Consider the following 72,089-nt stretch of genomic DNA (forward strand, 5'->3'; position numbering starts at 1 on the left):
AGTCATGGAAATTGTGGTCCTGAAGGAGTGCCCATCGTCATCTAGTAGGATATAATGGCATCAGTTGAACTTTGTCAATGAATATAGCTCTTCTTTTTACATTTATACTTTGTTCATGCTTATCCGTGCTAGTTTGAAGCAATTCGGCGACGGTGCAACATGGCTGGAAAAAAAATGAGTACGGTGTCCAAATGCTACGGAGCCCAATCTCCCTAATACCACTTCTATCTGGATTTATAAGTTGGACACAGGTTTTTAAGTCATCAATTTGATTAGCGAAGCATGTGTTATATGACAAAAATATATCTTTCAATTCATCATCGAACAAAGTTTATAAACATATGGTTTTTCTTCAGTAGCAGTTCAGTTGCGGGGATGGACACACATGTTGGCAAGCATGCTCGTACCTGAATGTTCGGTTACCAGCATATAGTCCGAACTCCCAAACTTTAGCTATCCATCATAGTGCACCTTCCGTTTAGACACGACATGCATGTGTGATATAATAACCAAAAAGCATCTCTAACCGCTCCATTATAATCTAGTCCCTCAAACGGCCTCATAACCCTAATTCCTTATATTTGAAGAGTTAAATAAAGTCGGTCCCCCCCACAAATAAATAAAGCCGGTTCCAAGCCGAACTCTTAAATTTAACTCTCTAAAACTTTTTTACACTAATTCATTTCAAACACAAATTCAAACCACTCGATTCAAACACAAATGCAGAACAATTCAATACTTTTTTTTTGCGGGTAACAATTCAATACATTTAAACTACTCCATTGCATAACATGAACTTAAACTACTCCATTCAAACAAAATAAAACTACTACTAGCATATTAGAAACTATATTGCAGGAGCACTATATTAGAAACATGTACATTCGTTGTTTTCTATTATATGAAATTGCGGGAGCAACCTGCCCTCAAACGAGGTTCCATCAAAAATACTAAAAACTGAATAACTTAATCTTCTTCGGCCATGAGATTCTCCGAATCCATGTCGTTGGAGTCGCTATATGAAAAATCAATCACTTCTGCTCCGGCCTCATCGTCGCCTCCTCCCACCCAACCGGATGCCATGGCCTCATCGATAATATTCTTTTGGAGCTCGTAGAATAGGAACTCCTTAGGGACTAGTTTTGGGTGATTCGCTTGGAGGTCAGCCATGCAGGCTTCGGGGCACGAGCGACCTCGATCTGCTCGAAGGCCTCCCGATTGTACCGCACCTCCACCTACTGGAACGAGCTGTTCCATTGTTGCTTTCCCGTGTCCCGATCCTTAATCCTGACACCCACGTCCCCAACGGCTACTGTCGCACGCCGTGGTACTTCTTCTACAGCGACGGTTAAATTAGCAGGTTGGGTATGGATCTGGAGCTTGGCGTGCCGTTGCGTGCTTTAGGCGGCTGCGCGACCTCGTTTCCATCGCAGCACCGATCCGACGGAGGCCTCCTGCATCAATTCGGTGGTGGCGACTTCCAACGGCTCGACCCATCAATTTGGGGCAACAAGGAGCGGCCGGGTGGATTAGAATATTGGTGGGGAGTGGGGAGTCGGGGCTTGTGGTGTGGGCCGTGGTCCAAGCGGGGAAGAGGGCCGACGCGCGGGGAAGGTCCAGAATTATCCTGAGACTATGGAAAACTGAAGTTCCTGGCAAAGTCCAGATGTTTCTATGGAGATTGTCAAAACACTCCCTCCCCATGGAGGATGTGCGAGCCCACCGCCATATGACAACGTCTAGCAGCCGCGGGCTATGTGGGATGCCGGATTCGTGGAAACATTCGCTGATTCAATGCACAATGTCTAGATGTGTATGGGCCTTGGTGGATGAGGAACTTGCACATAAAATGATGGCGCTGACAGAGCCTAAAGCGAAGCAATGGCTGTTTGCACTTATTGAGTCCCTCACACATGATGAGTTTGTCCTCCTGTCGATTACTTTGTGGGCAATCTGGCACGCGAGGTGCAAGGCGATCCACGAGGGGGGATTTTTCAGAGTCCTCAAGCAACACAGACTTTCATCAACAGATACCGTGATGAGCTTAATATGATCCGCCTGACAGCAAGACAAACAAGTGCACCTACTGCTCCCTCGGGACCGCAACGACCCAAGGCACCTCCGGCGGGTTTTGCAAAAATACATGTTGACGCTGCAGTACGACCAGGGAGAGGTGGGTCAGCAGCAGGAGTTTGCCATGATTCAAACGGAAATTACCTAGGGAGTTCAGCCCTAGTGGTGGAAGGAGTGGATGATCTAGCTTCTCTGGAAGCTTTGGCATGCAGGGAGGCAATGTGTTTGGCGGAGGATCTCCTTATCAACAACTATATAGTGGCCCCTGATTGCAAGCAAGTTGTCTCTGATATAAACTCAGGTAGTAGAGGGCAATACAGTGCCATTCTGTCTGAGATCAATCTTCGAGCTACCCTTTTTCAATCCATTTTTTCTTTTGAGTGTCGTGCCGTAAATTATGAAGCACATAGTCTAGCCAAATTCTCTCTTAGAAGGGGACCGGGGCGCCATCTGTGGCTTGGCCAACCCCATGACCCATCTTGCATCCCACTCTCTGTGGATTTTGATTAATAAAGCTGGCTTAATCCTCAAAAAAAAATTACAACCAGCAGCCGTCGCGCGAGGGTTTAACTCCTCGAAATGAAGAAAACTGAGGAGTGAGCAGTTTTGAGAAATTTGCTAGATGCTCTAAGAAGCCGAAACAAGTTATATTTCTTTATTTTTTCTGTAAGTCCCCAGCTGGTTCATTCCTGGCGCCGATCGATCACCGGAAATGAGTTGATTTTTTCTTCTTCTGAGAATTGTAGAAACAAGTTTCTCTTTTTTGTTTCTCAGAATCGTAAAAGCAGGTCTTTCTTTTGAGAATTCTCGTAACCTTTATTGATAAAGAACAACGTTTAAGGGTACAAGAACTTGGTCAGGCAGAACATCCATCCATAAATGACGTCCTAATGCTAAATTATAAGCATACATGGCTATATTGTGAGCCTCAAAATTAATAATCCTACTTTCATGAATGACTGTACATGACTGAAAATCAGTCTTCGTGTTTATAATTTCTCTGATGATCGCTCGTAAAAGCAGGTTAGTATAAGTGAGGTTTGTTATGGGCTTTTAGCGGGCCAGATTATATTTGCGACTAACCAGTTCCTTTACGTTCTAGATGAAGCAGGACGGTTTCATGCACAGTTTCTGTGAGAGACTGAAGGTGATTAAGCAAAGGAAGATTTGAAATCACTAATTAAGGAGCATTGTTTGCATATGTCACTCTCACCTCCCAGATTGCGACAAGTGGCACACTGCATGTGGACCACTTGTCGCAACTTGAGAGTTTTTCCTTTTCTTCGTAAATTCATTTATTCAAAATGATTTATTTCTTAAGTCGTGCATCCAAATCTCGAACAGTTTTCACCGTTTGATTCCTCGTGTCAAGATTTTCAAAACTAGATCCCATGTTAACAGGTTTTGACGAACTTTAAAAGAAACGAACGGAAAAACCAAACCGGGAGCACGTGTTTTTCCTTTCCGAAAGAGGCGCGGAAGCAAATTCGTGCCCCCACGAGAAGTAAACCCATGCCTCTCGAGGAAGGAAAAAAGAGTTATTTTTTTTGGTTTCCGAGAGGCACTACCAAAGTAAATCCGTCCCACCACGAGAAGTAAACTCGTGCCTCTCGCGGAAGGAAAAAATATGTTATTTTCCGTTTCCGATAGACGCTGCCGTGCCTCTTGCAAAAGTAAAAACAGATTTCTGCGTAATATTTTTTGAATATTTCTTTTGTAAACTCAAAAGACCGGTGAAAACCGAAAACCGATTTTTTTTTCAAAGAAATCATGTAAAATCCGAAAACGCGTGCAAAATAATAAAAAATTAAAAATTAAAGAAACCTTTCAGAGCGTGACACATGACGACAGTTGAGCCCATGCCAAGTGGCGTCTTCCTAGCCCACCTCAAGTGACCTTGGGCGCTCCGGAAGGAGCATTCGTCACTTAGGGCATGTTTGGTTGCCCGCATAGGACCCAACCAGGCCCGCGCAGGAAGAAAGAAGCTTCTTTGGTTGCCGGTTTTCACTGTTGGGCCTGCACCGCATGCTTCTTAAAGTGGGCCAGAGCCGGGCTCACTGGAAACGCACGAATCGGCAGTTTCTCATGAGTCAGGCCGAGGCGAGCGCTAGCGAGCGGGCCCTTGGACGAGTGGAGACGGGAGAGATGCGAGGTGATTACCTGAGGTCTTCTTCAACCTCCAGTAAGCTTCTATCTAATCTCCTCCCTTTCATCTACACAACGGTGCTTCGATTCGAGGTAAGATGCACCTCGATGCTATGGTTCCATTCAGGCGATCAGTTCGTAGTTTCGTCGGTCGTAAGTTTTTAATCTCGTGTTTCCGTTTGGAGCTGTTTTGGACGAATTTTGTCAGATTCGTCGCCCACGATGGATTGTTTGAAATTTCCTTTGACCAGCAGCCTAATCTCGCAGTTCCTCACAACATTCGTGTTGTAAGTTTTTGGTTTCGACGATCGTAGCTTCATCTCTCTTTGACAGCAGTCTACTGCACAAATGCCACCATGTCGACCTCCTCTGTCCTCTGCTCAGAGCCCTCATATTGGTCCCTCTCGACGCCGAAGCCCTTCGCCTTGATCTCCTTGCCCGCGTGCTACTACACTAGAGTCGTTTCTGGCGTCGCTCATCTCGGCCTACTCCCTGTCGTCCTCCTACTGCACTGACACTGCAATGGCACGCACACTGCTTTCTTGTGTCCTCTGCCTCCGTGCATACTGCAACTCGTCGCACGGCCGACGGGGTCGATCATCTTCGCCTCCCCTCTCTCGCCCTACTACACCGGAGTCGTTTCTGGCGTCGATCATCTCGGCCTCCTCTCTCGTCCACTGCACTGACGATACGATGGTGCGAGCACTTCATTCTCCTCCTTTGTCCACTGTCTTTGCGCGAGCACCGCAACTAGTTCGCCGACGGTGTCACTCGCCGTGCCGCCGATGGGGCAGCTCGTCCACGACACCATGCTCGTCAAGTCTGACATGGCACCACGACCACTATCCACTGCAGTCGCCATGTCCGGCGCACACTGTCGTAGTTCTAAGTCTGACAGTAGAATGGGGGGTAGGTATGGAGAGGCAAGATCCTAGCTATGGAGTAGTTGTACACACGAGTGTTTTACGAGTTCAGGCCCTTCTCGGAGGAAGTAATAGCCCTACGTCTCGGAGCCCGGAGGCGGTCGACTGGTTTATGTGTATATGAGTTACAGGGGTGCGAACCCTTCTACCAGTGAGGGGGGTGGCTTATATAGAGGACGCTAGGACCCCAGCCAGCCCACGTAGCAGAGGGTTTAAAGTACATTAAGGCCTGGCATTACTGATAACGCCCTACATAAAGTGTCATCATGACCATTAAGACTACTTAATTACAGACCGTTTGGATACAGAATAGATCCTAAATTCCTGATGGTCGAGTGAGTCTTCATGGTCGAGTGTCTTCAGGTTCGTCGAGTGTCTTCTAGTCCGTCGAGTGGAGTTCCTCTTGGTCGACTGAAAGATGGCTTCTTCTAAGAGATGTCCTTCGGGAGGGTTCCTTGGACAGGTCCGTGACCCTACCCTAGGTACATGGCTTCATCAGTAGCCCCCGAATGGGTCGAGGTTTGAGTGAGGACGGAGTTGGCAATCTTCCGACTTGCTTTCTGGTACTGTAAAGGAGTTTTTGCTCAGGATCAATGACTTTTAAGTGAGGGCGTCAACTTTCTTCAGTCGCCTTGATCCATTCTTTATATCTGTCGAGTGAACTTTATGAACTTGGAGATTTCCGAGCGACGGATCGCAGGAGATCTTCCGTCTGACAAGTTGCCCTGTTGGTTAGCGGATTTAGTGGGATCCGAATTTTGGGAAGTGCGCGAAGCGGAGAATGCCGCGGTACTCAGACGGGATAAGGCAGGGACGCCTCGATCTCCGCACCGCCTTTTTTGCCACGTATCGCGCGCGCGACTGTTTCGGGATTTGACAGGATTGCCTGGGCCTACCTGTCAGCCACTCGGAAGTGACCCCATATAAGGAATCAGGCGGAGGTTTTCCGAACAGTGCTTCCTCATTCTCTCCTCCTTCGTCTCCAGATTCATCTGCTGCGCTCGTCAACTGCCCAGCGCCGCTGCCCCGTTCGTTGGCGACAATGGTGAAGGAGAAGACGGCGGCTTTGGAGCGGGCGAAGAAGGCGACGGCGCAAGCGAAGGGGAGAGCGCCCAGTCGGGGTGGATCTTCATCGCGGTCTCGCCTGCCGCAGGGTTGGATCCAAGGAGATTGGATCTGCTCGACCATCACCCAGAAGGACCTCGATGACCTAGCCAATGAGGGGCCGATCGAGCATAGAGCAGCGAGGCTTCCGGAAACAGAGTGTCAACCGCAACCTCAGGAGGGTGAGTGCGTCCTCTTGGCGACTCATGTAGATCGAGGGTTTTCTTTGCCGCCGCATCTTTTCTTCCGAGGATTTCTGAATTTCTTCGGAGCTCAGCTTCACCATTTCACTCCAAATTCCATCGCCTATCTCTCTACCTTTGTATCTTTTTGTGAGAATTTCTTGGGTTGCCGGCCGCACTGGGGCCTCTTCAAACATATATTCACCTGTCGTTCCCAGATGGTGAAAAAGGCCAGCCCCAATGACGAGAGAACCTAGGTGATCCAGATGTGTGGGGGTCTCGGGGTCTAGATGAGGAGTAAGAGCGCTTTCCCTGCTATGACCCTTCCTGAGTCGGTCAGAGGGTGGCAGTCGACCGGGCTCCCTCCCTTCTCTATGAGTCGAATGAGCAAGCCCTCCTCCCTGAAAGTAGTTCCGAAGGAGAAGGCTCAGGTGAAAATGTTGATGGAGCGGGTAGTTCAGTTGATTCGTGACGGCGTGACCGGCATGGACCTTCTGGAGGTTTTCCTTCGGCGGCGCATCCAACCACTCCAGTACCGTGGCCATCCAATGTGGCTGTATTCTGGTACTGAAGACACCAGTCGGGTCCACCCAGAGGAGGTCGACGATGCTACACTGGAGAGGTGGATGACTGCCATCACTGGGAACAAGGACAACCCTCGGGGAGCTAGGAGGATCGTTCCACTCGACCAGTCTTATGAGGTGGACAAGGTACGACTGTTTTCTTCCGATTGTTCCGTCCATTCTGTTTTGTTGTAAATCGGTCAATTGACCTTTATCTTGCTTGCTGTCTTTCAGGAGACCACTGAGCTGTACTCGATGCCCAACGGGGCGCAGGCGCAGGCCGAAGAGGAGGAAGGAAGCGGAGGCGAAAGCCAAGACGAGTGGGAGTCGGACGTCGATGAGGGTGAGGAAGACGCAGGTTCTGACGAGGAGGAAGAGGAGGAGGAAGTTGCGCCTCCTTGTTCCAAAAGGAGGTCCAAACTCACCCACGACCCTGCCGCTGATCATGGCAAGGGAGTCGCGCCTGCTGGGCAGTCGGCTAAATGTCCTCGGACAACTTCACCGGCGCCGACTGAAAAGGCGTCGAAGCAACCCTGCGCGGCCTCGTCAAAACCGGCGAAGGCCCTACCGAAGATGAGGATGGAGATTCTGACTGTCTCTGGGTAATGATCGTAACTCATGTTTTCCACTCCCGGTCGACTCAATTGCTGATAGACTGATATTCTGCAAATCGCAGCGCTGCTACTTCTGAGACTTCAGCTGGGCATGAGGATCAAGAAATGGAAGATGCTGCGACTTCTCAACCTGGTATGATCTGCGCGGTTTCGCTTTTGGTCGATTGAATCTCCATTTTTGATTTTGAACTTCTTCTGCAGCTCCACCTAACGCTGTCATCAATCTTCCTGACGATGATGACGAAGCGCCGCTGAGGTAGAGGAGGAGCAGAAAGGCGACTGTTGGCAAGGCTGCGCAGGTTACGTCAGCACCTGGACCACAGATTCCCGAGGGGAGCAACGTTGCTCGGGCTACCGTGTCCTTTGCGGAGCCGTTGACGGTTGCCCGCCCCTCGTTGTCGAGTGCTGACCCACCTTCCTTCTTCTCCACCTACCACGTCCCGGAGGACCAAGCAAGCGCTGCCAAAGAAGCTATACGCCAGGCCGAGATTATGATGGAGCAGGTGAAGGCGATCCGAACTGTCAGCCAAGTAGCTTATGATGCGAGCTCAGCTCTCCAGAGCAATGTCCAGATAATTGAACACCGACTGGAAATCTTGATTTTTGTCATACACCCACTGGGTGTGTCGATTCTACAGTGGACTGCTGGCAGTCGACTATAGTTTTTGTACCTTGAGATTTCTCACTTTGCTTTTTCCACTCGACCATGGCCGAGTGGAATCAATGAAACTGGTGGGGGCACGCTGAGTGCACCCACTGGGTGTAGTCCCCGAGATCGTGGTCGATTGCTGGCAATCGGCTATGGTCTGAATATTTTTTTTGCTGACAGTTAACTGCTTCCGGTCGACTGATCGACTCTGAGTCTAGCTTCTAGATCTAGTGGGGGCACGCTGAGTGCACCCACTGGGTGTAGTCCCCGAGACTACAGTTGAATGTTTTAGATTCACCTGTAGTCTTAGAAATAGTACGATTTTTCCTTTTAGTCACTCAGAAGTGATCTGTCATTGATGTCTGTCGATTGAACTTTCGCAAAAATCTTGTGACCTTGTTTCTCGTTACACCGAGCTGGAGAACAAGTATATCCAGCTTGAGCTTGATCAAAAGCTTGTTCAAGAGAACTTCACGAAGGTGAAGGAGGAGGCAAAAGGTATGTTTGGTGAGAATCTTGACGACTGTCCTCGCTTCTTGCCTGTCTCCGAATCTGATCTTACTGTGATTTTCGCAGAAAAGATGAAGGATGCTCTGAAGAAGAAGGACCTCGACCTTGCCGAGGCGCAGAAAAGGGCTGCAGACAAGACCAGGCTTGCAGAAGAGAAGATGGCTTCCGTCAACAAACTCGAAGAAGATAACACTCGACTGAAAGCCGCTCCTGACGTGGCCAACCAAGAAGTCACTCGACTGAGGAACGCCAACATGGTCCTAGACGACAAAGTCGGTGAACTGGCAGGAAAGAAAAATGACTTGGAGCTTTATCTGGGAGGACTCGCCAAGAAGTTGTTCCTCATGCTCGAAGGTAACCTCTTGTCTCCGATTGGTAGTTACTGACTTGCTGTAAGGGTGTTAGCTTATCCTTGAATCATGTCCACAGAATTCTGCCAAAACTTTGAAGAGGAGACTAGTCGAGTGGAGACTGGCTTGGACCCCATCAATTCTCTGGTGAAGGATGAAACTGCTATGAACGTGCTCCGCCTCGAGTCCCGTATTGCTGCAGTGGTCGATTATCTTGCAAGACTGAAGGCCGCTACATCACGCATTGACACATCGCTCTGGCCAGAAGAAACGCTCCAGAATGACCTTGAGTCGCTGATGACTCGACTGAACGAGATTCCGAGTCGAGTGCCAGAGTGGAAGAAGTCTTCTGCCCGGTGCGGTGCTGAAGTTGCACTGTCCTTGGTCCGCGTCCACTGCAAAGAAGCGAGAGAGGACAAGCTAGTGTCTCTTAAGGTGGCCAATACTAGGAAGCATGACTTCCGTTCTTTCATGGAGACCTTCATCGCGGCCGCCACTCGGATTGCAGACGGGATCGACCTGGACGAGTTTGTTGCGCCTTCCAGCCCTCCGCAGGAGGGGTAAAAAACTATTACGCTTGGTGATTTAAATTTGCCTCGGAATGCCGAGTGATTTTTGTAACCGCCAAACTTTAACAGGCTTGATGCCTGAGCACTTCTGGGTCCATAGGACGTTATCCGAACTTGATTTGCCGTTGAAATATGTTTGCTTCTTTTGGACAACTATCTTCTTTGGGTTGGTATATATGTTAGCATCTGAAATGCTCTTTTGCAGGCAGGAGTGAAGCACAAATTGCAGTCGACTTGTGCTCGTCATGTTTGGGCGAGTGCTTGGTTGCAACCAAGCCTCCGAGTGAGAAACTTGTTCTCCACTCGGAAAGATTATAGAAACTTAGGCGAGCACTGGGCTGCAGCTAAGCCCCCGAGCGGAAGGCGGGCTTACCACTCGGTAGGATTTTGTTTACTTAGGCGAGTACTTGGACTGCAGCTAAGCCTCCGAGTGGGAGGTTTGCTCTCCACTCGGCAGGATTTTTTAGAAACTTAGGCGAGCGCTGGGCTGCAGCTAAGCCCCCATGTGGGAGGTTTGCTCTCCACTCGGTAGGATTTTCAGAAACTTAGGCGAGCACTGGGCTGCAGCTAAGCCTCCGAGTGGGAGGTTTGCTCTCCACTCAGTAGGATTTTCAAAAACTTAGGCGAGCACTGGGCTGCAGCTAAGCCCCCAAGTGGGAGGTTTGCTCTCCACTCGGAAGGATTTTTTAGAAACTTAGGCGAGCACTGGGCTGCAGCTAAGCCTCCGAGTGGGAGGTTTGCTCTCCACTCGGTAGGATTTTCAAAAACTTAGGCGAGTACTTGGCTGCAGCTAAGCCCCCGAGTGGGAGGTTTGCTCTCCACTCGGTAGGATTTTCAAAAACTTAGGCGAGCACTGGGCTGCAGCTAAGCCCCCGAGTGGAAGGCTGGCTCACCACTCGGTAGGATTTTCAAAAACTTAGGCGAGCGCTGGGCTGCAGCTAAGCCCCCGAGTGGAAGGCTGGCTCACCACTCGGTAGGATTTTCAAAAACTTAGGCGAGCACTGGGCTGCAGCGAAGCCCCCGAGTGGGAGGTTTGCTCACCACTCGGTAGGATTTTCAAAAACTTAGGCGAGCACTAGGCTGCAGCTAAGCCCCCGAGTGGAAGGCTGTTTCTCACCACTCGGTAGGATTTTCAAAAACTTAGGCGAGCACTGGGCTGCAACTAAGCCCCCGAGTGGAAGGCTGGCTTACCAATCGGTAGGATTTTGTTTGAACTTAGGCAAAACGGATTCGCAGCTAAGCCTCCGAGTGGAATGCTGGCTTACCACTCGGTAGGATTTTTACAAGCTTAGGTGAAACGGGTTCACAGCTAGGCCACCCACTGGAGGACAGATTTACGAGAACAAAAACTATAACAATCACTAAAATTATGAAACTCTTTGTCTTTGATGAATACACTACAGGAGTACTTTTTATTACAACTCATCCGAGTGACTTAAGTATAAAAGGGGCGGAGTAAGTCCGCGTTCCATGCTCTGGGCTCGTCAATCTGGTGCTCGACATTATAAAGGCGGTATGCCCCATTATGGAGAACTTTGGTGACGATGAAGGGACCTTCCCAAGTAGGATCAAGCTTGTGTGGTTTCTGTTGATCCACTCGGAGAACTAAATCTCCTTCCTGGAAAGCTCGACTCTTCACATTTCTGGCATGGAAGCAACACAAGTCCTGCTGGTAAATGGTCAATCGGATCAAGGCCATCTCTCTTTCTTCTTCTAGAAGATCTTCTGCGTCCTGTCGGGCCTGCTCTGCTTCGGCTTCGGTGTAAAGTTCGACTCGGGGCGCGTTGTGAAGCATGTCACTCGGCAAGACTGCTTCGGCTCCATAGACCAAGAAGAACGGAGTCCTCCCAGTCGACCGATTCGGCGAGGTCCTCAACCCCCAAAGTACCGACGGAAGTTCGTCGACCCACGCACCAGCTGCGTGTTTGAGGTCGCGCATCAGTCGGGGTTTCAGTCCTTTGAGAATTAAGCCATTTGCTCGCTCAGCTTGTCCATTCGACTGGGGGTGGGCGACCGAAGCGTAGTCGACTCGCATACCCTGAGATGCGCAGAATGCTCTGAACTCTTCAGAGTCAAAGTTTGACCCATTATCCATGATGATACTGTGGGGAACTCCGTATCTGAACACCAACTCCCTGATGAAGCTGACGGCGGTGCCGGCGTCCAAATTCTTGATGGGTTTAGCCTCGATCCACTTAGTGAACTTGTCGACTACTACCAACACATGGGTGTAGCCATTTCTGCCTGTCCTTAGAGGTCCAACCATATCCAGTCCCCACACAACAAAAGGCCATACGAGTGGAATGGTCTTCAAGGCCGAGGTGGGTTTGTGTGACATATTGAAGTAAAATTGACATCCTTCACATCTGTCGACTATCTCTTTCGCCATTTCATTTGCTTTGGGCCAATAAAAACCAGCTCGGTATGCTTTAGCCACAATGGTCCGAGAAGATGCATGATGGCCACAGGTCCCCGAGTGGATGTCGTTGAGAATCATTCGACCTTCCTCTGGTGTTATGCATTTCTGGCTGACTCCAGTCGCACTTTCTTTGTATAACTGTCCCCTCATGACCGTGAAGGCTTTGGATCGGCGGACGATCTCCCGAGCCTCTTCTTCATTCTCGGGGAGCTCTTTTCTCAAGATATAGGCAATATAGGGCACTGTACAATCGGCAGTGATGACCAAAACTTCCATGATCAAGTCGACCACAGCTGGGACCTCGACTTCAGTCGGATCTGTGGCGCTTTTGGGCTGCGGGACTTCCTCAATGAAAGGATCTTCTTGAACCGATGGTGTGTGAACATGCTCCAAAAACACACCACTCAGAATGGCTTCCCTCTTGGAACCTATCTTCGCCAAGTCATCGGCTGCTTGATTTTTTTAGTCGGGGAATGTGATGGAGCTCTAATCCCTCGAATTTCTTCTCCAGCTTTCTGACTGCATTGCAGTATCCAGTCATGGCCGGGCTTCTGACGTCCCACTCCGTCATCACTTGGTTGACCACTAAGTCCGAGTCGCCGTAGACCATGAGGCGACAGACGCCGAGTGAAATGGCCATACGCAACCCGTACAAGAGTGCTTCGTATTCTGTTTCATTGTTGGAGGAATCAAGGTGAATCTGGAGTACATATCTGAGCTTATCTCCTCGGGGGGAAACCAAGAACACTCCGCACCGGAACCATTCAGCATTTTGGAGCCATCGAAGAACATAGTCCAGTGCTCCGAGTGAACTTGGGTCGGTAACTACTGTTCAGTCCACTCGGCGAGGAAATCTGCTATTGCTTGGGACTTGATAGCTTTCTTTGCCTCAAATCTGATATCAAGGGGAAGAAGTTCAATCGCCCATTTTGCCACTCGACCAGTTGCGTCTCAGTTGTGCAGAATCTCTGATAAGGGGGTGTCGGTGACGACTGTGATAATGTGGTCAGAGAAGTAATGGGCAACTTTCTTCGTGGTCATGTAAATTCCATACACAAGCTTCTGATAATGAGGGTATCGTTGCTTGGACGGGGTCAGGACTTCAGAAATGTAATACACTGGGCGCTGAACTTTGAAGGCTTTTCCTTTCTCTTCCCGCTCGACCGTAAGTACAGTGCTGACGACTTGTCCTGTGGCTGCAATGTAAAGCCGCAAAGGCTCTTTGCTGATTGGGGCAGCAAGCACCGGCTGGGTGGAAAGCAGGGTTTTTAACTCTGCAAATGCTGCATCAGCTTCTTGAGTCCACTCAAACTTGTATGACTTCTTCATCAGTCGGTAAAGGGGCAATGCCTTTTCACCGAGGCGAGAGATGAATCGACTTAATGTGGCCAAGCATCCAGTAAGTTTCTGGACATCGTGCACACGCACGGGGCGTTTCATTCGGAGTATAGTGCCAACTTTTTCTAGGTTAGCATCGATTCCCCATTCAGAAACGAGAAAAACGAGCTACTTTCCGCCAGGAACTCCGAATGTGCATTTTGATGGATTAAGCTTGATATCGTACCTCCTGAAGTTTGCAAATGTTTCAGCTAGGTCAGTCAGTAGGTCGGAACCTTTCTGTTGGGGAACGTAGTAATTTCAAAATTTTCCTACGCACACGCAAGATCATGGTGATGGCATAGCAACGAGAGGGGAGAGTGTTGTCCACGTACCCTCGTAGACTGTAAGCGGAAGCGTTAGCACAAAGCGGTTCATGTAGTCGTACGTCTTCACGATCCGACCGATCCAAGCACCGAACATACGGCACCTCCGAGTTCAGCACACGTTCAGCTCGATGACAATCCTCGGGCTCCGATCCAGCAAAGCTTCAGAGATGAGTTCCGTCAGCACGACGGCGTGGTGACGATGATGATGTACTACCGGCGCAGGGCTTCGCCTAAGCTTTGCGACGATATGACCGAGGTGGAATATGGTGGAGGGGGGCACCGCACACGGCTAAGGAACGATCCGTAGATCAACTTGTGTGTTATGGGGTGCCCCCTTGCCCCCGTATATAAAGGAGGGAGGGGGAGGTGCGGCCGGCCCCTTTGGGGTGCGCCTGGAGGAGTCCTACTCCCACCGGGAGTAGGACTCCCTCCTGTTGCCTTGGTGGAGAAGGAAAGGGGGGAGGGGAAAGACGAAAGGGGGGCACCGCCCCCCCTTCCTTGTCCTATTCGGACTAGGGGGGAGGGGGCGCGTGGCCTGCCCTGGCCGGCCCTCCTCTTCTCCCTCATGGCCCACTAAGGCCCATTAACCTCCGGGAGGGTTCCGGTAACCCCCCGGTGTTCCGGTAAAATCCCGATTTCACCCGGAACCTTTCCAATGTCCAAATATAGGCTTCCAATATATCAATATTTATGTCTCGACCATTTCGAGACTCCTCGTCATGTCCGTGATCACATCCGGGACCCGGAACAAACTTCGGTACATCAAAACTTATAAACTCATAATAAAACTGTCATCGTAACGTTAAGCATGCGGACCCTATAGGTTCGAGAACTATGTAGACATGACCTAGAACCTTTCTCGGTCAATAACCAATAGCGGAACCTGGATGCCCATATTGGTTCCTACATATTCTATGAAGATCTTTATTGGTCAAACCGCATAACAACATACGTTGTTCCCTTTGTCATCGGTATGTTACTTGCCCGAGATTTGATCGTCGGTATCCAATACCTAGTTCAATCTCGTTACTGGCAAGTCTCTTTACTCGTTCTGTAACACATCATCTTATTACTAACTCATTAGTTATAATGCTTGCAAGTCTTAAGTGATGAGTATTACCGAGAGGGCCCAGAGATACCTCTCCGACAATCGGAGTGACAAAACCTAATCTCGAATTATGCCAACTCAACATGTACCTTCGGAAACACCTGTAGAGCACCTTTATAATCACCCAGTTACATTGTGACGTTTGGTAGCACACAAAGTGTTCTTCCGGTAAACGTGAGTTGCACAATCTCATAGTTGCAGGAACTTTGTATAAGTCATGAAGAAAGCAATAGCAACATACTAAACGATCAAGTGCTAGGCTAACGGAATGGGTCATGTCAATCACATCATTCTTCTAATGATGTGATCCCATTAATCAAATGACAACACATGTCTATGGTTAGGAAACATAACCTTCTTTGATTAATGAGCTAGTCAAGTAGAGGCATACTAGTGACTATATGTTTGTCTATGTATTCACACATGTATCATGTTTCCGGTTAATACAATTCTATCATGAATAATAAACATTTATCATGATATGAGGAAATAAATAATACCTTTATTATTGCCTCTAGGACATATTTCCTTCAGTCTCCCACTCGCACTAGAGTCAATAATCTAGTTTACATCGCTATGTGATTTAACACCAATATTCACATCTGCATGTGATTAATACCCATAGTTCACATCATCATGTGATCAACACCCAAAGGGTTTACTAGAGTAAATAATCTAGTTCACACCGCTATGTGATTAACACCCAATAGAGTACTAAGGTATGATCATGTTTTGCTCGTGAGAGAAGCTTAGTCAACGGGTCTGTCATATTCAGAGCCGTATGTATTTTGCAAATATCCTATGTCCACAATGCTCTGCACGGAGCTACTCTAGCTAATTGCTCCCACTTTCAATATGTATCCAGATTGAGACTTAGAGTCATCTGGATTGGTGTAAAAGCTTGCATTGTTGTAACTTTTTACGACGGGCTCTTTTATCACCTCCATAATCGAGAAACATCTCCTTAGTCTTCACTAAGGATATTCTTGACCCATGTCCAGTGATCTACTATTAGATCAAAATTGTATTCCTTTGCCAAGGTATACAATAGGTCTGGTTCACAGCATAGCATACTTTATAGAACCTATGATTGAGGCATAGGGAATGACTTTTCATTCTCTTTCTATTTTCTGCAATGGTCGGGTCTTGAGTCTTACTCAACTTCACACCTTGTAACACAGGCAAGAACTCCTTCTTTGACTGTTCCATTTTGAACTATTTCAAAAATTTATCAAGGTATGTACTCATTGGAAAAATCTTATCAAGCGTCTTGATCTATCTATATAGATCTTGATGCTCAATGTGTAAGCAGCTTCACTGAGGTCTTTCATTGAAAAACTTTTTATTCAAGCATCCTTTTATGCTATCCAGAAGTTCTATATCATTTCCAATCAACAATATGTCTTGCACATATAATATCAGAAATGCTACAGAGCTCCCACTCACTTTCTTTTAAATACAGGCTTCTTCAAAAGTCTGTATAAAACCATATGCTTTGATCAACTCATCAAAGCATATATTCCAACTCCGAGATGCTTGCACCAGTCCATAGATGGATCGCTGGAGCTTGCACAATTTGTTAGCACCTTTAGGATTGACAAAACCTTCTGGTTGCATCATATACAACTCTTCTTTAAGAAAACCATTAAGGAATGCAATTTTGTTTATCCATTTGCCAGATTTCATAAAATGCGGCAATTGCTAACATGATTCAGACAGACTTAAGCATAGATACGAGTGAAAAACTCTCATCGTAGTCAACACCTTGAACTTGTCGAAAATCTTTTGCGACAATTCTAGCTTTGTAGATAGTAACACTATCAGCATCCGTCTTCCTCTTGAAGACCCATTTAATCTCAATGTCTTGCCGATCAATGGGCAAGTCAATCAAAGTCCATACTTTGTTTTCATACATGGATCTTATCTCAGATCTCATGGCCTCAAGCCATTTTGCGGAATCTGGGCTCACCATCACTTCTTCATAGTTCGTAGGTTCGTCATGGTCTAGTAACATAACTTCCAGAACAGGATTACCGTACCACTGTGGTGCGGATCTTACTCTGTAAGACCTACGAGGTTCTGTAGTAACTTAATCTGAAGTTTCATGATCATCATCATTAACTTCCTCACTAATTGGTGTAGTAGTCACAGGAACAGATTTCTGTGATGAACTACTTTCCAATAAGGGAGAAGGTACAGTTACCTCATCAAGTTCTACATTCCTCCCACTCACTTCTTTCGAGAGAAACTTCTGCTCTAGAAAGGATCCATCTTAGCAACGAATAACTTGCCTTCGGATCTGTGATAGAAGGTGTACCCAATAGTTACCTTTGGGTATTCTATGAAGACGCACTTCTCCGATTTGGGTTCGAGCTTATCAGGTGAAAACTTTTTCACATAAGCTTCACAACTCCAAACTTTAAGAAACGACAGCTTAGGTTTACTATTAAACCATAGTTCATACGGTGTCATCTCAACAGATTTAGATGGTGCCCTATTAAACGTGAATGCAGTTGTCTCTAATGCATAACCCCAAAACGATAGTGGTAAACCGATAAGAGACATCATAGATCGCACCATATCTAGTAAAGTACGATTATGACGTTCGGACACACCATTACATTGTGGTGTTCTAGGTGGCATGAGTTTGTGAAACTATTCCACATTGTTTTAATTGAAAACCAAACTCATAACTCAAATATTTGTCTCTGCGATCAAATTGCAGAAACTTTATTTTCTTGTTATGATGATTCTCCACTTCACTCTGAAATTCTTTGAACTTTTCAAATGTTTCAGACTTGTGCTTCATTAAGTAGATATACTCATATCTGCTCAATTCATCTTGTGAAGGTCAGAAAATAACGATACCCGCCACGAGCATCAACACTCATTGGACCGCATACATCGGTATGTATTATTTCCAATAAGTCACTAGCTCGTTCCATTGTTCCGGAGAACGGAGTTTTTGTCATCTTGCCCAAAAGGCACAGTTCGCAAGCATCAAATGATTCATAACCAAGTGATTCCAAAAATCCATCTTTATGGAGTTTCTTCACGCGCTTTACACAGATATGACCCAAACAGCAGTGCCACAAATAAGTTCCACTATCATTATCAACTTTGCATCTTTTGGCATCAAAATTATGATTATGTGTATCACTACGATCGAGATCCAACAAATTATTTTCGTTGGGTGTATGACCATCGAAGGCTTTATTCATGTAAACAGAACAACAATTATTCTTTGACTTTAAATGAATAACGGTATTGCAATAAACATGATCAAATCATATTCATACTCAATGCAAACGCCAAATAACATTTATTTAGGTTTAACACTAATCCCGAAAGTATAGGGAGTGTGCGATGATGATCATATCAATCTTGGAACCACTTCCAACACACATCGTCACTTCACCCTCAACTAGTTTCTGTTTATTCTATAACTCCTGTTTCGAGTTACTAATCTTAGCAACCGAACAAGTATCAAATACTCAGGGGTTACTATAAACACTAGTAAGGTACACATCAATAACATGTATATCAAATATACCCTTGTTCACTTTGCCATCCTTCTTATCCACCAAATATTCAAGGCATTTCCGCTTCTAGTGACCATTTCCTTTGCAGTATAATCACTCAGTTTCAGGCTTCGGTCCAGCTTTGGGCTTCTTCGCGGGAGTGACAACTTACTTGCCATTCTGCTTGAAGTTCCCTTTCTTTCCCTTTGCCCTTTTCTTGAAACTAGTGATCTTGTCAACCATCAAGACTTGATGCTCTTTCTTGATTTCTACCTTCGTCCATTTCAACATCACGAAGAGATCGGGAAACGTTTTTGTCATCCCTTGCATACTATAGTTCATCATGAAGTTCAAGTAACTTAGTGATGGTGACTAGAGAATTCTGTCAATCACTATCTTATCTGGAAGATTAACTCCCACTTGATTCAAGCGATTGAAGTACCCAGATAATCTGAGCACATGCTCACTAGTTGAGCGATTCTCCTCCATCTTTTAGCTATAGAACTTGTTGGAGACTTCATATCTCTCAATTAGGGTATTTGCTTGACATCTTAACTTCAATTCCTGGAACATCTCATATGGTCCATGACGTTCAAAATGTCTTTGAAGTCCCGATTCTAAGCCATAAAGCATGGTGCACAAAACTATCAAGTAGTCATCATATTGAGCTAGGCAAACGTTCATAACGTCTGCATATGCTCCTGCAATAGGTTTGTCACCTAGCGGTGCATTAAGGACATAATTCTTCTGTGCAGCAATGAGGATAAACCTCAGATCACGGATCCAATCCGCATCATTGCTACTAACATCTTTCAACACAATTTTCTCTAGGAACATATCAAAATAAACATATGAAAGCAACAACGCAAGCTATTGATCTACAACATAATTTGCAAAATACTACCAGGACTAAGTTCATGATAAATTTAAGTTCAATTAATCATATTACTTAAGAATTCCCACTTAGACAGACATCCCTCTAATCCTCTAAGTGATCACGTAATCCAAATCAACTAAACCATAACCGATCATCACGTGAAATGGAGTAGCTTTCAATGGTGAACATCACTATGTTGATCATATCTACTATATGATTCACGTTCGACCTTTCGGTCTCCGTGTTCCGAGGCCATATCTGTATATGCTAGGCTCGTCAAGTTTAACCTGAGTATTCCGCGTGTGCAAAACTGGCTTGCACCCGTTGTAGATGGACGGAGAGCTTATCACACCCGATCATCACGTGGTGTCTGGGCACGACGAACTTTGGCAATGGTGCATACTCAGGGAGAACACTTCTTGATAATTTTTAGTGAGAGATCATCTTAAAATGCTACCGTCAATCAAAGCAAGATAAGATGCATAAAGGATAAACATCACATGCAATCAATATAAGTGATATGATATGGCCATCATCATCTTGTGCTTTTGATCTCCATCTCCGAAGCACCGTCATGATCACCATCGTCACCGGCTCGACACCTTGATCTCCATCGCAGCATCGTTGTCGTCTCACCAACTATTGCTTCTACGACTATCGCTACCGCTTAGTGATAAAGTAAAGCAATTACAGGGCGTTTGCATTTCATACAATAAAGCGACAACCATATGGCTCCTGCCAGTTGCCGATAATTTCGGTTACAAAACATGATCATCTCATACAATAAAATATAGCATCACGTCTTGACCATATCACATCACAACATGCCCTGCAAAAACAAGTTAGACGTCCTCTACTTTGTTGTTGCAAATTTTATGTGGCTGCTGCGGGCTTAGCAAGAACCGTTCTTACCTACGCATCAAAAACCACAACGATAGTTTGTCAAGTTGGTGCTGTTTTAACCTTCGCAAGGACCGGGCGTAGCCACACTCGATTCAGCTAAAGTGAGAGAGACAGACACTCGCCGGTCACCTTAAGCAACGATTGCTCGTAGCGGTGAAACCAGTCTCGCGTAAGCGTACGCGTAATGTTGGTCCGGGCCGCTTCATCTCACAATACCGCCGAACCAAAGTATGACATGCTGGTAAGCAGTATGACTTATATCGCCCACAACTCACTTGTGTTCTACTCGTGCATATGACATCTATGCATAAAACCTAGGCTCCGATGCCACTGTTGGGGAACATAGTAATTTCAAAATTTTCCTACGCACACGCAAGATCATGGTGATGGCATAGCAACGAGAGGGGAGAGTGTTGTCCATGTACCCTCGTAGACCGTAAGCGGAAGTGTTAGCACAACGCGGTTGATGTAGTCGTACGTCTTCATGATCCGACCGATCCAAGCACCGAACGTACGGCACCTCCGAGTTCAGCACACGTTCAGCTCGATGACGATCCCCGGGCTCCGATCCAGCAAAGCTTCGGGGATGAGTTCCGTCAGCACGACGTCCTGGTGACGATGATGATGTACTACCGGCGCAGGGCTTCGCGTAAGCTTCGCGATGACATGACCGAGGTGGAATATGGTGGAGGGGGGCACCGCACACGGCTAAGGAACGATCCGTAGATCAACTTGTGTGTTATGGGGTGCCCCCTTGCCCCCGTATATAAAGGAGGGAGGGGGAGGTCCGGCCGGCCCCTTTGGGGTGTGCCTGGAGGAGTCCTACTCCCACCGGGAGTAGGACTCCCTCCTCTTGCCTTGGTGGAGAAGGAAAGGGGGGAGGGGAAAGAGGAAAGGGGGCGCCGTCCCCCCTTCCTTGTCCTATTCAGACTAGGGGGGGAGGGGGCGCGCGGCCTGCCCTGGCCGGCCCTCCTCTTCTCCCTCATGGCCCACTAAGGCCCATTAACCTCCCGGAGGGTTCCGGTAACCCCCCGGTGTTCCGGTAAAATCCCGATTTCACCCGGAACCTTTACGATGTCCAAATATAGGCTTCCACTATATCAATCTTTATGTCTCGACCATTTCGAGACTCCTCTTCATGTCCGTGATCACATCCGGGACTCCGAACAAACTTCGGTACATCAAAATAAACTCATAATAAAACTGTCATCGTAACGTTAAGCGTGCGGACCCTACGGGTTCGAGAACTATGTAGACATGACCTAGAACCATTCTCGGTCAATAACCAATAGCGGAACCTGGATGCCCATATTGGTTCCTACATATTCTACGAAGATCTTTATTGGTCAAACCGCATAACAACATACGTTGTTCCCTTTGTCATCGGTATGTTACTTGCCCGAGATTTGATCGTCGGTATCCAATACCTAGTTCAATCTCGTTACTGGCAAGTCTCTTTACTCGTTCTGTAACACATCATCTTATTACTAACTCATTAGTTATAATGCTTGCAAGGCTTAAGTGATGAGTATTACCGAGAGGGCCCAGAGATACCTCTCCGACAATCGGAGTGACAAAACCTAATCTCGAATTATGCCAACTCAACATGTACCTTCGGAAACACCTGTAGAGCACCTTTATAATCACCCAGTTACATTGTGACGTTTGGTAGCACACAAAGTGTTCTTCCGGTAAACGTGAGTTGCACAATCTCATAGTTGTAGGAACTTTGTATAAGTCATGAAGAAAGCAATAGCAACATACTAAACGATCAAGTGCTAGGCTAACGGAATGGGTCATGTCAATCACATCATTCTTCTAATGATGTGATCCCATTAATCAAATGACAACACATGTCTATGGTTAGGAAACATAACCTTCTTTGATTAATGAGCTAGTCAAGTAGAGGCATACTAGTGACTATATGTTTGTCTATGTATTCACGCATGTATCATGTTTCTGGTTAATACAATTCTAGCATGAATAATAAACATTTATCATGATATGAGGAAATAAATAATAACTTTATTATTGCCTCTAGGGCATATTTCCTTCAGCTTCCACATTCCGACTGATTTGAGTGAGCAAACACTTCTAAATCATCCTCATGAATGTGGCTCCGGCATTCTTGAGGCCGAATGGCATGGTGACATAACAGAAGCACCAGAATGGGGTGATGAAAGCCGTTTTGATCTCATCAGGTCCAAACAGACGGATCTGATGGTACCCGGAATAAGCGTCAAAGAAAGAAAGACGCTCACATCCCGGAGTTGAGTCGACTATTTGGTCGATGCGGGGAAGAGGAAAATGATCTTTCGGGCAGGCCCGATTGATATGCTTGAAATCGATGCACATGCGAAGATAATTGTCCTTTTTGGGGACCATGACGACATTGGCGAGCCACTCGGAGTGGTAAATCTCTCGGATAAACTCTACTGCTAGGAACCGAGCCACTTCTTTGCCAATGGCCTTTCTTTTCTGGATGGCGGACCGTCGCAGATGTTCCTTCACAGGTTTTGCCTTCGAGTCGACTCATAGACGATGCTCAGCCAGTCCCCGGTACACCCGGCATGTTAGAAGGTTTCCATGCGAAGATGTCCCAGTTCTCACGGAGGAACTGGATGAGCGCTTCTTCCTATTTGGGGTCGAGTGTTGTGGAGATATGAGTCGGAGCAGCGTTTGGGTCGGTCGGGTGGATGTGAACAGGCTTTGTCTCACCGGACGACTGAAATGCTGATTCTGTGGCAAGCTTCTTGGCTCGCAACAAATCACTTAGGTCTGCATTCCTTTGGTGTTCCTGCCACTCTTCTACCACCATCTGAGCATCGGCGATCTTTGAGCCCTTCTAGAAGCACTCCTCTTCCTTTTTGCGGTTGCCGGTGACAGTGATCACGCCTTTAGGGCCTGACATCTTCAGTTTGAGGTACACGTAACAAGGTCGAGCCATAAAACGTGCATATGCTGGCCTACCCAAAATTGCATGATAGGCACTCTGGAAATCCACAACCTCAAATGTCAGCTTCTCTTTGCGGAAATTCTACGAATCACCAAAAACTACATCAAGAGCAATCTGACCGAGTGACGCGGCCTTCTTGCCAGGAATGACTCCATAAAAACTCATCTTGCTCGTGCTCAGTCTGGACATCGGAATGCCCATCCCTTTCAGTGTCTCAGCATACAGTATATTCAAACTGCTGCCGCCATCCATCAACACTTTGGTCAGTCGAGTGCCCTCAACGACCGGGTCGACCACCAACGCTTGCATCCCAGGGGTGGCTATGTGTGTAGGGTGATCAGATTGATCGAATGTAATGGCAGTCTGAGACCACTTCAGGTAATTGGGTGTTGACGGAGCAGCCATGTTTACCTCTCTGTTTATAACTTTCAGTCGGTGTTTGCTCTCAACATCGGCAAAAATCATCAAGGTGGAATTGACCTGCGGGTATTTTCCGTCACTATCCTCCTTGTCCTCAACTTTGTCCGACTCTTTCTCCTTGTCCTTGGGCTGCTTCCCTTGGAACTGCTGAATCAAGAGTCGACATTGCCGTGTGGTGTGCTTCAGCTAGATGAACTTACCCTCTTCATCTTTCTTAGTGTGGATGTGACATGGCAAATACAACACGTCATTTCCTTCCTTATCTTTTACCTTCTTGGGGTTCCAAGGCCCCTTGGGTTTCCCTTTGAATTTTCCTTGGTTCAGGGCCAAGGCTTCTCCAGGTGCGGCTGGCTCAGCTTTGCGCTTTTGCTTCCGACTGGAATTTCCACCCCCGGTGTCCTGGGCGACTGACTTGTGTTTGCCGCTCCGGAGCCGATCCTCTTCCTCACCATTGGCATATTTGGTGGCTATTTCCATCATTCGACTCAGAGACATGTCTCCGGTTCGACCGAATTTCAGGCTTAGCTCTCTGTTCTTTACGCCCTCTTTGAAGGCGCAGACTGCCTGGTGATCGGACACATTTTCCACTGTATGATGCAGCGTGATCCATCTCTGGATGTAATCCCTCAGAGTCTCATTCGACTTCTGTACACAAGATTGCAGCTCTATCAATCCTGCTGGCCGCTTGCACGTTCCTTCGAATGTCCTGACAAACACTCGGGAGAGGTCCTCCCACGTGTAGATGCTGTTGGGCATCAACTGATTCAACCATGCCCTGGCTGACCCTTCCAACATGAGGGGCAGATGCTTCATGGCCACCTCGTCATTTCCACCGCCGATCTGAACAGCCACTCGGTAGTCCTCAAGCCAAGTGTCGGGCTTGGACTCACCGTTGAACTTGCTGACTCCAGTCGCCAACCTGAAGTTGGGAGGAATCACCGCGGCTCTGATGGCTCTGTTGAAGCACTCTGGTCCGGAGACCTGTACTCGGCTGCTGGTGGGTATGTCTCTGTCATTACCCTCTCTGTGGGCTCTGTTCCGGTCGACCAGACCCTGAACGATGATGGATCTCGCGTCAAAGCCTGGTTCCCTAGGGTCGACTGGAATTCTTCGTCCGCCACTGTACTGGCGTCTGTCATCTTGCTGCCGAGGCATATATGATCCACCCCTCTGGGAAGGAGTGGGCACTCGACGTCGATCGTTGCGATCGACTCGGTGATCATCCTACTCATAGTTCCTGTACTGATCGTGTCGGTCACCACGCCCTTCACGCCTCCGGGGCAATCTGGGGCTATGAGCCGACTGGATTGTATTCGCCGCCACAGACCTGCTATGGATCCTGTTCCGCGACTGCGACACAGCTGAATTCTGATCTCCGGCTGCCCGGAGAAAATCCCTAATCTGCATCAAGCCTCTGCCAGCCTCTGACTGGGAAGGCTGAATCGACTCTGCTATACATGTTGCAGCTGCTAAATTCTGGATTGGAGTGCGGTATACCTGAGTCGGAGGTCTAAAGAGTTGGCGTCGACTGGAGTCTGGAATCCGTTGTCGCGCGCGGTCGTCGAGTGCCCGCTGAAGGTTCTCCAGTCGAGTGCGCTCAGCCAGGTTGGCCAAGCGCGCGTCCTCTAAGGCGCGAGCCTCAGGGGTTTCTCCAACGATCGGAGTATGAAGTGCATCCATGTTTCGGCGGCGAAGCTCTTCCCTCTGCTGTGAGTCGAGGGGCTCGGGGCAGTACTCCTCATGGTCGTGCGACGGGCCGCCTCCGCCGTTGCCTCCCTCGGTGCCAGGAAAACCGGGGGGCACGTGCGGTCCATTGACCATCAGTACCTCCGCCGCCGGATCACTGCTGTCGCATTCGGATGCAGTCTCTGCGGAGCCAGTCGACAGGTCGAAAAGGCCATAGAGAGATTCGTCGGGCTCGATTGCTGCGACTTGGGCCGTGGTCGACTGGCGAGCCACTGCGTGCCTCACCCACCGCTGAAGCCTCGACCGACCGGAACGCTTACGCCGGCGGGAAGCTGGGAGGGAGGATGACACGAAAACCGGCCGATACTGGGTCGACGGTTGCTGCAGAATGACGCCGCGGACGCATGCTCGAAAATGCGTAGCTCCACGGACTGGGAGCGCATCCACGTCGAGCGGGGCCTCCTGCAGCCAGGCAGAGTCGTCGGCGATGAATGTGAGCGCGCCGAGACGGATCTCGCGACCCTCAACCAAAACTCCACCTGAAACCATGATGATGGGAATCGAAAAGATTGCAACTTATCCAACAAGTCGCTAAGACACCTGCCCCACGGTGGGCGCCAACTGTCGTGGTTCTAAGTCTGACAGTAGAATGGGGGGTAGGTATGGAGAGGCAAGATCCTAGCTATGGAGTAGTTGTACACACGAGTGTTTTACGAGTTCAGGCCCTTCTCGGAGGAAGTAATAGCCCTACGTCTCGGAGCCCGGAGGCAGTCGACTGGTTTATGTGTATATGAGTTACAGGGGTGCGAACCCTTCTACCAGTGGAGGGGGGTGGCTTATATAGAGGACGCCAGGACCCCAGCTAGCCCACGTAGCAGAGGGTTTAAAGTACATTAAGGCCTGGCGTTACTGATAACGCTCTACATAAAGTGTCATCATGACCATTAAGACTACTTAATTACAGACCGTTTGGATACAGAATAGATCCTGAATTCCTGATGGTGGAGTGAGTCTTCATGGTCGAGTGTCTTCAGGTTCGTCGAGTGTCTTCTAGTCCGTCGAGTGGAGTTCCTCTTGGTCGACTGAAAGATGACTTCTTCTAAGAGATGTCCTTGGGGAGGGTACCTTGGACAGGTCCGTGACCCTACGCTAGGTACATGGCTTCATCACACACTGCATTTCTTCTCCTCCTTCCTCTGCTAGCTCTTAACCCTGTGTGCTAAGTGCAAATGCTATCTCTTAATCATATCCCATGCGGGCAACCAAACAGCGTGTAGTTGCATGCGCCGAGACAATGCAGGCAACCAAACAACGTACCAATGTTGCTCTCCTAATGCAGCAAGTCCATATACATGTAACCAAGCAACTCGCAGATGTCGCATATAAGACTGTTTTTCGAGATCCAGACTGAATGGAGAAGTGTATGCAACGTAGGCACTGTAGCACACGGCAACCAAACACGCCGTTAATTGCTCCAGGAAGATTGGACTCGCATGGCAAGCGTGCCGCTGCATGCATCGTTTCCTCACGGGTGATTCACGAGGGAGCCAGCACAGGACAAAACGGCCGTAAATGCCTCGAGGTCACACCACAGGCCACACGCCAGCGTCCGGGTGGAGGATTCAAGTACGTCGAACCTCACTTCTCTCGGTGATCTCTCAAACTGAAGCACTGTACCACCGTGCACTGTCCACACAGTCCAGACGTCGAGTGGGTCTCTCCTCCGCTACGCAGCTCGCGGATGTGCCACCAACGGGTAGCCGCCTGGTGGCTCGTCGTCGCCACCGCGCTCCTGCCCATGCCGGCGGCGTCTGCGCATGAATGCAAGTCCAGGTACGCACGAGCGCCACCAGATTTCCCTTGGGTGTTCGGGATCCTAGTTAGTCTCCTGCATATGCATGCGTGAATGGGTGGACTGATCTGATTTTGGTGCTGATCGACGATGCTACGTGACGGCGCTGGTGCCTGGGTCGACAGGAGGGGCCGCGCTGTGGAGGGAGGGCGCTAGAGCAACTACAGTCGGATACCGCAAATCCGGCCCCTCCAACGCCCATGGACGCGTCCACAGATACTGACCGGGCACGCTTCAAATTAGCCACTTTGCATCTGCCTTTCATCCCTTAAATTCATACAAAACATGCAAAAATAATCATACGTACTACATCTATGTACTATTCTACCTACTCTTCGTCGTTAGAGATTTCCAGGACGACGGTGGCGGGCGCCGGCTGAATGGGAGGGTAGGAGGGCTCTCGCTCATCCTCCTTCTGCTCGACCTCATCCATGTAGGCGAACATCTCTGTCACGTCTGCAGCCTCTTGCGCCTCCATCTTCTACCGGTGACGGCGTCTTGCCTCCGCAGCAAACTCCGACCGGAGGAAATTTAGGATGGTCTGCTGCTCTGCCTGCAGATCCCCGTCACTAGCGTCCCCCACGTCCTCCTCCTCCACCACCTCCTCCTCCGGATGCAGTGGATCCGGAGGTAGCCCCGCGGCGATCAGGGCTTCCCGCCTAGCCCGGATCTGCTCAAGGAGCTCGAGCCGATGCTCCGGCGTCAGAAAGGGCTCGCTCCTCACCTGACGACGTGGGGGCATGGCTATTAGGCAGACAGGTGGAGTGGAAAGTGGCGGTGACGGAGGACGGGAGGAGGAAAATATGAATGGATGGTAGGGTTTCAGTGCCGCCGGTCGACTTAAATAGTCAGGCAATGCACTAAACGGCCCGTCGGAGCTGTGCCACGCGGCGTCACCGGTCCGACGGAGGAAACGAGCTTCGGACCGACGGGTTTGAGGGCATTTTCGGGTGGGACCCCTTCGTCAGTCCGACGTGGCGGGCATGCTCGGGCGCGCCCGGGCGCCCCATGTCCGCCCATATTTAGCCTATATATGGGGGGTGCCGGTCAACCCGGGCGTTTGATGGCCGTTTGAGAGGCCAGTCAGGGAAAAAATTATGACCGAACGGTCTGTCCGGATGTTTAAGACGGATTTGAGGAATCCGATTATAGATGCTCTTAGGCGGTGTGGGAGCTGCGAGATGCATGGGCAGAGGACGCCCATGAAGCTGCCTCCCACGCCAGATCCCAACAGCGGGATGGGCATGGTGAGGCGCCATCTGCCACCGCTGGCGTCGATCAATGAATAGCAGGCCATCAATTTCGCATATACAAAATAAAAAGGGCAATAGATAAGCTAAAATGAACTGTCCTCCCTTTATTTTCTTACTAGAGATGTGTCCAATTTAAACAGAAATAAATGCCTACCTAGGTTCGTTTATCAATTAAGGTCTTTGTTGGCGTTCCTCCTCAGCGATGCCCAAATAATAGTGCACTAGGCTAAAAGTAGCGAAGTACATTTTAGTACTGAATGGTATCATGCGCATAAGAGCACACATAGGCATCTCCACCGAACACAATCAATCCGTAAAGCCAACTCCATCGCGCGATCCCATACTGTCCGCGCGCGTTCGTTTGGAGTAAAACGGACGAACCGGGAGGCCCAGCGCGTGGGAGGAAACGGACTTTTGTCCGTTTTGTGTCTTCTTTCGACCCATCCCCGGCCCAAGTTTGCGACGATTTTGGGGTAAAACGGACAGTACGCGGACGGGTGGGACGCGCGCGCTTGTCCGCCGCTGGCCCGCCTGTTGGTGACACAAAGCAAAAAAAAACCGCGTGACCTTTGGCGCCATTTCCCCCCAAACCATCCCACGTCCCGCCGTCCTCCTCCCTCCCCCGTCCATGGCTGACGCCCAGCCGAACTCCGGTGGCCTAGCCATCGACCTGCCCGGAATGGCCAAGAAGAAGAAGGACAAGGCGCCAAGGAAGCCGCGGTCGGAGTGCACGCCGGAGGAGATCGCCAAGTTGGACGCGGAATCGGCGAAAAGGAGGAACTGGAGGGCGGTCGTCAAGGACAACGCCGCTGCGGCCAAGTTCGCCGCCGAGCGCGCTGCGATGGAGGCCGCGCGGCGCAAGGCCGAGGTCGAGGAGAAGACGCCATCGTCAACAAAGCGCACATCCTCCTCATGCTTGGCATTTGTCGTTCGGCCGGTTCCTCTGTAGCAGTCGTCGATGCGGCGAGCACAGGCTCGTCGGTCGCCCGGCCTCCGCGCTGCCAGTCGCCGATGTCACGGACCAAGCCTATGTCGCCCGGCTTCCCCCCGCCAAGGCACGACGGCCAGACCCATTTCTCGGGGTCGCCGAACGTTAGCGTGATCGCGCCGTCCACCCCTCACCCGTTGGCCGTCATCGACCTCAACGTCACCCCTGGCTCCAGCAGCGGCGGCCGACCATTCATCAAGATGCAAAGAAAGCAAGCACGGCCGTCGTTTAGGCGTACCATGCCGTCCCCCGCGTCTTGTTTGACGGAATGCCACACCAACGCCACCTGTCGATGACCCCTACTACAACTAGTTCATGGAGGATGTGATCTACGAGGGTGGACATGTCCATGCCTACGATCCTGAGGAGACCCAAAGTCAGGATGGCCGCGCCCATTTCGTTGCCGATAAGAGGCCGATGACCGTGCTGACAACGACCATGGTGACTCGTGGCATGAAGACGATGACATCTATGTCGAAGGTGATGGTGATGAAGAAGAAGGCAATGACATTGATATTAGTGGCGAGCCATTGTTCATCGACGAGCACTAGTGCATAACCGGGTTATAGCCCCGGTTGGTAAGGGCCTTTAGTGCCGGTTCTGTAACCGGCACTAAAGGATGGGGACTAAAGGTTTAGTACTGGTTCGGCTCGAACCGCAGCTAAAGGGCCACCACGTGGCACGAGCCAGGGCCGGGTGTGGGGAGAGCTTTAGTACCGGTTGGTATTACCAATCGGTACTAAAAAGTTTGGGGGTTTGGTTTTATTATTTATTTTTTCCTTTAATTTTGTGTTTTCCTTTTAGTTCTTTTTCGTTTGCTGGTATTTTACGATACTACATATTGTACACGTTATGCATATATATAAATAGAATTTCTCGTAGAACCGACATAGAGTTAATAGTGATTGAAATTACCTGTTGACTATCCCCTTCATGGTTGTGTACTCTCTCTTCTCTTTAAGTAGTGAGTCCAGTACTTCAATTGTTCCTTCGTCAACTTTAATAATTGACAAGATCCAATGGTAACTCCATGCACACACGTTTGCATGTCTTAATTAAGCGGGCGTGTGCATAACACTCATCAACTACCCTAAACCCTATCTATCTATACCTATACTAATTACAGACTTCCAAGAAATTACCATGTTAATCAGTAATTAGAAGCCGTTAATTTGGTGGGACCAAATTATTACGGTTTAGATCGAGTCATAGGAAAAAAAACTTATGGTTTAGATTGATTCACACGAAAAAAAGCTCAGTTATCTCTCCCGTGAACCAACTCTCTCAATCTCTCCAAAAAAATAAACTCTCTCAATCTCTCACGTCTCATTTATTTCTCCAGTGAGAAAAAAACTGAATTATCTCTCTCATGTGTCCCAAGCGCTCACGTATCTCTATGAAACACTCCGACGTAAAGAAAATTCTTCTTGGAGGCACCAATGAACCATCCATGTCAATATATCTTACGCCTCCATAGCCCTATCAACCTCCAGGACAAGCTTCTGTTGTTCTCTCGATCTCCATCCATCAAACTTGGTTGAACCTACCACGCTGCCCAATCGAGCAACGGCTGTCGCGAGCAGCGCATCCTCCTCCGCATCTTCTCTGTATCAGGTCTCTATTAGCGTCGTTCTCAGTTTTTGAGGCCGTCGCTGCAGGATAGCGCAACCACTTATTCTTTCTTTTCTCTCTTGCAGATTCATGTTTCTTATTTTTCTTGCAGATCCAAGTTCCCCTCCTCCGCTTATTCCTTCTTTTCTATCTTGCAGATTCATGTTTCTTATCTCTATTGCAGATCTAAGTTCGCCTCCTTCTCCCCTTACAGGTGCCACCGCTTCCTATATTCTCCAACTTTTCTTGCAGAGAATCAGATGGCAATCTGTGCAAGCATATGTCGCTGCTGCTAGCACGAGTTGAGTGTAATTTTCTTGGGATGAACTAGACAATGCCAAGCACATCTGGCTTCCAGAGACGAGGAATATTTAGTCAGCGACTAATCCTGGTAGTCATGCCTTCTTGGTGGAAATAATAGAAACAACAATAGTCGACTCAGGTAAGTGCTCAAATCTTCAAAGAATTACAACTGTATCTCCTTAAAGATTTACAATTATATCTATAATTCTTTATGATCAATTTGTTGATCATGTATTATAGACAAGCAGAGAAGACCTCATGGTTATTTTGGAGTACGCGGTTTATTTAACCAGACAACGTCTCTCATTACTGATTCTTCTGCTCAATTTGCCACCTTTTCTAGGAGATTGATCACGGCAACTATGATGATGGTGACGTACTTGTGCAGTCATTTTCTTTTATGCATGTTTTAGTCGATCAACCAACTAAGCCGACCGGTTGTAAGCTGTGTGCTATACGCCGAGTGTAACACTCGGCGTACAGTTCGCCGAGTTTGAAACAGCTTTTGCCGTGTATGAAACATACACGGTTTCATACACGGCTTACAATGTTTTCCTGTAGTGAGATTGCTGTAATGTATATCCATGTAGTTGCATGAATCAAACACAATTTCGATGTGCATGTCTCTTATTTTCAAATACTTTACTGAATGCGCCATACTGTAGTTGACTTCTTATATAGGGAAAAGATGTGGAAGATCCTCCACGTGATTCCACTGTACGTTTTAACACTAGGTTGAAGATGTTGGTTTGGCTGCTTCAGCACATGCACTGACAGGCATAAGCATCACGTGTGTAAACTGAAAATTCAGTCTATCCTCATGCTAAATTAGCATAAGCTTCTAACTTATTAGGACAATGATACTATGCTTCAACTCAAAAGGTATACGTATAAAGGGTATTTTAATTTTATTGCACCTTGCTGAAATCGATGTTTTATATACTTCGGTGTCAGGTAGTATCAAGCTTGATCATGAAATCTTTGAAACTATAAACACCATTCTTGCATGTGTGTGAACTTACATGCAAACTCACCCAAGGTGCAAGGTACAATGATTTTTCACCAACCAGTTCAACGCCGCCTTCTTGATGTTATTGGGAGTTTGGGACATATTCAGTACTGAAATCTAGATGAGTTCACATCCAGGTTTTTCTTTCAGGTTGCTTTGTATGTGTTGACTTCTACCCAGCTGCTGAGATGAACTTCCATCCAAGACGTTTCAACTTTTTATAAAGATGGTTCAAATATATTTTCCCAAAAAGGTCGTCTACCATCTTCTGCTATGCATGCATTAGTAGTCGTCGTAATTTAGTTCACCAACTTACAGGATTTGTGAAGCATTCTAACTAATTCACGAGTGCTCAGCCTTGCTCCGTTTCAATTTTCAAATCAAAAGTGTGTTAAATTTCCATTCCAATTAAGAGATATTTTCATGGATATGGATAACCAATTGGTATATGTATGACAAGAGAAAAACAAATCATATTGTTTGATTCATATAGTTGAATTGTTTTGGAGGGAAGTATTCTGGTGACTCTGTAATCTGCCTGTGAACATGTTGTTTAGTTATGGATATTTACTCAGATGCGGTAGTACCCTAGGAGATAAAAAAGGGAAGAGATCAGGGCATATGCTGCATTCTTTGATGGATTTGACATTAAGTTGGGCCTATAAAGATGAAGTAATCATTGAACTATCACACATGTTGCAAGGTGCTATATTATCCCAGGGAGTCAGGTACGCAAGCTATAGGCAGAGGACATAGACTCATAATGAAATAATCTTCGTGATAACATTATTTGAGAGAGAGAACAAAGTTTAGTCAACAATAACGGGGTGCAATCATCAAGTGTGCTTATGCACCGCTCTGCATGCAGCAATAAAATCTATTGATTATTCAGCTCAATCGATTCTTGGTTTGTTACGGAACAATAACAATAGCTGCGAAGGATCCTAATTTGTACGTACCTCTGGATTTCATATATTGTTGTTGACATTGACACTGAACTATGTTTAGTGACAGGGATTTTTATATTCTTTTGCTACATGAGTTGGTATAAATTCTAAATCAGAACAGTCAGAAGTTAGCAGATGGAGGCAATAAGGTTATTTCTTTCGAGCATGGAGTTTTGCACAAGAGTTTAAATGCTCCCTCATGTACAGTAAAATCAAAATAAATAGTACTAAAAAACAGGAAACTCATAATTATGCACGCCGTGTTCTACTAAACTCCAGAATCTCTCTTATATCAAAAACTATATGAGAAGAAATGGCATGAAACTTATGGATTAATTTTCTTTTTGCATACATGCTGAGCTGGGAGATCATAGGGTATTAAACTGTATAATCCCTCTTATAAGAAAAAATATGAGCTGAAATGTCATGAACCTAATGGATTAATTTTCCTTTTGCATACATGGTGAGCTGAGAGATCATAGGGTCGTATAGGCCATTGATAGTTTGTCTTCAGTCCAACTAGGACACATTTTTTCCATGTTATGGCCACTACTCACCTCTTCAAGGATGTTTTGACTTATACTCCTTTGTTATCTACAAGGGGGAACTAATCCATCAGAGGCCATTCACTTTCCTTTCAATAAATTAAAAGGTGGATCTCACCTTATTTTCAACACATGTAAAAACAAAGAATCTAAAAATAACTTGGTCAACATGAAAAAAAATGAACGGGTGCTATTCAGGTTTAACTATACTTTGTTGATATTCAAACTGAACATTGTTGACATTTACTTACTTCCTAAACCATCTGAATGATTTGTTGTTGTTGTTGCTTAGGAAAAATAGCTAGCCCGTGCAAGTTGCACGGGTTGACGACTAGTACACTTAATTATTAACATCTAGCTAGCTAGTAAGTAAAAACAGAATTTGTAGTACAAGACAGTGTGACTCACGTGTAGTTTTAAGGAAGTAGTATATGTTTATTGGTATTGAGGCGCTTCAAGAACTCTAACATGTTTTTCTCTACCTCTGTTTGATACCATGGATATGTCCATGTTTCTTCATTAATGGTATTTGGGTCAATGAACCCAATGTCATAGCGTCTAGCTTTTTTCATTTCATACATCTTCATCCTGCATAATATACCACAGAAAAGAATATAGTGAGGATAATTACAGGTAATGATCGATCAATGAGCACTATAGCTAGCTTGAGACTTGAATTACAGAAAGAAATCACTTACAGACAATACAAACTGACAATGGATTTGTCGAGTGCGTCTTGATGGAATAACTGAAATAGTTCTGAATACTCAATGGACAGAGCTAGCTTATGGATGTAATACTCTTCCTTGACTTTCACCATGAGGCCCTCTCGATTGCTACTCTTGGTAATTTTCATGTACTAATCATGCAATTGATACATTCTCGTTGGGAGGTTCTTGACCTCCTCAGGCCTTACCAAAGGTTTGCCGCGGGCATATTTCCATTTTATCTCCTCCTCTTTAAGCTCAGGCATGGGCTCAATCTCGAGAAGTTTTCCAATAGTGATACCGAGCATTTCAGCGTTCCGTCTATGATGGTCGGTTATTACCAGCTGACCGGCGCCGGTACTCTCATGTGTTGGTACAACAAGCGGGGGATCGATTGCGACGCCTATTCTCCTAGCTTGGGAACGGTTTTCCTGCATTTTGGCCAGCTGCTTGGCTCGAGCTCGAGCTTTCCCCTGTTGTCGTGCTCGATGTGCCTTCCTGATTTGGCGCTCATAGTCTGAGTCAACAGGCTTGGGAGCTGGTGGTCGCGCCATATGAATAAAGTGGTCAATATTTTCCTCGGGCACTTTCTCCCTTGGCGGCGGTGCTGGTTTTGGTGCGAAATGGGCCTCCACTTGGGCCTTCACTATGGCTTCGTTTTGCTCCTTGGTCATGTCGTAAGGCCTCTGTGGAAGAGGTGCGCGGCTTTCTGGACCATATTGAAATCGCTTGCCTCCACCTGTACCTCCTGTACTACCTCGACTTGTAGCACTATGCACCATAGATGCGGCGGCTCTCTTCCGTGATTGCTGAAGCAGCGGAGACGGCTGATGCGGTGTCGGACTTGGAGGAGGAGTGGCACGCGTTGGTGGACTCGGAGGAGGATGAGTGGCCTCACACGTTGGCTGAGTTGAGGCAGGAGGAGTGGCCTCACGCGTTGGCTGAGTTGAAGCAGGAGGAGTGGCCTCACGCGTTGGCTGAGTTGAAGCAGGAGGAGTGGCCTCACGCGTTGGAAGAGCATGAGCCGTCTGCTCCTCGTCACCTCCAGGAATTTCAAGCTCTAGCTGATGCGGTGTCGGTGGCCTTCGAAAGATGATGCAATCCTTTCTCCATATGATGATAGGATGTATGGCCTCTCCTAGTGTGTGCTCCTCTTCACCACTAGGAATGTCAAGCTGTGGCCCCGAATAATGGTCCACCACCTCATCAACCACGACACGAGAATAGCCGGCTGGAATCGTTCTGCAATGGTAGGTTGCTCCGGGGGGATTTGTATAAGCAACGGCGTCCGCCGCCTTCACGGATATGTTCTTTATTTTGAAGTGTAGCTCATAGTTAGTGTTCTCCATGATGTCATCCACAGGGCACCTATCCAGCAGTGCGTCGCCCGGGGCAGAACCCACGCTGCTTCTCGGCATGGATGAGACGGTGCTATCCAATGCTGGATCATGCACTAGCTGCGGCCGCTGCTGAGACCCCCTTTCCTGGCCAAGTGACTCAATCTGCTCCTGCTGCCTCTGCAATTTGAGTGCCAAGTCCGCGTGCGCTGATTCTTGGCCTTGAAGCCGTTCTGCTTCCTGCTTCCTGTGCTCGTACTCCAGCTTCTTCTTCTTCTCCTCCTCCATCTTCCTTCTCACATGACTTCTGTAGTTGGCGTTCCAGTAAGAAAATCCCTCATACCACGGAACAACGCCCTTGCCTTGTGTTCTTCCTGGGTGTTCAGGATTTCCCAGGCCGCGCGTAAGCTCGTCGTTCTCTTTGTTGGGCGTGAACACCCCCTTTCAAGCTTCTTCTATTGCTTGAACTAACTTTTCATCGGCTCCTTTAAGACATGCCTTCTTCGAAACCAAGCCTGTCTTTGGTCCAACGCCCCCCCATGTGCATAGAACCAAGTTCTGTACCTGCGGGGGGGGGGGGCAGCTCAATGTAACTGGAGTGACCTGTGCAGCCATCATCTCTTGTTCAAACTTATCCCACTTAGGCATTGCCACCGTGTAGTCACCTGGCCCCAGCCTATGGAATTGCTCCTTTTTTGCGGCATTGGCCTTGTTTTTTCTGGACCGTTTCTCAGATAATTCTGATTCCTTGAATTTCACGAAATCGTCCCAGTGTTCTCTTTGGTTCTCCAGTGTTCCCTTGAATGCTGGAGTCTTCTTTCCTGCTTTGACGTAGTCCTTCCATACAGTTTTCTTGTGGTTGTTGAATGCAATTGCCATCTTCCTAAGAGCAGCGTCCTTGACTTTCTCCACATCTGCAGCTGTGAAATGATCTGGTAGGGTGAAATGTTCCATGAGTTCTTCGCAAAGCGCTTCTTTTGCTCTGTCATCGACAAAAGTAATATCTGGACGGGCCTTTGATGGCTTTTTCCATTCTTGAAGGGAGATCGGGAGTTTGTCCTTCACAAGAACTCCGCACTGACGAACGAACTTGTTCGCAGTGTTCTTAGGCGCTATTGGTTTGCCACTAGTTTTGATGGCATCGATGTTGTACTTTACGCCCTGCTTGAACTTTTTTCCCTTGCCTCTCACTCTGCTTGTAGAAGATTTGCTCAATCCGGAGGGCTGAAATAAGAAAGATTGATTCGTTAATATATCTTCAAATCATTTAAAACATGTGATGATCACCAGATGCCTGCTTATATAAATATACCTCACCGATCTCTGTTTTATCAAGATCAACATTTTCTTCGCCATCATAATCATTAATTTCGTCGCCATCATAATCATTAATTTCGTCGCCATCATAATCATTAATTTCTTCGGCATCATAACCCATGACTTCCTCAATTCGGTCGTCGCGATCGAATATCATATCATCACCCTCCCTGGTATTGTTCAGATATTGGGAGCCGTCATCTTCTTCATTTCGATTATCTGGCGCGCGAGAGTGTATGATATCGAACAAGGCCTCTTCTCCTTCTCTGCCGGTATTGTCCGCCATAGCTTTTATTTATCAAATTCAGAAGAAATATAAAACAATTTAGTATTCAAATTACAATATGCATGCATGCAATCAATAAGAGGAAATCCTGAATCGTAGTACGTAATATGCATCGTCTCGAATATTATATATCGAATACGTCACTAGCTAGCTAGCTAATAAAGAACGAATACTACAGAATAATCTAGGCCACTCGCAGTTCCTGAGGCGCGGGCGGTGGACACCCAAAGAGAAGGAACCATCATAGGATCATAGCTCCGGTATTGGAGAACCTGACATCCATAGCAGCCATGTAGCGATGGACGTGCTCATCCTCCTCCCTGACACGGCGACGCACCACCTCCGGCGGGGCCGGCTCCCTCCGCACCGGAAGTGGCCCACGGGAATGCCACCAAAGGAGCTCAGGGTCGACGACGGGACCCTAGTTCCTCACCAAGCGGCGAGCCCCTGAAGGTAGCACCTCCCAGTGCCAGCCCGGCGGAGCCCAGTACCGGACATGGGCCTCTGAAGCAGGACGTCGTCGCGAATGGGTCGACGGCGAGGATGCGGGCAGGGCATCATCGAGAAAAATACTATACGCCGCAAAAGTAACATTTTTTAAATGATTGGATTGTGATTTCTTATATGCAAATTCTAAATTTGTATAACTAAAATTATGAGAAACTAAAAACTAACATTTCTATAACATTTCTATAACAATTTGAAATAGATCTAATTCATCTAGCTAAAACTAACATTTCTAAAATTTCTGACATTTCTATAACATTTCTATATACTATTTGACATTAATCTAATCTAATTAATTAATTCATCTAAAACTTTGTATGAAAAACAGAAAAACAGAAAAAACTAAAAATAGAAACAGAAAAATTATGTGTGTGTGTGCGCACGCGCGTGTATTGTGAGTGTGTGTGCGTGTGTGGCGCACGGCCGACGCCGGAGGCGGTGCGGTGGATTGGAGGGAGGAGAGGCCGGGGGAGGGGCTCATAGTGCGCGCGGGCGATGTTGATCCAAGGCGATGGCGACGGCAGCGATGGCGCGGGTCGGGGCGACAGCGCGACAGGGACGGTGACGGTGCGGGACAGAGGCAGCGACGGCGCGGGACGGGGGCGGTGACGGGGGCGGCGACGAGGGGCGGCGGCGATGGGGCAGAGGAGAAGAAGCAGAGGGAGAACTGACGAATTTTTTGAAGTGTTTTGTTATATAGAACGTACCTTTAGTACCGGTTGGAGCCACTAACCAGTACTAAATGTCTGTTTTGGCCAGGAGAGGCGGCGGGAAGCGCACCCCCTTTAGTACCGGGTGGTGGCTACAACTGGTACTAAAGGCATCCCCTTTAGTACCAGTTGTAGCCACCACCCGGTACTGGCTACAACCGGTACTAAAGGGGATGCGCTGGCTCCAGACGGTGCGCAAGTTTAGTCCAACCTCACTAGTCGTGGAGCGCCGACGCCAGTTTATAAGCCCCGACGCGGGCACTACATTGAGCTCCTCTCCAATGCAGGCCTTGTGGGCCTGCCTCTTCTACTCTGCCCTGTTGGGCCTACTGGGCTAGCGGGCCTGCATCGTGGCCCAACTACAGGTTGGGTTTCTAGTCGTATGCAGGCCGCTTTGGCCCAGTAGGTGGGCTTTTTTTATTTAGTTATTGTCTCAACAAAAATTTAGTTTTTTTTCCTTTTCTACATTATTTACTTTCATTTATTTATTTCTGAATATTTTTTCTTTAGGTACAAAAAATTACAAACTTTCTGTTAGTGCGAGTAGTTTTCAAATTTGAATAGTTTAAAAAAAATTTAGTTTAGTTTTTGTCTCAACAAAAATTTAGTTTTTTTTCTTTTCTACTTTATTTATTTTCATTTATTTATTTCTGAATATTTTTTTTATAGTTACAAAAAATTACAAACTTTCTGTTAGTGCCAGTAGTTTTCAAATTTGAATAGTTTAAGTTTGAATTATTTGACGAACTAATTTGTAGATGAAGTACATCCAGTTTTTGCACATAAAATTTCTTCGCGTTTCAAATACCAAAACACATAAGTGCTGGAAATATGCCCTAGGGGCAATAATAAAATGGTTATAATTATATTTCCTTGTTCATGATAATTGTCTATTATTCATCATGTAATTGTATTGATCGGAAACCATAATACATGTGTGAATACATAGACCACAACAAGTCCCTAGTGAGCCTCTAGTTGACTAGCTCGTTGATCAACAAATGGTAATTGTTTCCTGACCATGGACATTGGATGTCATTGATAACGGGATCACATCGTTGGGAGAATGATGTGATGGACAAGACCGAATCCTAAGCATAGCATAAGATCGTGTAGTTCATTTTGCAAGAGCTTTTCTAATGTCAAGTATCATTTTCTTAGACCATGAGATTGTGTAACTCCCGGATACCGTAGGAGTGCTTTGGGTGTACCAAACGTCACAACGTAACTGGGTTGGCATGAACCGAGACTAGGATTTTTCACTCCGTATGATGGAGAGGTATCTCTGGGCCCACTCGGTAATGCATCATCATAATGAGCTCAATGTGACTAAGTAGTTGGTCACAAGATCATGCATTACGGAACAAGTAAAGTGACTTGCCGGTAACGAGATTGAACGAGGTATTGTGATACCGACGATCGAATCTCGGGCAAGTAAAGTACCGATTGACAAAGGGAATTGTATAAGGGATTGCTTGAATCCTTGACATCGTGGTTCATCCGATGACATCATCGTGGAACATGTGGGATCCAACATGGGTATCCATATCCCCGCTGTTGGTTATTGGCCGAAGAGCTGTCTCCATCATGTCTACGTGATTCCCGAGCCCGTAGGTTCTACACACTTAAGGTTCGATGACGCTAGGGTTATAAGGAAGATTTGTATGTGATTACTGAATGTTGTTCGGAGTCCCGGATGGGATCCCGGACGTCACGAGGAGTTCCGGAATGGTCCGGAGGTGAAGATTTATACATGGGAAGTTGTCATACGGTCACCGGAAATATTCGGGGGCATACCAGTATTGTACCGGGGCCACCAGATGGGTTCCTGGGGTCCATCGGGAGGGTCCACCTATCCTAGAGGGCCTCATGGGCTGTAGAGGGAAGGGAACCAGCTCCTTGGAGGGCTGGGCGCAACCCCCCTAGGGCCCATGTGCCTAGGGTTGGGGGGAACCCTAAGGGGGGGCGCCTCCCTTGCTTGGGGGGCAAGCCCCCTCCCCCCTTGGCCGCCGCCCCCTCTAGATCACATATAGAGGGGCCGTCCCCCCTTTCCCCTTCTCCTATAAATAGAGGGGTGAGGGGAGGGCTTCAGCACCATATCCAAGGCGCAGCCCCTCCCCTCCCCAACACCTCTCCTCCTCCGCAAGTGCTTGGCGAAGCCCTGCCGGAGAACTGCCACTCCATCACCACCACGTCGTCGTGCTGCTGTTGGAGCCCTCTTCCTCAACCTCTCCCTCCTCCTTGCTGGATCAAGGCGCGGGAGACGTCACCGGTCTACACGTGTGTTGAACGCGGAGGTGCCGTTGTTCGGTGCTAAGATCGGAATCCACCGTGATCTGAATCGTTTCGAGTACGACTCCTTCATCCGCGTTCTTGCAATGCTTCTATATCGTGATCTTCAAGGGTATGAAGATGCACTCCCCTCTCTCTCGTTGCTAGTTACTGATGCGTAGGAAAAATTTTAATTTCTGCAACGATCCCCAACAGTGGCATCATGAGCTAGGTCTATGAGTAGTTTCTATGCACGAGTAGAACACAAGTTTGTTGTGGGAGTAGATTTTGTCAATTTACTTGCCACTACTAGTCTTATCTTGATTCTGCGGCATCGTGGGATGAAGCGGCCTGGACCGACTTACACGTACGCTTACGTGAGACAGGTTCCACCGACTGACATGCACTAGTTGCATAAGGTGGCTAGCGAGTGTTTGTCTCTCCCACTTTAGTCGGATCGGATTCGATGAAAAGGGTCCTTACGAAGGGTAAATAGCAATTGGCATATCATGTTGTGGTTTTGGCGTAGGTAAGAAACGTTCTTGCTAGAAATGTATAGCAGCCACGTAAAAACATGCAACAACAATTAGAGGACGTCTAACTTGTTTTTCCAGCATATGCCGTGTGATGTGATATGGCTAAAAGGATGTGATGAATGATATATATGTGATGTATGAGATTGATCATGTTCTTGTAATAGGAATCATAACTTGCATGTCGATGAGTATGACAACCGGCAGGAGCCATAGGAGTTGTCCTAATTATTGTATGACCTGCGTGTCATTGAATAACGCCATGTAATTACTTTACTTTATTGCTAAACCATTAGCCATAGTAGTAGAAGTAATCGTTGGCGTGACAACTTCATGAAGACACGATGATGCAGATCATGGTGTCTTGCCGGTGACGATGATGATCATGGCGCTCCGAAGATGGAGATCAAAAGGAGCAAAAAGATATTGGCCATATCATGTCACTATTTGATTGCATGTGATGTTTATCATGTTTTACATCTTATTTGCTTAGAACGACGGTAGCATAAATAAGATGATCCCTCATAAAATTTCAAGAAAGTGTTCCCCCTAACTGTGCACCGTTGCAAAGGTTCGTTGTTTCGAAGCACCACATGATGATCAGGTGTGATAGATTCTAACGTTCGAATACAACGGGTGTAAGCCAGATTTACACATGCAAAACACTTAGGTTGACTTGACGAGCCTAGCATGTACAGACATGGCCTCGGAACACAAGAAACCGAAAGGTCGAACATGAGTCGTATAGAAGATACGATCAACATGAAGATGTTCACCGATGATGACTAGTCCGTCTCACGTGATGATCGGACACGACCTAGTTGACTCGGATCATGTATCACTTAGATGACTAGAGGGATGTCTGTCTGAGTGGGAGTTCATTATATAATTTGATTAGATGAACTTAATTATCATGAACTTAGTCTAAAATCTTTACAATATGTCTTGTAGATCAAATGGCCCAAGCTAATGTTTCCCTCAACTTCAATGCGTTCCTAGAGAAAACCAAGCTGAAAGACGATGGCAACAACTATACGGACTGGGTCCGGAACCTGAGGATCATACTCATAGCTGCCAAGAAAGCATATGTCATAGATGCACCGCTAGGTGAAGCACCCGTTTTCCCAGCAACTCAAGAAGTTATGAACGCCTAGCAGTCGCGTAGTGATGATTACTCCCTGGTTCAGTGCGGCATGCTTTACAGCTTAGAACCGGGGCTCCAAAAGCGTTTTGAGCAGCACGGAGCATATGAGATGTTCCAAGAGCTGAAAATGGTTTTCCAAGCTCATGCCCGGGTCGAGAGATATGAAGTCTCCGACAAGTTCTAAACTTTTAAGATGGAGGAGAATGGTTCTGTCAGCGAGCACATACTCAAAATGTCTGGGTTGCACAAGCGCTTATCTAAGTTGGGAGTTAATCTGCCGGATGACGCGGTCATTGACAGAATCCTCCAATCACTCCCACCTAGCTACAAGAGATTTGTGATGAACTAAAATATGCTGGGGATGGTGAAAACCATTCCTGAGGTATTTTCAATGCTGAAATCAGCGAGGTGGAGATCAAAAAGGAACATCAAGTGTTGATGGTCAATAAAACCACTAGTTTCGAGAAAGGCAAGGGTAAGAAGAACTTCAAGAAGGACGGCAAGGGAGTTGCCGCGCCCGGTAAGCCAGTTGCCGGGAAGAAGCCAAAGCATGGACCCAAACCTTAGACTGAGTACTTTTATTGCAAGGGAATCGGACACTAGAAGCGGAACTGCCCCAAGTACTTAGCGGACAAGAAGGCCGGCAACACCAAAGGTATATGTGATATACATGTAATTGATGTGTACCTTACCAATACTCATAGTAGCTCCTCGGTATTTGATACCGGTGCCGTTGCTCATATTTGTAACTTAAAACAGGAGCTACAGAATAAGCGGAGACTGACGAAGGACAAGGTGATGATGCGCGTCGGTAATGGTTCCAAGTTCGATGTGATCTCCGTCGGCACGCTACCTCTACATTTACCCACGGGATTAGTTTTAAACCTCAATAATTGTTATTTAGTGCCAGCTTTGAGCATGAATATTGTATCTGGATCTCATTTAATACGAGATGGCTACTCATTTAAATCGAAGAATAATGGTTGTTCCATTTATATGAGAGATATGTTTTATGGTCATGCCCCGCTGGTCAATGGTTTATTCTTAATGAATCTCGAACGTGATGTTACAAATATTCATAGTGTGAATACCAAAAGATGTAAGGTTGATAACGATAGTCCCACATACTTGTGGCAATGCCGCCTTGGTCACATTGGTGTCAAGCGCATGAAGAAGCTCCATGCAAATGGACTTTTGGAGTCTCTTGATTACGAATCATTTGACACATGCGAACCATGCCTCATGGGAAAAATGACCAAGACTCCGTTCTCCGGAACAATGGAGCGAGCAACCAACTTATTGGAAATCATACATACTAATGTGTGTGGTCCAATGAGTGTTGAGGCTTGCGGAGGCTATCGTTAATTATGTTCTCACCCTCACTGATGACTTAAGTAGATATGGGTATGTCTACTTGATGAAACACAAGGCTGAGACCTTTGAAAAGTTCAAGAAATTTCAAAACGAGGTAGAGAATCAACGTGACAGAAAAATAAAGTTCTTATGATCAGATCGTGGGGGAGAATATTTGAGTCACGAATTTGGTACACACTTAAGGAAATGTGGAATTGTTTCACAACTCACGCCTCCTGGAACACCTCAGTGTAACAGTGTGTCCGAACGTCATAATCGCACTCTATTGGATATGGTGCGATCTATGATGTCTCTTACCGATTTACCGCTATCATTTTAGGGATACACTCTAGAGACAACTACATTCACTTTAAATATGGCACCGTCTAAATCCGTTGAGACGACACCGTATGAATTATGGTTTGGGAAGAAACCTAAGCTGTCGTTTCTAAAAGTTTGGGGATGCGATGCTTATGTCAAGAAACTTCAAACTGAAAAGCTCGACCCAAGTCGGAAAAATGCGTCTTCATAGGATACCCTAAGGAAACCATTGGGTATACCTTCTACCTTAGATCCGAAGGCAAGATCTTTGTTGCCAAGAACGGGTCCTTTCTGGAGAAAGAGTTTCTCTCGAAAGAAGTAAGTGGGAGGAAAGTAGAACTCGATGAAGTACTGCCTCTTGAACCGGAAAGTAGCACAGCTCAGGAAGATGTTCCTGTGGTGCCTGCACCGACTAGAGAGAAAGTTAATGATGATGATCAAGGTACTTCGGATCAAGTTGCTACTGAACTTCGTAGGTCCACAAGGACATGTTCCACACCAGAATGGTATGGCAACCCTGTGCTGGAAATCATGTTGTTAGACAACGGTGAACTTTCGAACTATGACGAAGGGATGGCAGGCCCAGGTTCCAACCAATGGATTAAAGCCATGCAATCCGAGATACGATCCATGTATGAAAACAAAGTATGGACTTTGACAGACTTGCCCGATGATCGGCGAGCAATAGAAAATAAATGGATCTTTAAGAAGAAGACGGACGCGGATGGTAATGTTACCATCTATAAGGCTCGACTTGTCGCTAAGGGTTATCGACAAGTTCAAGGGGTTGACTACGATGTGACCTTCTCACCCGTAGGGAAGCTAAAGTCTGTCCGAATCATGTTAGCAATTGCCGCATTCTACAATTATGAGATATCACAAATGGATGTCAAAACGGCCGGAAGGTTTTGTTGTCACAGCCCTAGCTTAGCCTTTGCTTGTCCTTGCATGACCATCATGTCATCATGTCTAAATTTCATTTAACTATGAAATGGGGATTCTCAAACCCTAGCACCAAATGAATTCGGCTAGGGTCAAAATAAAATCTTTTTCATTGAACTCAAAATGCCCTTTAAAAATGTTCAACATTTCTGGTTTGAGGTGGAAGCATCTACCAAAGATGGTTTACATTTTTTCAGGACATATTTGGGCTTTGAATTAATTCAAACATATTTGAATTGGAGCTATTTAAATGCTATATATATTTTAGGTGCTCCAAAAATGTTGGAAATTGTTATGGGTCACTGGAATAATTCAGAAAGCACCCCTAATTATTTCCAGGATTTTATAAAATGGTTTAGTATTTTACTAAATCAAAACAAAACAGAATAAATAGAAAAAAGAAACAATTTAAATTAGAAAACAGAGAGAGAGAGAGAGTTACCTAGGCCGGCCAACCTGTTCTGGCACTGTAGCGGCCCAGCCCACCGAGGGCAGAGCCGTCTTCTTCCTCTTGCCAGTAGGCAGAGGGGAAGAGTGGCGCGCGCGCGTGCATTCCCGGCCACCTCCTGCTTCCACCTCCTCCTGCCTCCCTGCTCGCTTCCTCGACCGCCTGGAGATGCCCTGTGTCCCCTCTCTCCTCTCCATCACTCGCTGCTCTCCCTCCCCCTCCTCTGTTTCTCCTACGTGCAGCCACCGAGCGCAGCCGTTGCCGCCGACGAGCACCGCCGAGGCCACAGCCACTGCCTCTCCCCGCCAATGCTCTCAGAGGCTCCGCCGCAACCTCTTCTCCCCACCTCGCCGAGCTACACGAGCCAGGATGGCCCAAGACGACGCCTGTGACCTTCTTTCCCGACCACGGTCACCGGACGCCGCCGTCCGATTTGCCGTCTCTGCCGCCTCCCCGAGCACGCCGACCTACTCTGCGATCTCACACTGAGCCCCTGCTCCGAACCCCTCTCTCCCCGCCATCGTTTTCATCCTCCAGGCGCCTTTTCCACCGAAGCCGCGAGCTCCTCGCCGCCGGCGATGGTGCGGACGAGGCCATGGGCACTGCAGCCCGTATCTGAGCACACCAGTGTGCTCAACGCGCCACCATGAACCTGCAGCCACCAGTAGCTTCGCCTCCCGTGCCCTCTAGCACCGTACTCGACTGCTCCCGAACGCCGGCCGCCGCCACGAGCTCGACTCCGGCGAGCTCGTTCCACCCCAGCCCCTCCCACTTAGCTCTATGGATGCGCAAGAGCGAGGCTATGCCCCGGTTCCCTCAGCACGCTAAACCGACGCTTCTAGCACAAGTCCGGCGTGCCCCCGCCGTGTTCTGTAGTCGCCGCCGGCTGGTCTCCGACGTGCTGACTTGGCGCCGTCATGGGGCTAATGACCCCGCTAATTAACCCCTCCCTGGACACTGACAGTGGGCCCTGCTGCCTAATTAAACCGCTATTAGTTTTAAGTTAGTTTAGTTAAAAAACAGCGGACCCACGCGTCAGGGATGACTGGCTGACGTGGCAGTTGACCGGACCCACCTGTCCGTGGGACTAACCAGCCTGAGTCACTGACATGCAGGACCCACGCGTCAGGTTTGACCTGGACCGGGTCTGTTGACCTGCTGAGGTCAGCATGACGCAATGTTGACACAGTAAATGATTTTCTCGATTTAAAATTAATCAGAAAATCCAGAAAATGTCCTAAACTTCTAAAAATCATAGAAATTCAACCGTAACTCCAAATGAAATAATTTATATATGAAAAATGATCAGAAAAATCCAATCTATCCATCTGTACCATTTTCATGCATGATAGAACAACTTATGACTACTGTTTAGGACAATTCAATTAAATGGCATTTAAATAACCACATGTGGAGTTTAAATTTGAATCTTGGATTCAAACCAACTTCATTTAATCTGGTTTTAGTTGCATTAGCACAAACCACATCATATTGCCATGTCACATTCATGCATCATATTGTTGCATTGCATTGATTGTGTTCTCCCTTGTTTGCCGTATTTGCCCCTCTCAGTAGACGACGTTCCGACGATGAGTTCGATGACACCGATGAAGAACTATACTATCTTGAGAAGTGCCAGGCAAGCAAAACCCCCTTGTTCATTCCGATACAATCCCACTCTCTCGCTCCTACTCTCTTTTATTGCATTAAGACAACAACGATTCATCTGTTACTTGCTGCGGTAGCTGAACCCCTTTATCCTCTGCATGACCTGTCATTGCCACAGTAAATAGATGAAACCCACTAGCATGAGTAGGAGTTGTTTGAGCCCTGATGTGTCTACTCATTCATGCTTGTTTGTCATGCCTGCTATTGCTTAGAGTTGTGTCAGGTCTGATTCATCGGGGATGAATTGGAATGTGGTGAACATGTCCTACTGTTGAGAGCTAAGTGTGTGAACACGATTTGGTAAAGGTAGCGGTGAGAGGCCATCTAGGAGTACATGGTGGGTTGTCTTATTGAAGCCGTCCTCAGGAACTGAGTTCTGTGTTTGTGATCCATGAACAGCTACTACCACGCATTGGAATGCTTAAGTGCCCCTCTCGACTTATTAATCAACTCGATCTCCGTCCAGGAGTTGCAACTAGTTTCTGGTGTTTGTAGGTAGTGTTAGTAGTCTACCAAGTGGCACCCAGTACAGGTGGGCTTGGGACAGACTAGGCACAGTCGCCCGGTGTACCAAGTGGCACCTGGATGGTGGACTTGGGAACCCTGCACACATCGTTCGGGGTCGTGAGCGACACCCCGGCCGGATCTCCTTGCGGATGGAACCCGAATAGGCGATAAACGTGGACGAGAGACTTGTGTGGTTAGTCAGGTCGTGGCCGACACCCTCGCTGGGCTTCCGCTTGAAGGTTGCCGAGTACATGTCGTGTAAACGGCGGTAAGTGGTGAGAGCGTGTGTGAAGAAGTACACCCCTGCAGGGTTAACATTATCTATTCGAATAGCCGTGTCTGCGGTAAAGGACTTCTGGGTTGCCTGTACAGTTCATAGACAAGTGAAAGTGGATACTCTAAAATACGCAAGATAAGCGTGAGTGCTATGGATGGCGTTCTCGTAGGGAGACGGGAGCGGATCCATAGTGGTGTATTGATATGGTGAATATGTGGACTCGTGTGCGCCACCTCAAAAGAGTTACTTGCAGTCGTAGTTCAGGTTAGCCACTGAGTCAAAGTTGGCTTGCTGCAGTTAAACCCCACCACCCCTTTGTTGATAATGATGCATATGTAGTTAGATCTGATGTAAGTCTTGCTGGGTACATTTGTACTCACGTTGCTTAATTTATGTTTTTGCAGATAGACTTCAGTCTCGCTAGTAGTTCCACGTGGACTTCGACGTTTAGCTTGTTACCTCAGCTACGATCTTGTGCCCTCGGCAGGATCTGGTAGATAGTCAGGCTTCTCAGCCTTTTTCATTTGTAGATGTCTGTACTCAGACATGTTAAGCTTCCGCTTGTGCTTTGACTTGTGTTCTCTGAGTGTTGGGTCATGAGACCCATGTTTGTAATATCTCGCTCCTCGGAGCCTATTGAATAAAATACTTGAGTTGTAGAGTCATGTTGTGATGCCATGTTGTATTTGCACATATCGAGCATATTGTGTGTATGTTATTGAAATGCTTGGTATGTGTGGGATCTGACTATCTAGTTGTTTATCCTTAGTAGCCTCTCTTATCGGGAAATGTCTCCTAGTGTTTCCACTGAGCCATGGTAGCTTGCTACTGCTCCGGAACACTTAGGCTGGCCGGCATGTGTCCTTCTTCGTTCCTGTGTCTGTCCCTTCGGGGAAATGTCAAGCGATGAATACCGGAGTCCTATTAGCCCGCTATAGCCCGGTTCACCGGAGTCCTGTTAGCCCAGTGCTACAGCCTGGATTCACTCACTGATGACCGACACGTTCGATGCTGGGTCATGGATGCCTGTCCCTGTAAGTTTGTGCCACTTTGGGTTTACGACTAGCCATGTCAGCCCGGGCTCCTTATCATATGGATGCTAGCGACACTATCATATACGTGTGCCAAAAGGCGCAAACGGTCCCGGGCAAAGGTAAGGCGACACCCGTGGGAATACCGTGCGTGAGGCCGCAAAGTGATATGAGGTGTTACATGCTAGATCGATGTGGCATTGAGTCGGGGTCCTGACAGCTTTGGTATCAGAGCTTGACTGCCTGTAGGATTACCAAGCCAAACTGGTCGTAGTTGAGTCTAGAAATTCTTTAGTTATATAAGGGAATTGATTGTGGGATGGAACGTAAGGCTCTTTTTACTCCTTATACCTCATGCCCTCTGATCCGAGTCATCTTATCTTTCCTACGGGGTTAAGGAACTAGGCTTCTCATCTTTCTATTAGGTTCACGTGTTACTAATCCGTAGACCCATAAGATTGTTAGATTTAAGCCTCAGCTCAGTTCCTGCTATTTCCGTGTATTCATAGCTGGCCTCAAAATCTTGATACTGTGATGATCGAGTGGTTATGCCACCATTTTGTAGCATGTCTAAATTCTTTTGAGCATTTACAGTCGTTATGCTGTCCGAGTCATCCCAGGTTTCTAAACAGTCTGATGCATTTGCAAATCCCTTCCTCCTGTTTCCGTTGTCTCCTTGGGCCAGGTTAACCACACTAAAACTGCTGAGTTGAGGTACTATGTTGCCTCGACATATATGTTGGAGCTAGTATTATGACCCTAGGTGTCTTAGAGGATCGCCAGGTAATCTAGCCATGTTTTGTGTTCCCAGTGTGATGATTCTGGCCGTCATTCTCGAAAGCATCCTGTGATGCTACCTAGTAGTAGGTATCCTACTCCTGGGTTTCTGAACCCGAGATTCACCCTACTTATTTCATGTTGATAGTGTTTGCTAGTTCCTTTAGGTTATTCGTAACCTTTGCGATAGTCCTCGAGGCCGTGGTATTTCCTTCTTCCAAATACCATGAACCATTCTTGGCAGAAGTTCTTTGAACCAATAGATCACAACCACAGTGCTCTTGATGAGTACAGGATTCTATGTTGAATCTGCCAGTTTAACCTCTCTGCCTGGATTGTCCGGAAGAAATATGTTGAACTCGTTCGACATTCTAATCCATGCGTCCACAACTCAGAAAATCGTATGTTCTTTTGAGTTGTCCCCCTTAGTCGTCTTCTGACCCTCGTCTATCAATTGATAGTCAAGAGTATGCGTGCATTCGTTCATCGATGCCTATTACTCTTGTGGTCCGTCAAGCCATTCTATTTCGGAATGACTAGGAGAAACAAACTCCAGAACCTCATCCATATCCAGGATTGGGTCAAAGCAGTTGTATTCCGTAGATCAAATGCAATCCAACTTTTGGTCTGTTCTACCTTGAAGTATTACCCATCTTTATATCAAGAATATCATGGGAATTTCACGCGATCTTATGAACTCTTGATACAGTGATATTTCTCACCCTCATTAGTCATTTCTCGGCTCCTGTGTGGTTGCAACCGGAATGACGACAGGTGAACTATGATGTGTGAAATCTATACTCCTAGCAACTCTATTGCTTGGTAGTTAAATGGACAATAACCTCATTCTTAGCGTGTTGATTTTTGAATCACCGCCCTAAGGTTGATCGTGCTACCTAGTCCTTATTCCGGGTGCACTCCTCGATCAGAGAGTCAGGATCGTATCGGTTCCTCGCTCTTTTGATCATATCGTCTTGCCGTGAAAAGCAAGATTGATCTCGAGCTTAGTAACATATCGGTGGTTCGTGATTTTCCGAATATCTTCTCGGAAGTGTTACCAGGTTGTCACCTGACCGCTACGTTGAGTTTGTGATCAAGTTGGTTTCTTGTAAACCACCCCCTTCTCCAGGGATCTGTGTTGGGTACCTTTGAGCTAGTTGGTTAAGCTGAACAACAACTTGGAGAGTTGGAAGATGGAAGCTTGTCCTATTCAGTTCATTTTAAGGGATATCTTGTATGTGTGTTGAAGAAGGATGGTATTTCCATCGATTGACCTCGATCAGTTAATGGACATATCAACTTATCCAATCTTTGATTTGAGTATGGATTATCGTCAAATCAAATCAGAACCAACGATATTTGTAATGTTGTCTTACTCGTGGTTGATCCCTTGAGCATACACCATTATATCTTTTGGTCTGACCAATACTATCACCGTGTTCACTTAATCATGGAATTCCATTTATATGGAAACTGGATGAATTGTTGTTGAGCCCATCGACAACATCCTTATCTTGTCCATGATTCATGTTGAACATTAAGCTAGTGTTGGAAACTTTTGAAAGCATTTCTTCGTGCTAGCTCATGAAGCATATGTTCAGATGAAAGAAGTGGCTCTCTCTAACCCATGTGCATCTGGTGCAAGCTGCCACCGTGGGTTCGAGAAAGTTAGTTTTGCTTCCTATGGAATCGTCCCAAGTTAGTCACACATGTGCGAAGTACTCTATGGTTTGATAGGTTGGCCGCCTCCATTCTATATGTGTTCCTAGCACACCAAGCCACTGATTGACTTGCTCAAGGATAAGAAGTTCATCGATAAGTGCACAAGGACTCCGATATCCTCGATGATGGTTCCCCACCTGAACTCGGTAGTGTTTTATTACAAGACTACTATGTGGTCATGCTTGTCTTGGGCGGCGTGTTCACAGGTGTGTAGCAGAACCAGCTCATGTTTTGGAGCTTGCTATCGTAGTTCATTTCCCGAGAATCTCGCAACGTCATCTCGTCGATTTGTGTTGCAAACTTTCATTTTTCTTTCTAGACTTGATGAGTCTGGAATATCATGTCACCAAACAGATCTGAATCTCAGGCAGATATGATGGTTGGAACATTTATCAAGAACTATAATATTGGTCTCTCGATAACCGGTAAAGTGGATGTTGTGGCCAATACACCCAGCCGGAAGACCTATTATTGTAGTATCTTGATTGAAGAAGTTGGCCTCCTCCCCATGAGGATTTCTTATGGATTTACTTCCATAGTTATTCCTTATGATTTTTGTGTTCCCGAAGTCCGACCTTTACTTGATGTCCTAGATATCAACCCAGTTTAATAAATGGGTTGCGCTGGCACATCAAGGAGAACATTAGAAGCGGAGTGCTAAATGTCTCTCAGTCGATCATCCAGATTTTGTCCCCTTGGCCCCGCGAAGGTGAAATCTGAGAAAGTGTTATCCTCCTTTGCATCTGCATCGTCCATTGTTGTTCATCATGGTAGTATGATGTGTTGCCAGGATCCTTGGCATGGATGTTGGTAAGACCATGATGAATATGGAAATGCTCAAGTTCTTGAGAGCACGCACAAGCAATAGGTGTTATCACTGGCACTAACTCGGATTGCTCCTTGTTTCCTCGGTTATTCTATAACTTTTCAAATAGTAGGACTCACTCTCCACTGTTGAGCTTCTCCCCAGTTACTAAAATCATCCCTTGTGTTGTTTTCAACAAGGTAATCCACATCATCCATCCTAAACCGAGTATGCCATTCTATTGTACTCCTCTAAACGATCGCTCGAGAATTGCCTTAGGCTGGTATAAAGAGTTTCGATATCTGTATCAAAGGCAATTCTGTTTGCCACTTAAGGTAATAATCTACGAATCACCCTCCTCCAGGATGTCCCGCTGTGGCATCATGGCAACTCAACTCCTCGCTACATTGACAACCGTTCACCACCCTTTTAAGCGTGGAATTGTTGTCTATCTAGTGAACCTTCGTCATCTGTTTCACTCCATCCCTCTAGATGTATGTTTCGTGTCCCAGCTCAAAAGATGTGCTACGTCTTACTCCGTGAGCTGATCCTGAGTTGCTTGATCTTCGAGAAGATCGATTCTTTTAGAGTTTTCCCTATCCTCTCATTGTCATGTTAGCTGGAGTTCTCAGAGCAAGACGACGAGACAAAGATGGTGATCGAATTAACGCCCTTATGAAGTGCCACTTGGATCGTGAAGATTACGTTAGTTTGCGTTCCCCCCTTCACCTTACCCTACGCTTGAATCTCGGGACGAGATTCTTGTTAGTGGGGGTGAGTTGTCACAGCCCTAGCTTAGCCTTTGCTTGTCCTTGCATGATCATCATGTCATCATGTCTAAATTTCATTTAACTATGAAATGGGGATTCTCAAACCCTAGCACCAAATGAATTCGGCTAGGGTCAAAATAAAATCTTTTTCACTGAACTCAAAATGCCCTTTAAAAATGTTCAACATTTGTGGTTTGAGGTGGAAGCATCTACCAAAGATGGTTTACATTTTTCAGGACATATTTGGGCTTTGAATTAATTCAAACATATTTGAATTGGAGCTATTTAAATGCTATATATATTTTAGGTGCTCCAAAAATGTTGGAAATTGTTATGGGTCACAGGAATAATTCAGAAAGCACCCCTAATTATTTCCAGGATTTTATAAAATGGTTTAGTATTTTACTAAATCAAAACAAAACAGAATAAATAGAAAACAGAAACAATTTAAATTAGAAAACAGAGAGAGAGAGTTACCTGGGCCGGCCTACCTGTTCTGGCACTGTAGCGGCCCAGCCCACCGAGGGCAGAGTCGTCTTCTTCCTCCTGCCAGTAGGCAGAGGGGAAGCGTGGCGCGCGCGCGTGCGTTCCCGGCCACCTCCTGCTTCCACCTCCTCCTACCTCCCTGCTCGCTTCCTCGACCACCTGGAGACGCCCCGTGGCCCCTCTCTCCTCTCCCTCACTCGCTGCTCTCCCTCCCCCTTCTCTGTTTCTCCTACGCGCAGCCACCGAGCGCAGCCGTTGCCGCCGACGAGCACCGCCGAGGCCACAGCCACTGCCTCACCCCGACAATGCTCTCAGAGGCTCCGCCGCAACCTCTTCTCCCCACCTCGCTGAGCTACACGAGCCAGGACGGCCCAAGACGACGCCTGTGGCCTTCTTTCCCGACCACGGCCGCCGGATGCCGCCGTTCGATTCGCCGTCTCCGTCGCCTCCCCGAGCACGCCGACCTGCTCTGCGATCTCACAGTGAGCCCCTGCTCCGAACCCCTCTCTCCCCGCCGTCGTTTTCCTCCTCCAGCCGCCTTTTCCACCAAAGCCGCGAGCTCCTCGCCGCCGGCGATGGTGCGGACGAGGCCATGGGCACTGCAGCCCGTATTTGAGCACACCAGTGTGCTCAGCGCGCCTCCACGAACCTGCAGCCACCAGTAGCTTCGCCTCCCGTGCCCTCTAGCACCGTACTCGACTGCTCCCGAACGCCGGCCGCCGCCACGAGCTCGACTCCGGCGAGCTCGTTCCACCCCAGCCCCTCCCACTTGGCTCTATGGATGTGCAAGAGCGAGGGCTATGCCCCGGTTTCCTCAGCGCGCTAAACCGACGCTTCTAGCGCAAGTCCGGCGTGCCCCCGCCGTGTTCTGTAGTCGCCGCCGGCTGGTCTCCGACGTGCTGACGTGGCGACGTCATGGGGCTAATGACCCTGCTAATTAACCCCTCCCTGGACACTAACAATTGGCCCTGCTGCCTAATTAAACCGCTATTAGTTTTAAGTTAGTTTAGTTAAAAAAACCAGCGGACCCACGCGTCAGGGTTGACTGGCTGACGTGGCAGTTGACCGGACCCACCTGTCCGTGGGACTAACCAGCCTGAGTCACTGACATGCAGGACCCACGCGTCAGGTTTGACCTGGACCGGGTCTGTTGACCTGCTGAGGTCAGCATGACGCAATGCTGACGCAGTAAATGATTTTCTCGATTTAAAATTAATCAGAAAATCCAGAAAATGTCCTAACTTCTAAAAATCATAGAAATTCAACCGTAACTCCAAATGAAATAATTTATATATGAAAAATGATCAGAAAAATCCAATCTATCCATATGTACCATTTTCATGCATGGTAGAACAACTTATGACTACTGTTTAGGACAATTCAATTAAATGGCATTTAAATAACCACATGTGGAGTTTAAATTGCATTAGCACAAACCACATCATATTGCCATGTCACATTCATGCATTAGCACAAACCACATCATATTGCCATGTCACATTCATGCATCATATTGTTGCATTGCATTGATTGTGTTCTCCCTTGTTTGCCGGTATTTGCCCCTCTCAGTGGATGACGTTCCGACGATGAGTTCGATGACACCGATGAAGAACTATACTATCTTCAGAAGTGCCAGGCAAGCAAAACCCCCTTGTTCATTCCGATACAATCCCACTCTCTCACTCCTGCTCTCTTTTATTGCATTAGGACAACAACGATTCATCTGTTACTTGCTGCGGTAGCTGAACCCCTTTATTCTCTGCATGACCTATCATTGCCACAGTAAATAGATGAAACCCACTAGCATGAGTAGGAGTTGTTTGAGCCCTGATGTGCCTACTCATTCATGCTTGTTTGTCATGCCTGCTATTGCCTAGAGTTGTGTCAGGTCTGATTCATCGGGGATGAATTGGAATGTGGTGAACATGTCCTACTATTGAGAGCTAAGTGTGTGAACACGATTTGGCAAAGGTAGCGGTGAGAGACCATGTAGGAGTACATGGTGGGTTGTCTCATTGCAGCCGTCCTCAGGAACTGAGTTCTGTGTTTGTGATCCATGAACAGCTACTACCACGCATTGGAATGCTTAAGTGCCCCTCTCGACTTATTAATCAACTCGATCTCTGTCCAGGAGTTGCAACTAGTTTCTGGTGTTTGTAGGTAGTGTTAGTAGTCTACCAAGTGGCACCCGGTACAGGTGGGCTTGGGACAGACTAGGCACAGTGGCCCGGTGTACCAAGTGGCACCCGGATGGTGGACTTGGGAACCCTGCACACATCGTTCGGGGTCGTGAGCGACACCCCGGCCGGATCTCCTTGCGGATGGAACCCGAATAGGCGATAAACGTGGACAAGAGACTTGTGTGGTTAGTCAGGTCATGGCCGACACCCTCGCTGGGCTTCCGCTTGAAGGTTGCCGAGTACATGTTGTGTAAACGGCGGTAAGTGGTGAGAGCGTGTGTGAAGAAGTACACCCCTGCAGGGTTAACATTATCTATTCGAATAGCCGTGTCCGCGGTAAAGGACTTCTGGGTTGCCTGTACAGTTCATAGACAAGTGAAAGTGGATACTCTAAAATACGCAAGATAAGCATGAGTGCTATGGATGGCGTTCTCGTAGGGAGACGGGAGCGGATCCATAGTGGTGTATTGATATGGTGAATATGTGGACTCGTGTGCGCCACCTCAAAAGAGTTACTTGCAGTCGTAGTTTAGGTTAGCCACTGAGTCAAAGGTGGCTTGCTGCATTTAAACCCCACCACCCCTTTGTTGATAATGATGCATATGTAGTTAGATCTGATGTAAGTCTTGCTGGGTACATTTGTACTCACGTTGCTTAATTTATGTTTTTGCAGATAGACTTCAGTCTCGCTAGTAGTTCCACGTGGACTTCGACGTTTAGCTTGTTACCTCAGCTACGATCTTGTACCTCAGCTACATTCGCTTTGATGAAATGATAAAAGCGTTTGGGTTTATGCAGACTTATGGAGAAGACTGTGTTTACAAGAAAGTGAGTGGGAGCTCTGTAGCATTTCTCATATTATATGTGGATGACATATTGTTGATGGGAAATGATATAGAACTCTTGGAGAGCATAAAGGCCTACTTGAATAACTATTTTTCAATGAAGGACCTTGGAGAAGCTGCTAGGCATCAAGATCTATAGAGATAGATCGAGATGCCTCATAGGTCTTTCACAAAGCACATACCTTGATAAGATATTGAAGAAGTTCAATATGGATCAGTCCAAGAAAGGGTTCTTGCCTCTATTGCAGGGTGTGAAATTGGTCTATTATGTATGCCATGATGTGTACCAGACCTGATGTAAACCTTGCCGTAAGTTTGGTAGGAAGGTACCAAAGTAATCTCGGCATGGAACACTGGACAGCGGTCAAGAATATCCTGAAGTACCTGAAAAGGACTAAGGATATGTTTCTCGTTTATGGAGGTGAAGAAGAGCTTGTCGTAAAGGGTTACATCGATGCTAGCTTCGACACAGATCTGGATGACTCCAAGTCACAAACCGGATACGTGTATATTTTGAATGGTGGGGCAGTAAGCTGGTGCAGTTGCAAGCAAAGCATCGTGGCGGGATCTACATCTAAAGCGGAGTACATGGCCGCCTCGGAGATAGCACATGAAGCAATATGGATGAAGGAGCTCATTACTGGCCTAGGAGTTATTCCCAATGAGTCGGGCCCGATGACTCTCTTCTACGACAACACTGGAGCTATTGCCCTTGCCAAGGAGCCCAGGTTTCACAAGAAGACCAGACACATCAAGCGTCGCTTCAACTCCATTCGTAAAAATGTTCAAGATGGAGACATAGATATTTGTAAAGTGCATACGGATCTGAATGTCGCATATCCGTTGACTAAACCTCTTCCGCGAGCAAAACATGATCAACACCATAACTCTATGGGTGTTCGATTCATCACAATGTAACTAGATTATTGACTCTAGTGCAAGTGGGAGACTGTTGGAAATATGCCCTAGAGGCAATAACAAAATGGTTATTATTATATTTCCTTGTCCATGATAATTGTCTATTATTCATGCTATAATTGTATTGATCGGAAACCGTAATACATGCGTGAATACATAGACCACAACAAGTCCCTAGTGAGCCTCTAGTTGACTAGCTCGTTGATCAACAGATGGTCATGGTTTCCTGACCATGGACATTGGATGTCATTTATAACTGGATCACATCATTGGGAGAATGATGTGATGGACAAGACCCAATCCTAAGCATAGCACAAGATCGTGTAGTTCATTTTGCTAGAGCTTTTCTAATGTCAAGTATCATTTCCTTAGACCATGAGATTGTGTAACTCCCGGATACCGTAGGAGTGCTTTGGGTGTACCAAACATCACAACGTAACTGGGTGAATATAAAGGTGCACTATAGGTATCTCCGAAAGTGTCTGTTGGGTTGGCATGAATCGAGACTGGGATTTGTCACTCTGTATGATGGAGAGGTATCTCTGGGCCCACTCGGTAATGCATCATCCTAATGAGCTCAATGTGACTAAGTAGTTGGTCACGGGATCATGCATTACGGAACGAGTAAACTGACTTGCCGGTAACGAGATTGAACGAGGTATTGGAATACCGATGATCGAATCTAGGGCAAGTAATGTACCGATTGACAAAGGGAATTGTATACAGGATTGCTTGAATCCTTGACATCATTGTTCATACGATGAGATCATCGTGGAACATGTGGGATCCAACATGGGTATCCAGATCACGCTGTTGGTTATTGGCCGGAGAGCTGTCTCGGTCATGTCTGCGTGATTCCCGAACCCGTAGGGTCTACACACTTAAGGTTCGATGACGCTAGGGTTATAAGGAAGATTTGTATGTGATTACCGAATGTTGTTCGGAGTCCCGGATGAGATCCCGGACGTCACAAGGAGTTCCAGAATGGTCCGGAGGTGAAGATTTATATATGGGAAGTTGTCATACGGTCACTGAAAATATTCGGGGGCATAGCGGTATTGTACCGGGGCCACCGGAGGGGTTCCGGGGGTCCACCGGGTGGGGCAACCTGTCCCGGAGGAACTCATGGGCTGTAGAGAGAAGGGAACCAGCCCCTTGGAGCGCTGGGCGCAACCCCCCCTAGGGCCCATGCGCCTAGGGTTGGGGGAACCCTAAGGGGGGCGCCCCCCTTGCTTGGGGGGCAAGCCCCCTCCCCCCTGGCCGCCGCACCCCTCTAGATCCCATCTAGAGGGGCCAGCCCCCCTTTCCCCTTCTCCTATAATAGATGGGCTGCTGTACCACATTCAAGGTGCAGATCCTCCCCTCCCCAACACCTCTCCTCCTCCGCAAGTGCTTGGCGAAGCCCTGCCGGAGAACTGCCACTCCATCACCACCACGCCGTCGTGCTGCTGTTGGAGCCCTCTTCCTCAACCTCTCCCTCATTGCTAGATCAAGGCGCGGGAGACGTCACCGGGCTGCACGTGTGTTGAACGCGGAGGTGCCGTTGTTCGGTGCTAAGATCGGAATCCACTGCGATATGAATCGCTTCGAGTACAACTCCTTCATCCGCGTTCTTGCAACGCTTCCGTCTCGCGATCTTCAAGTGTATGAAGATGCACTCCCCTCTCTCTCGTTGCTAGTTACTCCATAGATTGATCTTGGTGATGCATAGGAAATTTTTTAATTTCTACAACGATCCCCAACAATAAGTACCCTAACTATTACAAAGATTACCTCCGGTTTGTTCGAAGCGACAATTTCTAGATATATAAGTCTGGAAAGTCACTTCAGAAGAAAGTGATGACAGTGAAGCCTATCACATGCCAGTGTGGGATCTTTGGGTGTGAAAAATTTTCTTCGCATGTGTCCCTTTGTGCCGTAACCATGGACAATCTTCATCATCTAACTGGATGCTCGGATCAATATTCACTTTGAATGGGGCAATTTCATCAAACTTTTCATAATCTTCTGACATGTCTGTCTTGTCATCCACTCCCACGATGTTTCTTTTCCCTGAAAGAACTATGTGGCACTTTGGCTCATCGTATGATCCATTTGCTTCCTTAGCTTTTCTTTTTATCGGCCTGGTAGACATGTCTTTCACATAGAAAACCTGTGCCACATCATTGGCTAGGACGAATGGTTCATCTGCATACACAAGATTGTTGAGATCCACTATTGTCATTCCGTACTGCGGGTCTTCCTTTACCCCGGCTCGTGTCATATTGACCCATTTGCGCCGAAACAAAGGGACCTTCAAACCACCTCCATAGTTAAATTCCCATATGTCCTCTATGTAACCATAATATGTTTCCTTTCCCGTCTTGGTTGTTGCATCAAAGCAGACACCATTATTTTGGTTGGTGCTCTTCTTATCGTGGGCGATCGTGTAAAATGTATTCTCATTTATATCGTATCCTTTGAAAGTCATTATATTCGAAGATGGTAACTGGTACAGCAAGTACATGTCATCTTCAAAATCGCCATCATGCATGGCACGTGTCTGCAACCAACCGGCGAAAGTCCTCGTTTGTTCACGTGTAATCCAGTCATCAAACTGCTCCAGGTGTTTGGAGTGTAGAAAATTCTTGTGTTCCTCCATATATGGAGCCACCAAGGCGGAATTCTGTAGAACTGTGTAGTGTGCTTCAGTGAGAGAATGTCCGTCCATACATATTATTTTATCCCCTCCTAGCGTGACTTTTCCATCCAGTCTGCCCTTATGCCGCGATTTAGGAACACCAATTGGCTTAAGGTCAGGAATAAAGTCAATACAAAACTCAATGACCTCCTCATTTTCATGGCCCTTCGAGATGCTTCCTTCTGGCCTAGAATGGTTATGAACATATTTCTTCAAGACTCCCATGAACCTCTCAAAGGGGAACATATTGTGTAGAAATACATGACCAAAACATTAATCTCTTCACAAAGGTGAACTAGGACGTGCGTCATGATGTTGAAGGAGGATGGTGGGAACACCAACTCGAAACTAACAAGACATTGCACCAAATCATTCTGTAACCTTGGTATGATTTCTGGATCGATTACCTTCTGAGAGATTGCATTGAGGAATGCACATAGCTTCACAATGGCTAATTGAACGTTTTCCGGTAGAAGCCCCTTCAATGCAACCGGAAGCAGTTGCGTCATAATCACGTGGCAGTCATGAGACTTTAGGTTCTGAAACTTTTTCTCTGCCATATTTATTATTCCCTTTATATTCAACGAGAAGCGAGACGGTACCTTCATACTGAGCAGGCATTCAAAGAAGATTTCCTTCTCTTCTATGGTAAGAGCGTAGCTGGCCTAACCCTGATGTATGCCATCTTTTCTGTGCATACGTTGCTGGTCCTCCCGTGCCTCCGGTGTATCTTTTGTCTTCCCATACATGCCCAAGAAGCCAAGCAGGGTCACGCAAAGATTCTTTGTCACGTGCATCACGTCAATTGCGGAGCAGACCTCTAGGTCTTTCCAATAGGGCAGGTCCCAAAATATAGATTTCTTCTTCCAAATGGGTGCGCGTCCATCAGCGTCCTTCGGAACAGGTTGTCCGCCAGGACCCTTTCCAAAGATTACCTTCAAATCCTTGACCATATCATGTACATCAGTACCAGTACGGTGGTGAGGCTTCGTCCGGTGATCTGCCTCACCTTTGAAGTGCTTACCTTTCTTTCTTACGGGATGCCTGCTCGGAAGAAATCGACAATGTCCCAGGTACACATTCTTCCTACAACTATCCAAATATATACTGTCGGTATCATCCAAACAGTGCATGCATCCGCGGTATCCCTTGTTTGTCTGTCATGAAAGGTTACTGAGAGCAGGCCAATCATTGATGGTCACGAACAGTAACGCCTTTAGGTCAAATTCTTCCTGTTTGTGCTCATCCCACGCACGTATACCTTTTCCATTCCACAGCTGTAATAGTTCTTCAACTAATGGCCTTAGGTACACATCAATGTCGTTGCCGGGTTGCTTAGGGCCTTGGATGAGCACTGGCATCATAATGAAATTCCGCTTCATGCACAACCAAGGAGGAAGGTTATACAAACATTGAGTCACATGCCACGTGCTATGGTTGCTTCTCTGCTCCCAAAAGGATTCATTCCATCTGCGCTTAGACCAAACCATACGTTCCTTTGGGTCACCTGCAAACTTCTCCCTGTACTTTCTCTTGATTTTTCTCCACTGCGACCCGTCAGCGGGTACTCTCAACTTTCCGTCTTTCTTACGGTCTTCTCCGTGCCATCGCATCGCCTTCGCATGCTCTTTCTTTTGGAACAAACTTTTCATCCGTGGTATTACCACCACATCACCTTCGCAGGAATCTTCTTCCTGGGGCGCTCTCCCTCGACATCACCAGGGTCATCGCGGCTGATCTTATAACGCAATGCACCGCATATCGGGCACGCGTTCAAATCCTCGTACTCACCGTGGTAGAGGATGCAGTCATTAGGGCATGCATGTATCTTCTGCACCTCTAAACCTAGAGGGCAGACAGCCTTCTACGCTTTGTACGTACTCTCGGCCAATTTGTTGTCCTTTGAAAGCATATTCTTTATCATTACCAGCAACTTTCCAAATCCCTTGTCAGATAGACCATTATCTGCCTTCCATTGCTGCAATTCTAGTGTGGTGCCCAGCTTTTTCTTGTCACCTTCGCAATTCGGGTACAACAATTTCTTGTGATATCCTCTAACATGCGCTGCAACTTCTTCTTCTCATTTTCACTTGCGCAGTTTCTCTTTGCATCGGCAATGGCCCGACCTAGATCATCGGCGGGCTCATCTGATACCTCTTCTTCAGCTTCTTCCCACATGGCCAGCTAAGCTTCTTCCCCCATTGTTGTATGATCGTATTCAGGGAACTCATGGCCAGGATAGCTATCGTCGTCCTCTTCTTCTTCATTGTCTTCCATCATAACCCCTCTTTCTTCGTTCTTGGTCCAAACATTATAGTGGGGCATGAAACCGGACTCAAACAGGTGGACGTGAATGGTTCTTGAGTTATAGTAATTTTGACCATTCTTACAGCCAGCACATGGACAAGGCATAAAACCATCTGCTCGCTTGTTTGCCTGAGCGGCAATCAGAAAAGTATGCACGCCATCAATGCTCTGGGAGAGCATCGGCCATCGTACATACATTGCCGGCGCATCTTCATTACGCACCACCAAATAGACCAAATTAATACAAGTTCATACATAAAGTTCATATACAACACTTTAATGCAACATACAAATAACTCTCTAGCTAAAGAATTTAAATGCAACAACAAATACGATCAAGATCGCAACTAAGGTAACAATTGATCCAACAACATAATGATACCAAGCCACACTATCAATGGCATATTTTTTAGTCATTCTAATCTTCAACCGCATTTTCTCCATCTTGATCTTGTGATCATAGACGACATCGGCAACATGCAACTCCAATTCCATCTTCTCCCCCTCAATTCTTTTCAATTTTTCTTTCAAATACTCGTTCTCTCTTTCAACTAAATTTAACCTCTCGACAATAGGGTTGGTTGGAATTTTTGGTTCACATACCTCCTAGATAAAAATATGTATGTCAACTTGATGGGCACAATTTGTCATAAACACGAAATGCAACAAATAGTTTTAAAAGAGAATATACCACATCCGAATCATAACACGGACGAGGGCCGACGGGGACGGATATCAAAACCAGGGCACTATGTATAACAAACAACGTACGGGTAAGATAATTATACAAGTAACTATATATCTAAATCACACAAATAAGATTTTTTATATAAGAAAGATAAGAACAAGAGGCTCACCACAAGGTGGTGCCAGCGACGGGTCGGTGCGGACGATCGACGGTGGTTACGACGGAGACGGGAAGACACTAAGTAAACCACACCTACATATGCAAACTAAGAGTTATTTTAAGCTCAAATTGCATATAAATCAAATATACTACCACATATAATTCCTCCCAAATTACTAAAACCCACAAATTAATCACTATATAAAGCATTGCAAGAGCTAATCTAGCAGTAAGAGATGAAAGGACAAAGTTGCTAACCTTTGTGATCACTTGAATGGATGGGGGCCTTCAAATCTTGACAAAATTTGGGCAAAATATGTGATGAGCTCAAGGGGAGAAGAGGAAGAACACAGAGGAGGAGAGGGGAAAGGGGGGAGAACAGAGCTAGCTGAACGAAGGGTTTATATGCAGGATGACCTATAGTACCTGTTCGTGGCAAGAACCGGTACTAAAGGTGCTAGACGGGCCCCAGTCTGACAACATCCTGCCACCACACCCTTTAGTACCGGTTCGTGCCAGGTGCTAGACGGGCCCCAGTCTGACAACATCCTGCCACCACACCCTTTAGTACCGGTTCGTGGCACGAACCGGTGCTAAAGGTTCCGCACGAACCGGTACTAAAGGGAGCGGCCTGCCTAGCCGTTGGAACCGGCACTAATGGTCATATTAGTGCCGGCTCAATTTCAAACCGGGACTAATGAGCTGCACATTAGGCCCTTTTTCTACCAGTGGAGCTCACCCAAGGAGCGGAAGCACAAAAGAGGAGGAAGAGCATTCGCACGGGTTCATATACACAAGAGGAGGACAAGTTGATTTGCCAATGTTGGATGGATATTAGCCAAGATCCGAGGACGGGCGCGCAACAAAAGGGCCTAGTTTTTTGGACAAGAGTCCACAAAACTTTCCATGAAAGGAAGATGTTTGAGCCCTACCAAATCACAAGCAACTGTGGCATCACCTCAATTCAAAAGAGGTGGTTGTTCATCCAACAAGAGTGCAACAAGTATTGCGCCACATTTGAGAGCGTTGAAGCACGACCTGTGAGTGGGCTTGGCGTTGGGGACATGGTATGCTCTCCTCATCCTAGTCCTCTCCTTGCTACGGCCATGAGACTTCGGCCTTGTATATGTTTGCATGTCCAATTCTTGTTGATCTTGTGGTGTGCATTTCAATCTTTGGAAGCATTCAAGGCCCGGCACAATGACAAGCCATTCACTCTTACGCATTGTTGGACGATCATCAATAATTTCCCTAAGTTCAATGATCAGTATCGTGAACTTCAAAGTAAGAGAGGCAAGAAGACGACCAAGTTCGCCGGAGGTGGAGATGGCGAGGCGTTGAAGAGGACGAGGGGCAAGACCAACTCCAAGGTGGACGACATACGTGATGCCTCATCCATGGCCTTGCATGAGACGTTGCATGGCATGATGTCTCAAAAGGATGTGAGGGACGAGAAGAAGCGGTAAAGCAAGGACGAGCAAATGAAGCAATACCTAGAGCTTCAAAGGAAGAAGCTTGAGATGGAGGAGGCGGCCAAGAGACGGGAGATCAACATGGAGGAGGCGGCCCGGCAAAGGCAGCTCGACATCGAGGTCGCCAACGTCAAGGCCAGGCAGAGGCAGCTCTACATCGAGGCCACCAATGCCGCAACCAAAGCGAAGAAGGTGGCCCGACTTGAGCAAGATGAACGACAAGACGAGGAGCTGGTTCGAGGCCAGTCAGAAGGAGATGTTCGACGCCGACGGCCTGAACTAGGTCGTCCGATCGGCTGTGGTCGTTCCTTTTAAGGAGGTTGGCATGGGTGCCGCCCGCTGGGCCGCTAGCTGTGTGCCGGCGAGAAACTGATCCATTTTGGAGGCTGGCTGTGTTGCCGGCCGCTGGCTATGTTGTCGGCTAACAAAACTATTCATTTTGGAGGCTGGTTGTGTTGCTAGCGAGGATGTGTAGGCCGGTGGCTTTGTTGCCGGCGTGAACTAGGGCCACTGGCGTGAACTAGTCCGCTGGTATTTGAAACGTTATTGTTTGAAATGGAAGCGGACAGGATGGGGGCCAAAGGATGCGGCCGTGCGCTGGGCGTACGGTCACCCCATTCTAGGACAGGCCCAGACACGACCCCATCGCCCTACCCAAATGGACAGAATCCCGGCAAAACAGACGTCCGTTTGGGATCGCGCGGTGGAGTTGGCCTAATGATATATAGGTATCCCTGGGTCGCCTGATGCTGCAGCAGTGGGGGGGCCCGGCTTATGGTTAACGGTCGATTTGGTGGTCACTCATTAGTGGGTGTGGGTTGATGATAGTGGGACGGTTCAGAGCTCAGGCCAGGCCAGACGGGATGCATGCTATGCTAGCCAGATCAATCGATTCGTTCGTACACAGTGATTTTTACGTGGTTTTCTCCAAACCACGTACGTACCGCTGTCTGCTCCGGAGCTATCAGGTCGTCGTTCTCGGTTACCGACCAGGCATGCGATTGTGATAATCTAGGACTATCTACACGTACTAGGAAGCACTTGATAATATCCAGGGGAGGAGTTTTTGCTTTTTAAGAAAAGACAGTGGCAACAGTGCTCACAACTAAATGGACAGGGTAACCAACGAGGCCTATCCAATTTGCTGCTTGACGCTGGAGCTGGTAATGGTTAATTAAGAAAAAAGTTGCATGTATGTATGCCTATGGGTCGGTACGCTTGACGCATCAGAGGTGCAGGGCCGTTGCGTGTCAAATGTCCGGTAGTGGCCGTCAGCCTTGGGCAGACACCGACCACTCCTGGCCGGTTTCTCCACAGTGTATATGCAGGGGAAATTCCAGCACATTTCATGTTGACACGAGAATAAAATGACATGACATAATCATTCTCAACATATGCCAAGCACTTTTTTCTTTAAGTTTTGATTGATATTATAGTGTCACTGGTGTTTTTAAATAAGTACTGCGGTTCCAGTGCGGAAAAAGTCCAAAATAAACCCTGAACTCGTAGACCCTAGCTAAACCGAATCTCAACTCCTAATGCCGGTAATCAGCACTCTCAACTCTCTAATCCCGACCCTGCAGTCGATTTGCGCAGGAAAACGCTGACGTTGCATAGTCAACCGGGATTCTTCTGTCGGGTGGGCCAGTTGACCGTTGCGCGCGCGGGTGGATATATCCCGATCCAAATCGATTGGGGAATTCCTCAGCACTGTTAGGGTTAGTTCGGCGACGGCGAGGGAGAGAGGAGTGGGCGATTTGTGCGGCGCCGGCAGCGGCGGACACTGCGATGTCGTGGTCATTAGGCGGTTCTTCTGCTCCTGGATTCCGGCGAGCGTCAGGAAGGAGGGACACATATGCGAGGTCACCGGTGCGCTACCGAGAGGACCCTATGGCGTACGAGCCGGCGAAGTTATGCCACTGCACTCCATGGCGGAAAGCACCGAGATGGTTTTCTTGGAGCCGTCAGAACACGGGGAGGAGGTATTACGCGTGCGTCAATGCAATGGTTAGCCCCAATTTTTCTGCTCATTCTTCTGTTCTTCCTCATCTGCTCAATCTGATTTATTTATTTTGTTCAATTGCATAGCATGGTGGTTGTGGGTATGCTGAATGGCATGATGATCCGTTGCCAAAGTTTTTTAGTGATTTAATTGGAGATGAGGTGCGGAGGTTGAATGGTGGAGGTACTGTGCTCGAACTGAAGATGCATTTGGAGCCGTGGCTATGCGTGAAGATGAAGCGGGAAGTGAAATGCTGGCTATGTCTCTGCAAGAGCAGCCGAGGTTGAAGAATGCATAAATGGATGCAATGAAGAGCAAGTATATGCATGTGATATTTGTCTTGATTGTCTTTGTGCTTGGTTTAGTGCTAGGGAAATTCATAGTGAACTGAATGTCAAGTTGCCGTGATCTCACAAGTGTATGCATTGTGCAATGTATGGATCTTGTGTGCAATCCAAGTATGATCTTTCAAGTTGTGGAACTCTGTTTGAAATGCAATGTATGGAATGAAATTTATGATCTAGCAGTCAATTGCAACCAAGTTATATATTCCTTTTCCGATCATTGGAATGTACACAATATAAGATAGCATTTGCATTTCCTACCATTTGGAATGTCTGCAATGTAAATAGATAGCATTTGGAAACAACATCATAAGAAAATTATAGCAAATATCTCTGACATTATAAGTAGATAGCATCTGCAACATGAAATCCATGTTTGCAAATAGATTATAAAAGCTAGGACCATAGCATTAATATCTCTGGCATTGCAAAAGATTTATGTTGCAACACAGCCTTAATGTTTGCAACAAATGAAACTAGGCAAGATTACACATTGCCACTAGCAGTAAAGTACTTGTAGCTAGGAATAGATGATGTAGGAGCTCTCTTTCTCTCATAGCCAGTAGATGGCCCAGGTTGTGCACTTGTTTGGCCAGCTCTTGCTCCTGGGGGCTTAAATGCAGATGCTCTTGTTTGGCCAGTGGTTGGTGCAGATGCTCTTTCTTGGGCAATAGCTGTTGCAAAAGTTCTTGCTGGGGTAGTAGCTGGTGCAAATGTTGTTGTTGGGGCAGTAGCGGGTGCAGATGCTCTTCCTGCGGCAGTAGCTGGTGCAGATGCTCTTCCTGGGGTAGTAGCTGGTGCAGATGATGTAGGGGCAGGACTGGCACTAGCTCCAGTTTGCTACATGTCAAAATATTTGAAGTGATGTTAACTTAAACACTTCCGCTTCGGTACAACCCCCCTAAACACATCAACGGAGGAGATTTATCCATACCCCTTCATAAGAAAGGGTAGGATGGTATTTTCTTAATTTTTTGAGTGGTTGATTTTTTTTAATACGTCGACCATCCACCAAAGTTTATATGTCGTACGCCTACTGGGCCGGCCCATTAGTGACCGATGTAGAGAGTGCAGCCGTTCATGGGTGGTAAAAATTTATAGAGTAAGTACATGCACTTAATAGGAATTGATCCATGGACCTCTTGCACATGAGGGTGAGTGGCTCACCAGTTCATATGATTAGTGTCTGTAAAAAAATTGAAGTGTACACTCTTAAGAGTTATGTTGTCCGGATTTATTGTGTCTACCCGTAGTATTGCCAAAACGAAGGCACATCAGGGTCGATTTTTTATTTTGAATCTGCCCAATTAGTGAGCAGGATTGAATGGTTTTAACTACCATAAATTAATTGTCAAACCTCCTCGCATCCATCAACGCTCCCACATGCATTGCTGCACCACACGCATATATTGGTTGCATGGCACATGGGCCATGGGCCAATCAGAGGGCAACTTTCTCTTAACAGCTTGAAATTAATTTTCATCGATTAACAAATTGGCTATTAATTTAGGCATAGGGAATAGCAACCGGCCTTACAAAAGTCGACTTCCTCTAACCTAAAAATCCTGGACATAGGTAACACCAACATAGAATCCGGACACATTTCCAAATTTTTCGAACATTTGTTGGAAATTGTGAATAATTTTTAATAATCAAATAATATTTGAAAATACAACAATTTTGTGAACAACTTGAACACATTTTGAAAATATCATTTTCCTAAAAAAGCATAAACATTGTTTGACAAACTTGAACAACATTTCCTAAAAGCATGAACAATTTTGAAATTTTAAAGAGATATGTTATTTCAAAATGTTGAACATTTTAGGAAGAACATTTTGAACAATTTCAAAGAGATATGAGGAGCGTGCAAACTTAGGAACTAACATTTTGAAAGATTTTTTAATACAACTTGAACACTTTTCTTTTTGGCTTATGTGGCAAATGTAAGTTTGTGAATTTTCTGACCGGCAGTGTTTTCCGACACCGTATGCAAGTTATGTCACGTCCGGCCATTTATCAGCCATTATTCACCAAGAAAACTACAGAAAGTTCAAGAATTGTCAAAAACTCAAACAACTTGGCATCTTGCCTTGAATTGGTCATATAAGCTCATGGAAAAAAATTGGGTTCATTTGACGATGCCGGAAAAAACATGCTCGCATACGGACCATCTGGCCTACTCGGATACCATATGTTGAACATGGTCTATTTTTGGACATAGATGAAATGACCCCATTCTTTCCAAAATATGGCATGCGCATGGTATGCATCCCTGCCAGGTTTGAAGGATATCCGACACATTACGCAAGATGCGTCACGTCCGGCCATTTATCGGCCATTTTTCACCAAGAAGGCACCAGAAAATACAAAAATGTCGAAAACCAATGCATGGTGCCTCAGATTGGTCATACAAGGACATGAAATTATTTTGGAGCCATTTCAAGGATGTCGAGAAATAACGTGCGCAGACAAAGCAGTCTCGCTTCCCGTACACCCTCCACTGAACATGGTCTAGTTTTGGACATTCTTAAAATGACACCAAGTTTTGCTAGTAGGTGGGCGTTCCTATGATAGATATTCATGCCAGATTTGAACTACTTTCGACACTGTATGCAAGTTGTGTCAATGTTCGGCCATTTATCTCACTTTTTCACCAAGAAAACTTTAGAAAATGCAAGAATTATCGAAAAATCAAACAACTTGGCATGGTACCTTGAATTGGTCATATAATCTCAAGGAAAATTTGGGATCATTTGATGGATGCATGAAAAAAACGCTCTCAAACGGACTCTTCAAGCATACGCAAACACCTTCATTGACACATGGTCTATTTTTGTACATGCATGAAATGATCTCAACTTTTGCCCATGATAGGCATGCATGCCAGGTTTGAACGATTTCTGACACAACATGCAAGCTGCGTCATGTCCAGTCATATATCGGCCATTTTTCGCCTAGAAAACACTAGAAAATGTAGAAGTTGTCAAAAACTCAAACAACTTGGCATGGTGCCTTGAATTGTTTATATAAGCTCATGGAAAAATTTATTTATGTAAAAAAAATGAGAACCATAATTTGAAACGTTTGCTTAAAACTGTTATTTTGGTATTCCAAAAAATATTTCAATTTTTTATATATTTCAAAAAGAATTATAAAGTTCAAAAGGGAGACAATGAATTAACAGAAAAAGGGAAGAATAAAAAAATAGGAGGAAAAAAACCTTTAAGCCTCGGACCAACTAGGCGACAGTATCGCTCCTGTCTGGCGCCTATTGGGAATTTCTAAAGCAGATTGCAATTTTACAAATTGTTCACGTTTGCAAAAGATATCCATGTTATTAAAATTCTGTTCAAATTTCAAAAAATGCTCGCATTTTCATATTTTGTTCGTTTAAAAAAATATTCAGGAATATTAAAAATTTCGTGATTTAAAAAGATCAGAAGTTTATAAAATTGTCCTATTGTCAATTTTTTTCACAAATTAAAAAAATCAATATTTGGAAAAGTGTTCCTGCATCCAAAAAAGTACACACATCCAGAAAATGTTTGCTTTTTCTAAATTTGGTCAAAGTTTTATAAAATGTTTGTGTTCTTGTTAAAATTCATGTTTTTGTAGATAATTTTGAATTTTTAAATTTATTTTTATTTAATAAACAGTCCACATTTTTTAAAGAAATTTAAGCAATCCCGAAAATTCTACAAAATTTTCAAAAATTGTTCAATTTTTTCAAAAAAGTTTGGATTTTTATAAATTATTTGCTTTCCAAGAAATATTCAACATTTCCAAGTTGTTCACTTTTTTTTCAAGAAAAGTTTTGTTTTTTATCAGAAATGTTTATATATATATATATATATATATATATATATATATATATATATGTTTTATTTGTTCTTATAGAATACGCGCTGTAGGAAATCAAAAGTAGCCGCTAGGTCGTGTGGTAGGCAGCCCGTCCAAAGAGTGCGAGGATCAAACTGAATACGGTGTATCAAAAGTCCTTTATACGTTTTGTGAGGTGGGTTGTACCGAAGCGGTTGTATAACTTAAATCGTTTAAAATGCAGAAATGCATGGAAAAAATAAAATTCACCTTTGTTGTGTCCCTTTTTTTAGTCTTCTTAAGGTGTGCATTCTTCTTCTTGCCTCTCTATGGGTTTTGCTTGCAACCTTATCTACTGGGTCCAGCAGTGCCACACATTGAGCAAAAAATTACAGTGCCATGCTTGGTCATTTTTTTTGCTAGTCTTATGTTTCTCAGTTTTCTTCTCTCCTTCTATCATTATTCTTAGGCCTGCCTGGCATACTATCTGGTATGGTTGCATATCATGGAGCTTGAGGCCTAGGTTTCTCAGAAACTGGCCACATTTCCTCACCTTCCACAAGCATCAAACAATGTTCATAAATTTTGTTCAAAACTTCAACAAAATAACAAGGGGCAATGAAATCTTCCGCATTTTTTCCACACTTGTAGATAGCTGTTATTGTATGGGAACAAGGTAGGCCTGCTAGCTGGAAGTAGTCACATGAACATGTCATGTTCTCAAGACTCACTATGTACTGCCTTTTTCTCCTAGTGACAAGTTTCACCTCAAATCCATCTTTTCTATTCCAAAGTACTTCCATGAATTGGGTCCTTGCTATGCTGCTCTTCAATTTCTTGAATGCACTTGGACATATTTTTCCATGGAAGTTCTGACCTTTTTCCCTTTGTTCCTGAATTCTAACCATAACCTTTTTCCTTGTTTTTTTCTTGCATTGAAATTATTGGATAAAACCTTGCTTCAACA

At 46.5% G+C, this 72,089-nt stretch overlaps 1 long non-coding RNA gene across 1 annotated transcript; it reads left to right on the forward strand.

The window, feature by feature from the left end:
- The first annotated feature begins 30,675 nt into the window (after positions 1 to 30,675).
- Positions 30,676 to 33,330, forward strand: LOC123134823 (uncharacterized). Its single transcript, XR_006465745.1, has 2 exons — positions 30,676 to 30,985; positions 31,197 to 33,330. It is a non-coding gene; the product is annotated as an uncharacterized lncRNA (long non-coding RNA).
- The last annotated feature ends 38,759 nt before the right edge of the window (positions 33,331 to 72,089 follow it).

This window comes from Triticum aestivum, chromosome 6B, assembly GCF_018294505.1.
Source record: "Triticum aestivum cultivar Chinese Spring chromosome 6B, IWGSC CS RefSeq v2.1, whole genome shotgun sequence".
NCBI lineage: Eukaryota > Viridiplantae > Streptophyta > Magnoliopsida > Poales > Poaceae > Triticum > Triticum aestivum.